The sequence below is a fragment of the Castanea sativa genome, chromosome 12 (genome assembly GCF_040712315.1).
Source record: "Castanea sativa cultivar Marrone di Chiusa Pesio chromosome 12, ASM4071231v1".
Lineage (NCBI taxonomy): Eukaryota > Viridiplantae > Streptophyta > Magnoliopsida > Fagales > Fagaceae > Castanea > Castanea sativa.
In genome coordinates this window covers 31119735-31191823 of record NC_134024.1, presented here as the reverse complement: position 1 = coordinate 31191823, position 72089 = coordinate 31119735, and the positions used below count along the sequence as shown (strand labels likewise).

The following is a 72089-nucleotide window of genomic DNA, read 5'->3' as shown; positions in this document are numbered from 1 at the left end:
TAATTAACTCAATGCGGTATTGCCAAATTTCCCATGTGAGGAGAATCAAGGTTCAATTCTCCCATCATCTCCCACTTGTTGTAATAAATAAATAAACTTAGGCAAAGCTATTGAGTTTTATCATCTAACTTGGAGGCATTATTATTGATAATTAGGCAAAGCTATTGAGTTTTAATATAATTTTTATTATGATCGAGAATTATCTAACTTGGAGGCATTATTATTGCAGTCTGCCTTTATTTTGTTGTGTGGGGTAAAAGCAAAAGGCAAGGATTGTTCTGGTCCATCAACTACTACAAAGGATATTGTGGCGAAGAATTACCAGTTACTGCTAGTGATAGTACTAATTAAATTGGCCATTGCAAAAATAGTGATTAGCAAGCCACGATTGTGACTTACTCTTTGGAAGTGGCATCATGGTATATATGGAAGTGATAGTACTAATGCGCAAATTATCGTGCTCCACATCATGGTATATATGGAAAGTGTTGTCACTAAATCAATATAAAAGGTGTAACTAGTGGGGATATATTTTGTTTAGACATCTCTATTAAGTTTGATACCCAAGTTGCCATATTGTACTGTCTATAAAAAGTTAAAATGGTCTTGAAATACGTACTTGGGACAAATTTCATGACCCCATTTGAACTGCCAAGCTTAATATTGCTATCCAACATACAATTTTTGCCGTTTATGTGCTAGATATATATATCAGCAACTTGTGTTCATACTCAACAGTAGAAACTAGAAAGAAAGATCTTGTACAACATCCTTGTGAGTAAATTTGTGGATCTTTAACTTTTAAGTTGCATCTCCCAGAAAATATGTCTGCTCAAGATAAAGCTATCTATGCAGAAACGATAGGGTATTATAATATTTTCTATAATAATTGTCATGTGTGTCACATTTTTGGTGTACTTTTGTTACATTTCCCTCTGAATATTGCATGTGACCCTCTCTCTCTCTCTCTCTCTCTCTCTCTCTCTCAGTGGGATGGTGCCAATGTCACTCTCAGAAAGAAAGTTTTATTCTGCCTTGAAACCCACTCCCTAATTCATCATTTTGGGCATATATTGCTGATTCCATAAAAGTTTTAGTTCTATACAGTTAAAGTTTTGGTTCTATATGATATATCACTATCACTTCAGGCGCTTGTTATGAACCGCAAACTTTCTTTGGCTGGGAAAGTATATGATGAACATAAATAAATAGAGAAATTAACTTGGCTGGTAATCAACTATACAGAGCTAGTTTGAAGTACAGCACGACAAGCATAATTTGCTAAAAGAACCTTATCCATAAAGCATTATTCTCCAGATAAATTACAAGTATATATACAAAATGAATGGCATTGTTCTCCAGGAAAAAAAAACAATAATAATAGCATAAAATCACCTTCAAAGAGCATGTCAGAACTGTCAAAACCAATCTAATTTGACTGCCAATCACCCCTTGGTTTCTAGTTGAGAAACTAATTCTCTAACCGCAGTAAATGGTACTAAAACTGAAAAATTTTGTGTCTGGTTCTACAAGTGGAAATATGCTAGTTTCCTTTTTTGGATCATCACCATAATCATTCTGAGAGAGAAAAAGTCAACCCTGAGTTGACTGATATGCTAGCATTTCCAGACTGCCTTCTTGTTATTCGGAAGAATATGAATAAAGATTTGCAAGAACAAGTTATAGCTATACAAAACTTAATGCATGCATGACAGGACTACTATTTAGAATTATAATGGTGTGACGCAAGTGATGAGAAGCTTCTTTTTGGAGACGTCAGTGTACAAAATTCTTTCAGCCTTTTAGAAATTGATCAAGGTTCATGTCACCCAGCAACCTAGCTAAAGCTAGTGCACATTGCACATAAGGTTACAAATGTGGGGTGGGGTTTGTCTGGTTGGGGATTTAAGTTGGATCAGGCCAGGTCTCTTTATTATTAAGGAGGAAGAAATAAATAGGAGAAAGTAGTGCTTTTGGACCGATGCTATGTTTTCGTTCAAAACTTATTTTCTTAATTATTTACTAAAAGTGTGTTAAAATATAATAGTATTTATTGAAAAGAGAAAAAAAAAATTGAAGCTTTAAAAGTTGTGTATAAGTATATCAGCTAAGAAAGTTAAAAGGAAAAAGCTCATCTAAAAATTTTGTTTATGATATACATGTATCGACAATGAGTAATTCAATATCTCTACTTGAGCACAACTTTATAATTGATATATATATATATATATATATATATATATATATATATATATATATATATATATATATATATATATATATCTTGTCTAGGGAAAATACTGAATAATATATTTACTTAACTATCATTCTAAGAATTGTAAAAGAAGGACATTGCATTGTTAATTGAGCATGGCACTTGTAGTTAGAAATATACTATACTGTAAATTGAGCTCATGACCAATTATCAGTTTTGAATCGATGAATTCACATATATAAATATATAATGTACATTAAAAAGTATACGAGGTTAATGGAAAACCCACTCTAAGAAAAAAATCTACACAATTTTTTAAAATTTCTCTGTCTCTCTCTCTCATATTTTAAAGGATTTTATATATATGTATGAAATATTACAACTCGAATTACATGAGGCTCAAAGTATATATGCCTAGTCATGTTCTATGACGTGTTGGCTTGTAGGTTTAGATAAGTGTGAGTTGATTTTCGTATTTAACTTTGAGAGTTGAGTGATAATTCTTAACCACATATCTCCATTATACACAGTAAACTTTATGGCTCGCCATCTATTAGCCTCTATTTGAGATATCTCTCTCCAGTGCATCCCATTGTGTGAGGTGGGATTCCACCAACCTTATTCCTCGTTGGAGTCCAAATACGAAAGCACCAACTTTAATACCGGAACTTTGTCTGCCCATGTGTTTTTATGCTCATTTAGTACAAATATATTATTGATCAAAATCACCTTAAGTCTATATCATTCATTGTACGATGTGTGTGTATATATACATAGTTGGTAGAATTCAATTCGATCAATTTTCCAATATTTAATTGTTATATGTTGTTCATCAAGAATAATAACAACATGGCCGTAATTACTTTAATTTATCATTAAGCTAGTGTGTTATATCTATAGGGCATGGCATATCTTACAATATTGGAAGCACTCAAGGCTATATGATTCTCCGCTTCTCATATGAACATAGGCAGCAAAAATAACTAAGTTGGAGAAATTTTTGTTAATTTAATAGATTAGACATCATAACACTTGGACCATTTTGATAGAATGAAGCATATTCCACGTGAAAACCAAACTTTTTATGAACATAAAAACGTGGAGATATAATTTTTTTTAAAAAAAAATCAGCATCATAGTAACGTGGTACTAATTAACTAAACCAGTAGTTCATGGTAGTGGGATTAATTTAGCTTTTTATGGTAGCTAATTGAAAGTCAAAAAAACGAAAGGATGACAAACTAGGCAATTAATCTGATCATGCTTGCAATGCGTTGGACACAATTAAAGTTGAAGTTGAACACAATAAGTTCTTGTGCACACTGATTAGAAATTAAGAGAAACAGAATTTTTTCTTCTAAACCCCACTATATATAAATATATTTTGGCGGCATTCGAAAAAAAAAAAAAAACAAGTACTAGCCACGCCATGTGCACTAACTTTACTTGATTGAGGTCAAATTGCTCTTAATTAGAGAGTAAATCAAATCTCCCCCAATGGATAGTGAGTTCACTCAAAACCATCTTTTGGAAATGGTGTCCACTCTTCGTTGCACCTACCGTCAAAAAACACCACATAACCCCACATACATCACGATGGAGCACTAAACCTAATTTCTATTTGGTGGTCAATGAATCGAACCCCCACTTCACATAAATAAATTAAACAAATAAAAGGAAAAAAGCATTATTATCATAATAAAGTTCCACGCAAAACCCTCTCTCTTTTTTTCTTTTCTTTTTTTGAGGGGGTAAAGAGGATTATATCTGCTTGGAATATGGTGTTTTTACACCCACAAAGAAATTTAAAAAAATAAATAAATAAAATAAAACGAATAAAAATATTTTAGTTAATGGATAAGGGAATCCAGGAGAGAGAAATGCCTTAGACATGTATAGGAGAGTTGTGCTAATGGGTTCTCTTTATTTTTGCTTTTTCATGCCTATAAGAAGGCCCTTTCTCATTTTAGTGCTGGCAGGCAAACATAGAGAAGTAATTAAGCGTGTGTGAGAGAGAGCATCTAACACACGCATTCACAAACACAGAGAGAAAGAGAGACAGAGATGGGACTCATGGTGACGCTAAAGAAGGCGAAACCTTACTTGGCTATGGTCTCCTTGCAGTTTGGTTATGCAGGAATGTACATAATTTCCTTGGTCTCTTTGAAGCGAGGAATGAGTCACTACGTACTTTCAGTGTACCGTCATGTGGTTGCCACGGTTTTGATCGCGCCCTTTGCGATTGTTCTTGAACGGTGTGTGTTGCTCTCTCTTTCACTCACACTTGTGCATGTGTTGCTATACTAAGTGAACCATGAATCTTTTTGAGCTTCGCATGATATTGTTTTTCATTCTCTCTTTGCAGGAAAATAAGACCAAAGATGACTCTGCCGATTTTCCTAAGAATTCTCGCGCTTGGTTTCCTGGAGTAATTTTCTAAATACCTAGCTTACGTACCTGCATAAATGCTTCTACATGCATGCATGAAAACACACACCTATAATTATTGACCTCCATAAGTAATTACCATTCAAATTAATAAAAGAAGAGAGTCTCGTCATGTCACTAAACTTCAAAAGTACTAAATAATTACTTATGCATATGTATATATAAATACACGCATTAGTCTTTTGAGGTAGTATTTAGAGGTGTCTAGGTATATAAATAAACTTCTTTGCTAAGAGATCGTACATATATGCTTAGGCATGCATGGAAAGCTACTCTTGATAGCTGGGGAAGCCAAGTGGGCTGAACAAACTCTTTTCAGGGCTCTAATGTGAGAGAAACTTAACATGGGCAACTGGAAACAGATCTTTATCTTATTCGATTAAAAGGAAGCAAATCTCCAAAGTTTTTTTTCTTTTTTCTTTTGTCCCTTTGGTCCCATACATGCATATTCTTTAATTTGGAATTGGATTCTGTCATTTCATGGACATGAAAAATTATGAAATCACTTAAATGGAAATCTGCGTGAAATGATCTACCATGCAAAGCCATCATATATAATGTGCAAGTGTCTATTCCACCTACACAAAAAGACTGATCTATACAAAATCAAGTTCTCAACACTATATTGCTTTAGTTACATTTCCATGCATGGGTTTGATAACTTAACTCATTCTGTCTTAATTTTGAAGCTGGAAGCAAATTAAGAGCTTTTTTTTGTTTTTTAGTTGTAAATAAGGGTCTAATATAGCTAGTGTGGATTTGTCAGGCCGGTACTTGATCAGAACTGCTATAACTTGGGGATGAAGTACACCTCAGCTACGTTTGCATCTGCCACTGTCAATATGCTCCCCGCCATAACCTTCATAATGGCACTCATATTCAGGTACGAGTCATCATTCACTTATATATGCAAAATGAAAAGTTATATGTATACGTAGGAGCCAGCAATTAGGTGACAAAGTGGGGCCACTAAATAAATACCATTTCTAGTGGCCCAGAAGGGTGACTTAATGATGGTTTTATTAACTTTTAAGTATATATTAATGACAAAACAAATAATTTTTTGCCTAGATTTTTTTTTTTTTTTTTTTTTTAAAAGGTGTATCAGCCATCAGGGTGTTCCACTTTTCCTGGAATATTCTTGTTAAATTTTGACGTGACAAATGCGATTGCAAGTTGCCAAATTTACAAGGGGAATTTTTTATTGTTAAGGGGTAAATAAAAAATAAAAAAAGAACTTCCATATATGCACGTATCTACAATCATATATCATAAAGTAAAAGTGATATAATCTTGGTAAAACATATTGCGTCAGTTTCCACTTTTTAGTGCAATTACGTGATCAATCATTATCTAATCAATATCAGGTTAGAGACCGTAAATTTCAAGAAGTTACATAGTGCAGCCAAGGTAGTGGGCACTGCAATCACAGTCATGGGAGCTATGGTTATGACTTTGTACAAAGGTCCCATCATCGACTTCCTTAAGAAAGGAGCACATAACCAACAGCAAGCCAACAATGACTCCGCCGATCAGCATTGGGTCACTGGCACATTGTTTCTTCTAGCAAGTATCTGTGGTTGGGCCAGTTTCTTTATATTGCAAGTGAGCAACACACACATTACTTACTACTCTCTTTTGTTCCGTTCCCCTTAATTATGGTATTGATTAATGTTTCCTTTAAATTTCACCTAAGTAATTTCTCCTTTTGAAATAAGAATTTTGTCGAGAAAGAGGAAGGATTCAAACCAATACCTCGTAAGAGTACCAAAAAAGGATGTAATTACCACTAGACAATTGTTGCAACCCTATTAAAATCAACCCTAGTTTTGTAGCTTAAAGGGACTTTATAAATAGTGAAGAGGAAAGTGTGTTGAAATTATGTGACTAATTGTGGGTGGTACTTGTGGTTTCAGTCATTTACTTTGAAGAAGTACCCAGCTGAGCTCTCTCTCACAGCTTGGATATGCCTTACGGGCATGATAGAAGGTTCAATCGTGACACTTGTGATGGAACGTGACATGAGTGTGTGGGCTATTGGCTGGGACTCAAGGCTCCTTGCTGCTGCATACTCTGTAAGTATAGATTCATCGAATGCCATATATACATATTCTTCTTTATTTTGTGGCTATATATATGTATAACACACTCCAAAAGTGAGCAACATGGGGAACGCATATTCTTTAATTTGACACCATTAAAAACTGTTATTAGGGGATCGTTTGCTCTGGAATCGCATATTATGTACAAGGAATCGTTAGCAGGGAACGCGGTCCAGTGTTCGTCACGTCTTTCAGCCCACTGTGCATGATCATCACAGCCGCTCTGGGTGCCATTGTTCTAAATGAGATAACCCACCTTGGGAGGTACATATACATACAAATCATGTGTGAGTTTTTTGAGCAATGTCTTTTGTGCTGATAATCTAAATGGTTTGTTCTACTATATATATTTCAGTATAATTGGAGCAATCCTCATAGTCTTCGGCCTTTACACGGTTGTGTGGGGCAAAAGCAAAGATCTTCTTCCAAACGCAAAAGCCATACAAGATGATGACAAAAGTGGAACCCATGAATTGCCAATCACAGACAGCATTAGATCAATTAGCAACAACGATGTAGATGCTGGGGTGACTAAGATTCCAGCTATAGTCTCCCATCACTAGGTTCTTGAAAGATTATATACAAATCTTTCTTTCTCCCTAGTGGAACTGCTTTGAATATGTATCTTTAACCTTTTTGAGATTTACATGAGCCAAATAAGTGACGAATTATATATGTTTGTCTATATGATCTTGTGCCGTATATATAGTATAGTATATATACTACAATAGTTTGGTTCTTCTCGTACAAATTATTCTTAAGAAAAGATACCAAACCCTTGAATTGACAAGAACAGTGGACACATTTAGCGTGTGTCTCAAATATTCTATAGAACGAAAATCCGCAATAGTGTAATATAAGGATAAACTAAAAGGGGTATCAAATTCTGAGTAACTTGAAGAGCTAGCCCATTTTTATGATACAATTCCTTAACATCATTACTTCCATCTTCTCGGATGCTTTTAAGATTTTTGGTATTATTTTCATACATCAATCGCAACCAAATTGTTAAAAAAATGGGATCACTAGCTAGCCTGTAAGGTTAACAACACTTACAAGAATCCTTTGATTATGCGCTTGTTGTGGCGCGGGGCAGGCTTGCATTTAACTTCTAAGATCCTTGATGTTTCTTTTTTTTCTTTTTGTTACTTCAATTTTATGCATCTCAACCAAGTGCTTGATGAGGCTTGGAAAATGGGTTTAAGGTATAGGAGGAAATTGATTTAGGGAATTGATGCATGCATATTGTCAAGATATCTCTTTTTTTCTTTTTCCTTTTTTTTGTTCTAAATTTGAGATTCCCTCTGTCAAATATACATAAATAAAATAATAAAATAAAATAAAAACCTCTTTTATAAATATAGATTATTAGATATTCACAATTCTTTCATTTCTTTGTAACCTGAAAGCATTCATATTGTATCCCGTCTTACGTCTATATTAGATAATAATATCGATCGTAATAATATCCTACTCCTACAAGATTCATTAATTATGCTCTAGAAGTTGAGGGAAGGATTCATTTGAGTTGCATCAAAGAGTAAAAGTAATTTCTCATTCACTCTTTTTGGGTAAATAAGTGGGGAGAACCCATTTCTCTTTATTGGGAAAATTAAGCATGCACATAGTATCCCATCTCACATGTATTGGATAATTATTATGCATGTGGATCAACATTAAGTTATTTGTTTGGGATGAGAAGGAAATTTTAAATTCTAAGAAGAAAATATATCTGGAATTTGAGGGTCAAACTTTCATGTGCAAATTTCACCTCTATCAACATTATTTTCAAAATCCTCTTATAGGCCTAATAAATTTTGTTAAGTCCTTGTTTTTGTTTTTGTTTTTGTTGGCTTAATTTCATACCAAATTTATTTGTAATTCTTCTATCTTTTTATGTATTGCATGAAACCATTTTCCAACTGATGGTCCCAAGTATTTTCCATCGAGTCCAAATGAACAAGATTACCTAAATAACAAGCACAATATAGAAAAATCTCCAAATGTTACAGGTGGGAAGGTTCACATGAGTGACACTACCACACCCCCCCCCCCCTCCCCCCTCTAGCTCTTCCCTTTTCTTCTCTGTATGTAGCCTATTGTTGTTGTTTGACTAAAAAAGTAGTCTAAGTTTTAGCATAAGCAAAATCAGAGAAAGTATATCGTTCAAATCTGTGCTACATAGCATTCCAAATGGATGGTATATTAATATATTTAGCTTTATCTAGCATTTGAACTTTCTCGAGTTTCCTGGTCTATATCAAATTGGAAAAATGATGGTATATCATTCTCATAACTGGGGAATTTTCATACTATATGTCACTTCACTCTAGCATGTTATTTAATGGGTGAAAACTACTAGTACAAGAGTAAAGCAACACTCCCAAGATTGCAATGACACATAAACGATACACCACCAAGAAAAAAGATAGTTACTTGTTATTGTCAAACCATCACCAACAAGGACCACCAACCGCAACGTCCACAGCACTACCATACCCAACACCAGAAGCTCATCTTTCAAAACTGCGATGATCGCCATCACTACCAAGCTCCCCCAACTACAACCCCTCTGTCTTCAACACCTCTGCGCAAAGGTGGATGTAGGATTGCAAACTAGGATGGGCTGAAGCATAAGAAAAAAAAATCCAAATAAATATCTATATAGTACCAAAAAAATATCAACTGTGGGAGGTAGAAGTTCCCAAATAAACATTTGGGCTCGGGGCTTTTTTGATGGATACCAGTTTGTTTTTGATTAAGCCCTCCAGGCCCCCCACAAGTTAGTCTACGTTGTAATGGTCCGAGGATGTGTCCGAGGAGTACTGTCTTCTCGGACAAGCCCAGCAATGACCCTGGGACTGGTTAAGAAGATTAAAGGCAGAACTCTGGGAAAACCGAAGGGTAAGAGGGTGATCTAAACACCCTCTAGATGCAAAGGTGTCACAGAAATATCTGGGGAAAAGGCTGCTACCTCCACATCAAAGACCCTGCATCTACCTCCCTGGCCGCATTAATGGGGAAATGACCTCTAATAGGGTGATTTGCGTTGCACGTGGATAAAGAGGGAAGAAGAAGAAGTATTTAAGGAGGGAAGAGAGTAAAGAAAAGAGGGAGGTAGCTAGACAAAGACGAAGAACTGTAATCTTTGAAAGAAAAAGAGCAATAATATATAAATTGTCTTCGGCTTACGTCCAAGGAGGTTCATTTGCCCTACTTGTTTATTGTTTGCAAACACTGTAACATTCTAGCCTGTTCATCAAGCTTCAAACACCATCAAACTAGATTGCGAACCCACACTCTACAAATTTTATTGTTTAAGGCTCATTGGGCCTGAGCCCATGTTTATTTTTGGGTCCAGGCGCAATTGTGAACTTACATCAACTATATAAATACACAAAATTATTATTTCTTAATACATTAAGATGTAATCATCTACCAACAAAGACAAAATAATACAAAATAATATTGTTTTTTTTTAAGAGCATCAATTGTTGCAAGAAAAAAAAATATTTTTACAAACCAAAACTTATTTTTGCTATTTTAATATAGCATTTGAAATGTCTCATATAATAGTGTTTTGTTATTTGGTGTTCTAAATACTAAATATTTATAATTTAAAACACCTGATGCTAGTACTCTAATATTGAGCTAACTAGAATTTTTTATTTTTTATTTTTTATTTTAAAGTTTTTATTTTATTAAGTTTTTGAGTTTAATAGTTGCTAGTTGGGCTAGGCTAATTAAAAGGAGGGAGTATAACTTTTTGGAGGAGCGAAGTGCAATTCTAAATAAATAAATAAATATATATATAACTAATAAAAAATTTCTCTTTTTTTCTTTGGGCCAGGGGACCCAAAAAATATTTCCTTTGGGCTAGGGGCCCCGGGCTCCCTTGGGCCCTCTTGGGTCTGTCCCTACCTCCACCCCTTCAGATCCAAAGGGATGAGAATTTGGTTGTTTTGTTTGGGTGCCTCTTTTTCTCCCATCTTCAATATTCCTAAGCCTAAGTCCTTTTTTTTTTTCTTTTTTTTTTGGGCTAAAGTTAAAGATAGTTTAGTTTGTTACCATAATTAAAGTTAGTTAAGTTATAGGTACTTTTTTGTCACAACTTTGACATAGCAGAATGTAAATGGTTGATTATCACTTACCCATAAATTAACAATTTTTTTCACCAATCACATTTTGCCACATTACAGATGTGGTAAAAAGTCCTAGACTTTTTCTTTTTTTCTCACAAGGGACTTGAGTATTAACTATTAAGGTGACTAGAGATACTAGAAACATCTAATTATATCATGCGTTTGGGTGAAAATTTTATTGGCAGAGTTTAGTTATATCAAAGAATTTAAAATTCTTTCATGAAAAGTAACTTGTTTGGATTTATTATGGCAAGAAATTATAAATTTCATGTGCAAATTCCGCCTCTGTCAACATTATTTTCAAAATCCTCTTAAAGGCCTAATAAATTTGAAAGAATGCCCCTCAACCACCTTAGGCACTCTCTCCCTAGCCTTTGCCCACCTCCCTCTACATCGTCACTTTCCTCCCACACTGAAATGTTAAGTCTACAATGACAAGATCAAGCGCCTACTCAAGTTGTTGTATCACTCCAAAGAATGATAACCCAAGAAATTAGGGAGTTACATTCTGGCTAAATAACAAAGAGGGACATGGGAAATCTAGCACCTTCTCCACTTCGTCAACATCAAGCACTCATCTGGGCCCTGGCATCATCAAGATAGAAAATATTGCCCAATTTCCATGCCTCTGCAAAAAAAAAAAAAAAAAAAAATCTTAAAATTTGTTCTCAAACTTTTATTTTAGGGTAAAATACTATTTTAGTTCCTATACTTAAAAAATTCTTTTTTCATCCTTAAACTTTATGTAGAGTTTTTTTTTAATAGTTTGGACTTTAGAGACAAAATTTTAGACGAAAAAGAATCTTTTTCCAACGGTTTAGGAATAAAATAAAATAAAATAAAAACAAACTTTTTTGTAAAGTTTAAGGATAGTTCCAAAAGTTTAGGAACGAAAAATGAACTTTTCAAAAGTTTAGGATTAGAGATGAAAAATAAACTTTTTGGTAAAATTTAAGGACGAAAATAATGTTTTGCCTTTTATTTTATCTCAATATATTAAGAGAATTCAGAAAATTAGTTATAACTTCATAAAATATCAAAAATACCCATAATTTAATTGTGTGGACCTTTTTTGCAAATGTTGAGCTAGGTCGCCTGCCACTACACTAGGCCTGAAGATATCTGGATCAAGGAGTTGGGACCTGTCCAAGAGCAACCCTCCTTGGTCCGGCTTGTGCGAAAACAATGCCCCTGTTAAATCAGGCTTTGATCACATGCCCATAGTAGGCAAGACTGTTACGTTAATTATGGCAGACAAATATAATAAAGATAATAATAAATTCCTTTATGATTCAGACAGAAGCAAGTAATGGGCTTTGATAAGGGATGTCTGCGTTATGAAAATAACAACAAGAGAATAGGTATTGAATGAATAACAGTAAGCTTAAAGGAAATGAACGTCAGTCTGCCGCACCAAGTTATGTTGCCAAGCCTAAGTCAAGAAGGGGAATCACCTCTTCAACGCGATTAACCTTTCTGAAGGAGAATTAACTGCTTTGAAGGGGCGGGCCTGAATAACTTGTGTTTAAGGAGGTCTTTTCCCGTTACCAGAAAGCATGGGTTAGAGAGGAAGAGGGAGATTGACCCATTCGGTGCATGCCTACCACTCCGTTCTCCCTGTTTTTCTTTTTACTTCTTCTCTCTATTCTTTAATTCTTTCCTTTCTTTCTTTTCATTTTTTACTTTTCTTGTTATTTTCTCTGATTCTTTCTTCTTCTTTTTTCTTCTCGTTTTCTCACTCCCACTGTCTTTGTGATTCTAGTGATTATATCCTGGAGGTTGCCATCCTCCTTGCCGTGCACAGCAAAGGTCCCATATATAGGGGCCAGCCGTAGCGGATTTTTACCATTTTAGCCCTTAACCGTTTTTGTCTGGTGTGGGTGTTCTTGCTGACCATTACTGACTGGTCAATCACCCAACCAACGCCACTTACTTGCGCTGGCTGTGCCATTCTACTTCACCAGACAAAGAAAACTCTTTTGTTTGCTTGCTCGCCATGGCACTCTTACCTGCCACGGTGTAAGTACTCTACTTCTCTTCGTCCCTCATGGCATGCACCTAGTGGTTCCAACTCAGCTTTACCTCTTTTAGGTGGTATGTCATCCCAGCAGGACATTGCCTCTAAAAGGACTTGAGTAGGAAACACGAAAATGGGTTTTTCCCCCTCTCCACCGCCAAACCATACCCCCTTACCTCTGACCCATGACCTCACCATTTTCCTGTATTGGCTGGGTACAGGCTGGTGGTACATGGGCCTCGCGAGTGTCTTGCCTCATGCTCATCCAAGTTCTACTCGCTACTCATGTGTCTGCCGCGGTTTGAAAGTCAATTTGCCATGTCTGCCATTCATCTTTGGCTTCTTATGGCGTGGGCTACTTTCCCTGATTTCGCATTTATGGTTTGCTTCTCTTAGAGGCTGGGCCTTGCCCAATTGTGGGCTGTTCTTATGCTTCCAGCCCTTGTTATTTGTTTCTTACCGCATCATTCTGCTATGCCTACCGTGAGGTTTGCTTGACCCAAATCTGCTGGGCCTCTCCGGGCTTTTCTATTCATTCTTTCTCTGAAGGCCCAATAAACTCATTGGGCCCTTTACTACTTGCAGGCTCCCTTGTCCCGCCTATTTTCCTTTGAAGCATCCTTGGCCCATTTACTTTCTTGGGAATTCTTGGCCCTTTCCAATTCTATGTTTCCCGTGGGCTTTTACCAACTCCTTAGGCTTCCCTAGCCCAAGTGCTTCTTACTTTTTTTCTTGAGGCTCATGGATTCCCCATTGCCCTCTACTTTCTTTACATACATTGCCTTGGGCCTGCTGTGACAACCGTGGCCCATTCTCACTTTTCTACATCCATACAGCCCATGGGTTTGTTATTTCTTTCTTCTGGGCCTCTTTAGGCCCATTTACTTTTTCAGGATCCATTTATTTGCTTTATGGTCCCATTATCCATTATTCCTGCCACTTAGCTTAATGGAATTTCCATCCCACTCTCTTCTGCCCATGTCTTTGGGCCTTTCCTCCTTCTAGGCTTCCACAAAAAATAAGCATCTACATTTAGCCCCCTGAGCATATGAAGTGCTTCTGTAGTTCATATGTGAATAAATACTTCTCTATCCCTTCCGTTTTCTTTTTCTTCTTTTCCTTCACGGGCTTTTTCTAAAAGTGGACCCAACTCATACACGTCTTTTTTTTTTCTTTTCCTGCCGTGAACAGTGTTGTCTCTTCGAATTTTCCAGTTTATCAGTTATTCTGAAACATAGCCTCCGCTTCATTAACTTCTTCCCTTATCCGCTGACTGACCCATCGCATCCCTTCACACCTTTCCCCATGGCGCGAGTATTTAAGGCCGAGTCCTTTTAGATTTTGGGCACAAACACCCTTTCTCTTCTCTTTTCTTCTCTGTGTTTTCCTTCCCAACCACCACAAATCCTCTTCTCCTATCAACCGATATACTATGACTCCGACGAAAGGTCAATCCTCTTCCCGTCGTAAGGGAAAGGAGGTTGTTAATGATCTTGTTGTACATGAGGCAGGCAAAGAGGTTGCCTATTCTGAGTCGGACCATTCCAATGAGGAAGTAGAATGGTGCGACCCTAATAGCGAGTGCGCCCCCCTCATAGATCCTTGGTACAATGTTCACGGCCACTTTCCTAAGGTTCCCGGTGACTGTGTACCACCGCGGCCGAGTCACGTGTGGCTCACTCTTTGCCGACATAACCCCGATGTCTCTTGGGCTCCGTTGCCCTCTTCGATCTCCGACCTCTCTATCCGCCAAGGTGTTTCACTCCCTATACCCATCCATTTCGAGTTTGGGTCTAACGCTGCCTAGGGTTGGAAGGAGTGGGTAGACCGAGAGTTGTCAGACATAAACTTCATGGGTTTGCTTCAGCGGGCCGACATATTGAAGGCCATCGTTCAATCCCGTTGTTTGGCCAATTTTAGGGACCTATTTAATCTCTGCCACTTAGTCCGTCGGTGGTGCACCACCACCCACACCTTCTTTCTCTCCTGCAGTGAGATTACCGTAACCTTAGAAGACATGGCGAATCAGTTGCTTCTGCCCATTCTTGGCAATATCGATCCTGACACCCTTGAGCTTTCTCCAGAAGAGGAGGCCATAAAGACTGAATTGAAGAAATGGATGAATGGTAATGCCAAGTTGTCGTTCTGGGTTGGTTCTCCTTCGAAGCTTTCTGTTGCCGCCAGCCTTGCAACCTTTGTCACATTCTGGTTATGTAAGTATGTTTTTGGTTCTCACCCCCACTATGTTGTGAAGCCTCTGTACTTTCGATTGGCCATCAAGATTTCTGCTGGGGTGAGTCTTCCGCTAGCACCTATGTTCCTGGGGCATTTGTATGTCTAGTTAGACATCCTGCGGAGCAACGAGAGTCAGGCGGGCTCTTGTCACTTGATCACCACTTTTGTTCACAGTACCATCTTGCAACACATGTTGTATGAACGTTGTGCCAAGCATCTGACTAAGTGTAGGCTCGTTCGCTTTGCCAAAGGGAAGTACAGTTCGTGTCTGAAGGTTATCACGGACTTCTGCGGCAGGTTTGATTCTGATTTTCCTTTGGCTTTTCGTTAGGCTGGTTTAAAGCTGATTGGGCATCCTATTGTTGAATTCTTCAATAAGGGAGTTGGGTTTTCTTGGAAGGCGTATAGGAATTTAGGTACAGGTTATACATGTATGGATTCTGCTATGGGTACGTTTGTTAACGTTGTTAGCACTACCACCCCACTTACTGGCTTTGACGAGAGGGGTATAACGTATTTGGCAGCCACCAACGCTAGGTGGTTACCTTGTTTGGCTGATGAAGGTGTTAGGTTTGTGCATTATCTTGCCAACCGTGTGAGGAGGCAATTTGGACTGGACCAAGACATTCCTGATGACATGTCTTTTCTTGCAGAGTCTCCTACTTCCGTCTGACCTTTCCTGCGGCATTCTGCTTTTGAGTTTTGGAGTTGGCACTTCACCGTAGTTACTATTCCAGGCTCTCAGAGGGAAGGCATTTGCACTACTGCTATGCATGGGTACTGGCAGGTAGTTATGATTTCTTTTGAGAAGGAGTTATTGGGTAGCCGTGGATTTTCCCTCATCCCTCTTGACGGGCTTAGCGCGGTTGTCTCCGCCAACCCCCGCTTGATTTTACCTTCTGCATCTGTGCAGGCCTATGCTAGAAAACAAAGTCGTTCTGCCATATTTGAGTGGGTCAAAGAGGAGAAAGGGTGGTAGTGACACGATGGCGATTGCCCCGCGGGCTGGGAGAAAAAAGTGAAAGTGACCAATGTCCCCGTGCCAGCGAAGAAAAGTTCTACCAAGTCCAAGCCTGCAAAAAAGAAGGTAGGTGATGATTCTTCTAAGACTTGCTCAGATATTGTTCCTTTTGAGAGTGATCTGCCTCCTATGAGTAACATAGCATTAGAGAGCACTACTCCTCTTTTCATTCGCACTCGCTCCAACAAGTGGTCTGTCACAGGCAAGACCAGGCCTACCATTCCTCGGCCATCCACTGATGCTCCTCCCTCCAGCTGGACACGAGGCAGTAAAAGGAAAACTTCTCCTCCCAAAGCGCCCACCACCACTGAGCGAAGGGTATGTCATCTCTAACTTTCCCTTATTCTCTATCATTCTTGTTTAGGATTCCTCTTGCGGCTAACCTGTGCCCTTGCTGGCTTGTTCCTTTTTTTTCTTTTTTTTCTCTTGCAGTTGAAGTTCAAGGAAGACTCGTCTACTACCCATCCTATTCCGCTTGATGAGCCCGAGTTTGAAGTATATCTTCTTCTACCTTTTCTTCTCTCCCCTTTTTTTTTTATATATATTCGCGTCTCTAGCCTTCGTCTTTTGTTTTCTCAGGCTGATCCTCAACCCATCTCTGTGTATCGTCCCATGGCTAAAGAGATTTCTGCCTCCCAGGACGCTCCTATGGAGGGCTTCTTCGATGGGGCAGACGTGGTGTTTCCTGCTGCAACCCCTACTAATCCTGTTGCTCCATAGGGAGCTACTGCTGAAGGGATCAGTGAGACCATTCCCACTCCTGCCTCGACACCCACTTCCCAGGAGAGGGATACTCCTACTGCTACTGTTCAAGTTGAGGCTGTTTCTCCGGTTCCGCCTGTTATCTCTACCAGTGACCCTTTCTCATCTCTATCCCAGGCTACGAAGGATGGCTCCTCTTTAGTGGTCACCCCTTCCTCCATTCCTGTTTCTGCGAAGGATGACTTGTCCTCCGAAGAGTCTAAGGATGTTCTGGAGGACTCTGATGATGAGCCTGCCAAGAAAAAGAAGGTCTCCGAATCTAAAGGAGAGGAAGAAAGTTCTGGGCATGGAGTTGAATTCATTGGTACGTATCTCTATATGTTGCCAAATTTCCTTTTCCTTTTTTCTTTTGTTATCTCTTCTTTACATTTATCGATGACACTCTTCCTACTGCAGTCCCCCGTTTTTTTTTTGCATGCCCATTCTTTCTTGTTGCAGAGACCTCTGAGGAGCTAGAAGTTGCAGCAGACAAGGATATGCCTACAGTCACTTCCTCAGCCACACCTATAGCACATGTTTCTGCCGTTCCTACAGCCCCCACTCTCGCAGGCCCTGATAAGTTTCTCTTATCCTCTTCTCTTTATCCTTCGTTCGTTGTGCATTTCAATTTGCTTGCCTCGTATATTCTTAGTCCACTTCTTATACCTTCTGCCAGGTTCATTTCCCACTGTTCCTTCTCAATTTGAAGTGGGTAGCAGTTCTACCGCGGTGCCAGATCCGGCGAGTGAGGCTACAGCTTTCTTCACCCGTTTTGATCAGCACAAGATTAACGACTTGGATCCTGCAGATTTCTGGGGTTCCGGGCCTCCTTATGTTGACTTTCATGGTTTTAGAATACTTGAGGATTGCGCCTCCCATCTCGTGGCGATTTACATTAGCCGCAGTGACTTTATGCGAGAGTTCAAGTACGGTTGTTCTACCAGGGAGCTTTTTCTGAAGGTACTAGGGAGTGTGATGAACAACATCGAGCATAACTTCGTTGACACAATTTCAATCAAGAGGATCCTGCAGTGGAGGGCAGCGATTCAAGAGCTTGTCAGTGTGGGGTTTGCTGTGGAGTTTATCTTGGACCATCTCCGTGAGATTGCCCATGCCTATTTCATGAGGAAGATTCAGCCTGCCATTGATGCCATTGACTCTCGCCTTGAAGCTTTGAAGAAGGAGGTGGTAGACTTGGAGAGTCGTCGTAAGCGCCTTACTTCTAGCACTGGTGGTTCCAGCCGTTTTGGTGACCAGACTCTTATCTCTGAACTTCGCTGATGTGATTCCATTTCCCTTTTTTTAATACCTTCTATGTTTCCCTTGTCTTTTTTCTTTTAGCACTTATTTGGCAATTTGCCACAACTTGGGTTTTGTAACTATAAGATGCTACTACTTTCTTTCCTAGCTATTATTATGACATGGGATGTTTTATAATGCTTCATAACTTTTCATTGCATATTTCATGAAAGCATGTTACAATTCCTTGTTTTCGTGACATAGTTACTTGAAAGATAAAAGAAAATAAGGGAAACAAAAGGGAAACTAGGCCCGTCGGTATCCGCCTGTTTCTCAACTCTCCAGTGGAGTCGCCAATTTAAATGTGTGGGCCTTTTTTGCAAATGTTGGGCTGGGTCGCCTGCCGCTGCACTAAGCCCGAAGATATCTAGATCAAGGAGTTGGGACCAGTCCAAGAGCAAACCTCCTTGGTCCGGCTTGTGCGCAAACAATGCCCCTGTTAATCAGGTTTTGATCACATGCCCATAGCAGGCAGGACTGTTACGTTAACTACAGCATGCAAATATAATAAAGATAATAATAAATTCCTTTATGATTCAGACATAAGCAAGTAATGGGCTTTGATAAGGGATGCCCGCTTTATGAAAACAACAACAAGAGAATAAGTATTGAATGAATAACAGTAAGCTTAAAGGAAATGAATGTCAGTCTGCCACACCAAGTTATGTTGCCAAGCCTAAGTCAAGAAGGGGAATCACCTCTTCAACCCGATTAACCTCTCTGAAGGGGAAATTAACTGCTTTGAAGGGGCGGGCCTAAATGACTTGTGTTTAAGGAGGTTTTTTCCCGTTACCAGAGAGCATGGGTTGGAGAGGGAGAGGGAGATTGACCCATTCGGTGCATACCTACCACTTTAGTCTCCCTGTTTTTCTTTTTACTTCTTCTCTCTATTCCTTAATTCTTTCCTTTCTTTCTTTTTGTTTTTTACTTTCCTTGTTATTTTCTCTGATTCTTTCTCTCTCTTTTTTCTTCTCGTTTTCTCACTCCCACTGTCTTTGTGATTCTAGCGATTATATCTCAGAGGTTGCCGCCCTCCTTGCCATGCATAGCAAAGGTCCCTTATATAGGGGCCAGTCGTAGCGGGTTTTTACCATTTTAGCCCTTAACTGTTTTTGTCTGGTGTGGGTGTTCTTGTCGACTATTACTGACTGGTCAGTCACCCAGCTAACGCCACTTACCTGCGCTGGCCGTGCCATTCTACTTCACCAGACAAAGAAAACTCTTTTGTTTGCTTACTCGCCATGGCACTCTTACCTGCCACGGTGTAAGTACTCTCCTTCTCTCTGTCCCTCATGGCATGCACTTAGTGGTTTCAACTCAGTTTTACCTCTTTTAGGTGGTATGTCATCCCAGCAGGAGATTGCCTCCAAAAGGACTTGAGCAAGAAACATGAAAATAGGTTTTTCCCCTTCCCCACTGCCAGACCATACCCCCCTTACTTCTGACCCATGACCTCACCATTTTCCTATATTGGCTAGGTATAGGCTGGTGGTGCTTGGGCCTTGCGCGTACCTTGCCTCATGCTCATCCAAGTTCTGCTCGCTACTCATGTGTCTGCCGCGGTCTAAAAGTTAATTTGCCCTGTCTGCCGTTCATCTTTGGCTTCTTATGGCGTGCCTACTTTCCCTGACTTCGCATTTATGGTTTGCTTCTCTTAGGGGCTGGGCCTTGCCCGATTGTGGGTTGTTCTTATGCTTCCAACCCTTGTCATTTGTTTCCTGCCGCATCATTCTGCTATGCCTGCCGTGAGGTTTGCTTCACCCCAGTCTGCTGGGCCTCTCCAGGCTTTTCTATTCATTCTTTCTCTGAAGGCCCAATAAACTCATTAGGCCCTTTACTATTTGCGGGCTCCCTTGTCCCGCCTACTTTCCTTTGGGGCATCCTTGGCCCATTTACTTTCTTGGGGCATCCTTAGCCCTTTCAAATTCTAAGTTTCTCATGAGTTTTTACTAACTCCTTGGGCTTCCCTGACCCAAGTGCTTCTTACTTTTTTCTTGGGACTCATGGATTCCCATTGCCCCCTACTTTCTTTAGTTACATTGCCTTAGGCCTGCTATGACAGCCGTGGCCCATTCTCACTTTTCTACATCCATACAGCTCATGGGTTTGTTATTTCTTTCTTCCGGACCTCTTTAGGCCCATATACTTCTTCAGGGTCTATTTATTTGCTTTATGGTCTCATTATCCATTATTCCTACCACTTAGCTTAAAGGCATTTCCATCCCACTCTCTTCTGCCCATGTCTTTAGTCCTTTCCTCCTGCTGGGCTTCCACAAAAAATAAGCATCTACATTAATTAGATAATCCATTCTTAAAGAATAAAAAATATGGTTAAAATTGTAATTCAACAAAATTCAAAAAAAAAAAACTACCAAATAAATTTTTTTCCTAAAAATTAGCACACTCTCTATTTAAATAGAGAAATGATATGTTCATAACATTTTAACAACAAATCCTAAGTGGCAGGTTGTTACTAGTTGTTATTGTTGGAACAAAAAAGTAATTTTAGTGTTAGGTTCAAATTTGAGCCAATAACAACGAACCACCTATGATTTATTGTTAAAATATTATGGTCGTAGCATCTCTCATTTAAATATATCTCACCCACACTTGATACAGTTTTCCTAAAAATTAGCAAACTCTAAACCAACAATTTACTCCATTTCAAAACCTAAATATTAGTTTCTTAAAAATTCCTTCATGTGTAACCTCACTAATAATAGATAAATTCAAATTGAAAAATTATATTAAACTCAAAATAAATAATTAAAAGAACCTCATCACACGTGCGAAACGCATGTGATAAGGCTAGTTTTCTTAATTAAGATGCACAGTGTTACATGTATTTAGACGGTGAAAGACCACCAGGGAATAAGGATTCACAAATGATGAGCTTCACTAGGTGTTTATCAAAAAAGAGGTATGGGGTGGAGTCCTTATCTTTTACTGTAAGGGTGTCAATGTTCGACCAAACCCATGAACACGACACAAACTCGACACGGATGTTTGTGGGTTAGGGTTGAGCCTTAGCCAGTTTGGTCATAAATAGGTCAACTCGAAAGCAACACAATAAGAAACACAATAAGAAACATATCATAAGTAGGTCAACTTGTATTACACGCAATAAACATATTTAACCCGCCAATTTATTTTTGTCAATTCGAAATGACTCATTTAACACAATTTGTTTAACTCATATAACAAATAAATATTTATGACCTTGAGGATTAAGGCTCAATGCCATTTCTGAAGAGGGCAATTCCTTCTTGGGGTCTGAGACTAGGTTTCCTCCCACAAAACCAAAACCTCTGAAACTCCCACAATTTTCCATGTCACCACTATTTTCTTTTTCTTTTTATTTTAGATTCTTTTTATTTTAGGTTTTATATCTTATATATTTATTATTTCTCTTCAACATATAATTATCTTACCAAGTGTTACAATAGTTTAGTTTAAGTAAACCTCTATTAGCTTAAAAATTCTACTTTAACTAAAATTATGTAACAAAAATTTCAACAAATATAAACCCTTGGACTTGGGTGACTATTTTATATTCATTGTTCACTGGATTTTGTTGTGCCAATCGTAATTGATGATGCTGAAGAAATCACCAGTAAGCTGCGAGTACTCTTCAAACCGAAGCAACACCTGCAAAAAGAGAATAGATGACCTAACAGAAAGCACCGGTGTGGTGCCGGCCAAAAACCCTCCGAATGTCAAGTTAGAGTCTTTTTAAACAACCCTAGAGTCCCAGAGTTGAGATAATTATGCGTACCTTGGCTTATGAGGGTTTTGGGGTATATATAGTGGCATGGATCCGAAATAAGCGCCTTGGTAAGGAAGTACTTTCCTTCTAGGAGAGTAATTTGTGAGTTTTGCGTATTATCTAGAGCCTTTTTCCTTATAGGAGTCTTTTTAACTGAGGCCGAGCATGTAGCGCAAGAACTTTCCTTATATGCACGTATGTAAAGGACGAAACAGTTTAAGGATGAAGGTTGGGTTATTCCTTTAGCTTCTACTTACTAAGGTCGTCACTCTACATACGTTTCCTATACGGTCGTCAACCTAAGTACCTCTCCAGAAATGCTGTTAGCTTGGGACCTTCAGCCGTGACTCCGTCAACTAACACTAACCTAACGCCGTCACGTATGGGGTGTGGTTTCGATAATCAAAGGGAGACGTCCTAGTGACAATAGATGACGGGTTCGATACTTCCGTCAGCCTTCTTAACGCATTAACAAGTAAAACCATCACTGTCAGTAATTGTTTGATCTTTGTTGTGATATTGTTTGGTTACTGATCAAATGTGCCAAATCTAAGGAGAATTAGAGAATGCATTGTTAGATTTGCGTTGCTTGGTGGATCGGACTGTATCATTGTTCAGTTTGTGCCAATTACAATTTTTTTTTTTTAAGAAAAATTGTATATTTTTGTTGCGGTATTGTTTGGTTACTGAGAGATGTGGCAAATTTAATGAGATTAGAGTTTTGCATTATTAGATCTGCGCTATTGATGGTTGAGAGTGTATAATTGTTCACCGAATTGTGCCAATTACGACGACTTTTTAAAATATTATTGTGGTGGTAATGTTTAGTCACTGACGAAATGTGTCAAACATACGGAGACTAGAGTGCATTATTAGATTTGCAATGTTCGGTGGATTAGAGTGTATAATTGGTCACCGAATTATGCCAATTAGTTTTCATCCGAACAAAAGAGATTGATTGGAAATATATTCATTAAGTATGCTGATATGCCGATTAAATTCGTATCTATAATCTTCTAAAAAAATACGTATCTACCATAATAATAATAATGAAAGTCCATATATATATATATATATATATATATATATATAGAGAGAGAAAAAAATGATACGTCTACAATATTTTTACAACAAATCTTAAATAGCAAGTTGTTACTGTTGGGGAAAAAAAGTAATCTTCGTGTTAGGTTCAAATTTGAACCAATAACAACTAACCACTTGTGATTTGTTGTAAAAATATTATGGACGTAGCATTTCATATATATTTATATATATATATATATATATATATATATATATATATATAAACCAAAATCTTTAATTTTTTATTGACTTCTTCAGAGTTTGCCACATCATTATCATTTTTTTAAAACAAAATTATTTTTTAAAAACAAAATTATTTAACTTTTTTTAATTAGCAATATCAACTTCAACCCGAAGAGGATAAATCTTTGACATCAACAGTCAAAGTTCAAACTTAACAAGGAGTGAAACTCTATCTCTCTAATAAGTCCAACTTAAACTCAAATGGTGATAATTTATCTCCAAATTTGCAAGGTTAATCATAAACACTATAAAAGCAATGCAAATCCCAATATTTTTTTTTAAAGCCGAGTAGAGGTATAAGCTCTTCTTCTGTTATTTTTTTCTCCTCTAAAAAAAATTATTTTATGATTTTTCATGGTGTTTCATGTGTATATGATTCTTTTTTTCATTGTTTAAAGTATAGACCCGTTAAAATTTCAAACTTATTTCTTTATGAGTTCTTGTATTTTTTCTTTTTCTTATATTTCTCTTTTGAATAGTTATATATTTTTTGAATTGTTTCAATAATTTATTCTTTAATTATATATCTTTTTTGGCATTTTGAAAGTTTTAACATCTAAATTTGTGTTAGTTTTTGCAATATTTGAACATGTTTAACAAATTTCAATGATTATACGATGTATTATTTTTTTGAAGGTAATCAATTTTTCTTTTATACTTCTCTATTGTGTAATCATATACATTTTTTTTTTTCAAAAATTTATAGGAAGTAAATTTTATGATTTTTTAATATTTGTTGGCATTTCAAAATTTTTAACATCTAAATTATTCTTTTAATGGTAACACTCTTATATTCCTCTATTGTGTAGTCACATATATAATTTTATATATATGTGTGTGTGTATATATATATATTATCTATAATTTATAGATTTGAATCTTTTGATTCCTTTCAATAGTTATAGACACAGATTATTCTTTTGAACATAACTCATCTTTCTCTTATATTTCTCTATTGTTTAGTCATATATATTTTGCTTTATTTCAATAATTTATAAGCATTGAATCATCTAATTCTTTAATATTTTTTTTATCTTTCAGAAGTTTTAACATTTGAATTTTTGAGTTATTTTTTTTTGTAGTATCTAAAACTGTCTGACAATTTTTTTGTAAGTCATTGCACATTCAAGCAATGACTTCTTCATCAAATTGTAACACAAATTGAAGTTGATGATGCGAGAAAAATCAGTAGACTGGATGCTCCGGATTTGAAAGGACCACTCGCTCTCTAATGGCCTGAAAAACAAAAGAAAACGATCAAATGTGACCGGGATCGCCGGCCAAGAACCCTCCAATGGTAAAGTCAGTTTTCTCTCTATATCTTTGGAGTTCCAATTTCTTGGGAAAATGTGCAACGTACCTTCCATTGGTCTGAATGGTTGTTTATATAGTGTCCTAGGGGAAGTTATTGAAATTGTAACCTCCCCTGAATTTCTGGAGGTCTGGGGTTTTTGGATAACTCCCATAACCACCTGACAGTTGCATTTTCTCACACAACGGTCATCGGAAGTTATGCGTGTATTATGGAATGGTAAAATGTGCTTAACAATTCTAAGTGTAAAAGCCTCGTCCATGAGTCTTTACGTGGACAAGTCCTCTCGGGATGGGTTGTGCGCGTCCTTTGGACGAGGGATGTAGCTTCGCTATCACCCAAGGACAGCCTTGTGTGTTATCCTCGTCTTGAAGATAACTCTTGGACGGCTGCCGAGGCGATGACCGTCCAGGGACGGTCTGAGCGTCTTTATCCCTCATCAGTTACCCCTTTGTCCAAGGGTTATACAGCGTATTGACAGACTTTAGGACGAGTCTCTTCTTTTCTTTTCTTTTTTTTTCTTTTTTTTTTCTTTTAGAAACGTTCCACGTGTCACACATCCATAGGGGGTTGGTCATGTAGGTTTACTTCTTCGAGGCATATGCCACGTGTCGCCTTCTGATCGGTTTCGTCATTGCGATTACCGAGACTTTTTTACCTATAAATAGTAGTTTCCCTCTCATGCCCCTTTCACTTTTTCAAATTTTCTGCTTTGACACTCTCGTCCGTTGCTTCGTCTAAGAGTATCCTCAGCGTCCTTAGTGTCCCTCGTCTAGAGCGAGGTAATCTCTCTACCCTTACTCCAACTTTCCTTTTTAAGTGTTAGGACGTTTTCAATGGCCTCTTGTTCGTCTAGCGACAGTGTGGTCAAGGCCATAGACGAGTATCACGATTTCTCTAGTTATAGCACCTCCAGTGATAGCAGTAGTAGTAATGGCCACACAACCGAGGAATACACATCTGGTGTTCCTGGAGTTCCTGTAGAAACCTTCCAAGAGAGTATTAGGATGAGGACAGCCTCGAGGGCTGATACCTCGACAAGCGTCCCATCGTCCTCTCCTTTAGACGAAGAAGAAACAGTATATAGTTGTGCCATAGAAATTCCTTCAAAGACGGACGAGAAGAGGTTAGACGCTCTTAGGAGTTGGTTCCAGATTCCAGATGATTTGAACCCTAGGTTAGCCGTCAGAGGGGAGTGGTGTTGTCAACCCCGTTTTGGGATAGGTGTGTACGAAGCCTACCTGTTAGGGGGACTTAGATTTCCTTTAAATTCCTTTACGAGGGAGTTTCTTACCAGACTGGGCTTGGGGGTTTGTCAGTTTAACCCCAATGCGTGGAGACTTATTGTCTCTATGCAAGTCTTGTGGAGGGAGGTGTTTGATGGGAACCGTCCTATCACCGTAGACGAGTTCTTGCATTGTTATAAACCCTCCGAGATAAGCCAATCTCAAGGCTTTTATCAGTTTACAGCCAGGGTCAATGACTGTAGGCTGATTAAGTCCTTACCCTCGTCTAACAAAAACTGGAAGACGGACTTTTTCTTTGTCTTTGGTTTCTGGGCGAGGTCTCCTATTGAGGTTGGTAGAGATACATTCTCTCCTTATACCAGAGAATTAGGGAACCTTCATCAAGAAGGTATGTTGTGTTTTTCCTTCACTCCTTTTTTTTATTGATTTTGTTGTGTTTTATTTTTAAACAGTGGTCTAACCTTAATTTTCCTCTTCTTTTTGCAGCTGTTAGGCATCCTTCTCTGAGTAAATCCACCGTGATCGCGTCCACAGGGCTCGTCTATACCCCGAGAGAGATTTTCACTCGTTGGTGACCCTTCAACGTCTATATAGGTGGGGACTTGGTCCTGACCCGTCCGTCGAAGCCCTCGCGCACGAACTAACCGTCCGTAGACGTGAGTGTTTTTATTCTTTAAAACGTGTGTATTATATTTTTTTGTTTTTTTGTTACTATAATTCATTTATTTGTTTTTATTTTTAAGAATAGCAACCATGAAGGAAAACAAGGGGAAAGAGGTGGTCGAGGAAGTGGCCAGACCTGAAGCTCGTCCTGCTGCTGGGGATAAGAGAAAAAGCTTGTCCAAGCATGTGGACTTGGCTAGCTTGCCCAGTCGTCGGGGGAAGAAGGCCAAGTCTGGGTCATCCAGGCCTGAGACTACTAGGCCTGATCCTCCTTCCCAGCCGCCCGTCCCGGTCGTTGATATAGACTCATCCACACCTGTCAGCATCACTCCGTCCAAGTCCCCAGCTCCTGATTTGTCCCAGCCTCCTCGAAGGATTTCTACTAATTTGTTGGAGAATGAGGATCTGGCTTGGGAACGATTCCAAGAGGCTGTGAAAGGCGAAGACGTGGCTGCGTGCTATGACATGTCTTTGAAGGAGTTCGAGCACTCTGGCGTCCACGATCTCTTTAAGGTGACCATCTTGGCCTCGTCTTGGTTTAATCATGTTACCCAATGTTATTTCTATCTTTTGAACTTTTTGTTCTTCCATGTAGACAATGTCGAAGTTCATAGCTGCGTCCAGGCAGGCCACAGAGATGGACAGGATGAGGATCCTTCGAGAGAAAAGAATAGAAGAGATCAAGAACGACTGTAGGACGTGGGCCGAGGTGGCGAACAAGGCCAAGGATGAGGCTGAGGAGTTGAAGGCTTTGGTGGGGGAGCTGAAATCCGACGCTGCCAGGAAGGACGACCGTCTCGACCTTCTCCAAAAGAAGAATGACGAGCTAAGTCTTCTTCTTAAGAAATCTAAGGACGAGGCAGTGGAGGAATTCAAAGCGTCCAAAGAGGTCACTGACCTTCTGGACACGAACTACGCAGCAGGGTTTGAGGATTTTAGGATGGACGCTATAGACAACTTTTCCGGAGTTGACTTTAGCGCCATTAAACTCAACCTTGGAGCTGCTACAAGTTCTCTCGTTCACACAGGCTCAGATGATGTCAACATCGAGAACGACGCTTCCACCAAACCAGCTCAGGACGACCCCAACATTGATGCCCCCCCTCTTGAAGAAAAAATCTTTTTAACTAGTGTTATTGTTGTTTGGCTTTATTTTTTTTTTTATTTAAAATGTATCCAAGTACAATTACCTCGTCTAGAGTGTTCTGGACGAGTTTATTAACAATTGCTTTTTAATGCTTAATTTATAAGGGTTTTTGGACGGTGGTCGTCTACCTTCTTTGGAGTAAAGAATATTTTCTTTATCTGTTACCTATTGTATGGACAAGCTTATACATTTGTTATCATTTATGCAATTGTCTTTTAAACAATGTTCCAAGTGTTGAATGACTGTCTACACGATTTTTTTATGGACGGCCCACTTAGGCCGATAATGACGACTGCATTACTTTTGCTCGTCCTTTAGGCATTATGACTCGTCTTCTCGCAAGGAGTTCATAACTTTTGTTTTACTCGTCTTGACTAGCTGCTTGTCTTTAGAATGCTATGCCTTATTGCCCACTTTCTTTCTTAGACGAGTGGGCCTTGCCCTTTTCTTTTTGTTTTATACTCAATAAAAGGAAATCTTGGACGAGCATGTCTTAGCTTTTTCTCTTTGCTTTATCCTTGTCTTAAGGAATGCTTGGACGAGTATGCCTTAGCTTATTTCTCTTTGCTTTATCCTTATTTAAAGGAAAGCCTTGGATGAGTATGACTTAGCTTATTTCTCTTTGTTTTATCCTTATTTAAAGGAAAGCCTTGGACGAGTATACCTTAGCTTATTTTTCTTTGCTTTATCCTTATTTAAAGGAAAGCCTTGGACGAGTGTTTCTGCGTCCGAAGATTTCTATTCGTCTTAAGCTTTTTCCCCTTCTATGGGTATTATTATGGAAACTAGATCTATGCATCAAATACATAAGAAATACAAACCATATTATTACATGAACATTGTTCACAAGCGTGGCACATGCTTATAAGCTAGTGCCTTATTAAAATACTTAAGAAAAATACATAACCTCGTCTTTCATAAGCTGGTCTATAAGCGATGCAAAAGTTTGAGAACTAGTGCACTTTTTATTCACAACACACCACAATAGTAGTAAGAACACAACAGTAAATATAAGCGAACACATAAATCATAGCTGTAACTTTGCCACTGACTTCCCTCGTCCCTGCTTATCACTGATAGTACCTCCTCAGATGTTCCACGTTCCAAGAATGCTCTAACTTTCGCCTGTCCAGAACTTCTAGGTAGTAAGACCCCTGCCTCTTGCAGTTGATTACTCTGTAGGGTCCTTCTCAATTGGGTCCCAATTTTCCATGAGCTGGGTTCCTAGTCGCCAAGGAGACTCTTTTGAGGACAAGGTCCCCCACACTGAACCGTCTGGGTTTCACCATGGCATCATGCTGTCTGGCCATAAGGTTTTTGTACCTTGCTGTCCTTTGCTCCACATCCATTCTTACCTCGTCAATAAGATCGAGGTCAAGACAAAGTTGTTCCCCATTCTCTTTCTCCTGGTACTCCATCACTCGGTGACTAGCCATATGAACTTCCGCCGGTATGACAGCTTCACTTCCATAGGCTAGTTTAAAGGGGGTCTCTCCCGTCGGAGTTCGTACAGTCATCCTATAGGCCCAAAGAACACCTGGTAGCTCGTCTGGCCATATCCCTTTTGCCCCCTCGAGCCGAGTCTTGATGATTTTCAGCAGGGATCGGTTTGCTACTTCTGCTTGTCCATTTGCCTGCGGATGGGAGGGTGAGGAATAGTGATTCTTGATCCCAAAATGATTGCAAAAGTCCCTAAAGGGCGCGTCGTCGAATTGACGTCCGTTGTCCAATACTAATACCCTGGGTACTCTGAACCTACATAGAATATTCTTCCATACAAAATTTTTCACGTTTTGCTGAGTGATTGCTGCAAAAGGCTCAGCTTCTACCCACTTGGTAAAGTAATCGATTTCTACCACCAAAAACTTCATTTGCCGGGTTCCCATGGGGAAAGGGCCTAAGATATCCAGTCCCCACTGTGCGAAGGGCCATGGGGCCATCATTGGGGTCTGGTACTCTGACGGCTGTCTAGGTACATTGCTGTAGCGCTGACACTGGTCACACACCTTGACATAGGCTTTAGCATCTGCCTATATTGTAGGCCAGTAGTAGCCGGCACGGACGATCTTATGGACCAGCGACCTCACTCCTGAATGATTTCCACATGCTCCTTCATGAACTTCCCTTAGAACATAGTTTGACTCGTCAAGAGCCAAGCACCTTAAGTAAGGTTGGGAAAAACCTCGCTTGTACAGTACTTCATTTATGAGGACGTACTTGGCTGCCCTAACCCTTAACTTTCTCGCTTCATCCTTTTCTTTGGGAAGCCTTCCATCTTTGAGATAAATCATTATTGGACTCATCCAATTTTCTCCTCCTTCTATCTGCTGTATGTCAGGAATGTCTATGCTCGGCATATATTGGATGTTGTTGTACTCGTCTGTAACCCTTGCCGAAGCTGCTTTTGCCAAGGCGTCCGCTTCCGTATTTTCCTCCCTAGGTAGTTGAACAAAACTTACAACCGAAAATTTTCGTGCAAGTCGTTTCACTTTGTTGAGGTATTTCTTCATTCGATCTTCCTTAGTATCACACATTCCATTTACTTGGTTAATGACCAGCTGAGAATCTCCTCTGATTGTTACCGACTTCGCCCCTAAGGACTTAGCCAATTCTAATCCCTTGAGTAGAGCCTCGTACTCAGCCTCGTTGTTGGTAGTTTGATACTGCAGACGGGCTGCATACTCCAGCCTGTCACCCTCAAGGGACTTCAGTATAACCCCAATTCCTCCTGCATACAATGTGGACGACCCATCGACATTGATCACCCATTTCTCAACACTTTCGCCCTTGTCCAGCTCATCCTGGCTGGGGGTGAACTCTGCGATGAAATCTGCCAATGCCTGCGCCTTTATCGCACTCCTCGGGAGGTATCTGATATCAAACTCGCCAAGCTCAACAGCCCACTGTACTAGCCGTCCAGCAGCTTCCAACTTGCTCATTGCCTTCTTTATGGGATGGTCTGTTAGGACGTTGATGATGTGAGTCTGAAAGTAATGCCTCAGCTTCCTGGAAGCCGTGATCAGTGCAAAGGCTAGCTTCTCCATCATCGGGTATCGTCCTTCTGCTCCTCTTATTGCACGACTCGTATAATAAACCGGTTTCTGGATTCTCCCTTCTTCTCTAACCAACGCTGAACTTACTGTGTCTGGGGACACTGCCAAATACAAATACAACACTTCCCCAGGAACAGACGGACTCAATAGTGGCGCTGTCATAAGATACGTCTTCAAGTCTTGGAAGGCCCTTTGACACTCGTCCGTCCATTCAAATGCCTTCCTTAGGACTTTAAAGAAAGGCAAGCACTTATCAGTAGCTTTCGAGACAAACCTGTTAAGAGCAGCGACCCGTCCGGTAAGAGACTGGACTTCCTTGATTTTTTTTGTGGTTCCATGTTCAGTATCGCCTGGATTTTGTCCGGATTTGCTTCAATTCCTCTATGCGACACCATGAACCCCAAAAATTTTCCTGACGAAACTCCGAAAGCGCACTTGCTTGGATTTAATTTCATGTTGTACCGCCGCAATGTATGGAAAGTCTCTTGAAGGTCGTCTAGGTGTTTGCCCTCGTCCTAGCTCTTTACCAGCATGTCGTCTACATAAACCTCCACATTTTGCCCGATTTGAGGACGGAACATATGGTTAACCAGCCTTTGGTAAGTTGCCCCTGCGTTCTTCAAACCAAAGGGCATTACCTTGTAACAATACAACCCTTGGCTCGTAATGAATAAGGTCTTCTCCTGATCTGCTTCATCCATCTGTATCTGGTTGTAACCTGAGAAAGCGTCCATGAAGCTAAGCACTCTATGACCTGCCGTCGAGTCAACCAACTGGTCAATGCGTGGCAATGGGTAACTATCTTTGGGGCAAGCTTTGTTTAAATCAGTGAAGTCCACGCACATTCGCCACTTGCCGTTAGCTTTCTTGACCATGACCACGTTCGCCAACCAATCTGGATAATAAACCTCTCGGATGAACTCCGCGGCGACCAACTTCTGTACTTCTTCCTTAATGGCATTGTCTCGCTCAGGAGCGAAAATCATTTTCTTCTGACACACTGGTTTTGAATAGGGACACACATTCAGGCTATGGATAATGACGCTCGGATCAATGCCAGGCATGTCCTCATGACTCCATGCAAAGACATCGAGGCTTTTTTTCAGAAACCGAATCAAAGCGTGCTTTGCCCCCTCTTCCATGCTCGTCCCCTCTTCCATGCTCGCCCCAATTCTAGTAGACTTCTCAGGCTGGTTATCGTCCAAAGGGACGTCTTCTAATGCTTCAATGGGCTCCGCCGCGATCCTTCTCCCATCTATACTCATTGCTTGCATGTGCTCGTCCATGGCCAGCATAGCTAAGTAGCATTCTCTGGCGGCCAGCTGATCTCCTTGTACTTGGCCTACTCCGTGCTCGGTTGGAAATTTGATGGACAAGTGGTAGGTAGAGGTTACCGCCTTCCAGCTATTCAAAGTTGGCCTTCCAATAATTGCATTATATGATGATGCACAATTAACAACGAGGAAACTTACCTCCTTAGTTATCTGTTGTGGATATGTTCCAACGACCACTAGTAATGTGATGGTGCCCACAGGTTGCACCTTCATTCCTCCGAATCCTACCAACAGCGAGTTCACTAGTCGAAGCTGATCTCATCCTAGCCTCATTTGCTAGAATGCGTGGTAGTAGAGAATGTCTGCAGAGCTGCCATTGTCTATCAACACCCTCCTGGTCATGTAGTCAGAGATGAGTAGGGTGATGACTATCGCGTCATCGTGTGGGTGGTGAATTCGTCCTGCTTCCTCGTCCGTGAATGTAACAGCCTGCTGGTCTACTTCCCTCATCCTAGGAGGTCGTCCAGACAGTTGGATGTTCTGCACCACCTTCAGGTACATCTTCCTTGACTTGGATGACTGCGCTGTCGAGTTTCCTCCTATAATTACCCTTATTTCTCCTAGTGGGGGACGTGATGATTCTTCCACCTTGGCCTTCATTTTCTCATCTCTTTGGTCTCATCCAAGGAAGTTCCTCAGTTTTCCTTATCTAATGAGATTTTCTATCTGCTGCTTCAAGTCAAAACACTCGTCTGTATCATGCCCATGGTCCCTGTGAAAGCGGCAGTACTTGCTCCTATTACACTTGTTGGGGTCTCCCTTCATTTTATCCGGCCACTTCAACGTCGGATCATCCTTGATTTGCATAAGAATCTGCTCTAGTGGCATAGTCAGGGGCGTGTATTGCTGATTCCTCGCGGAGGAACTGGCCTTCTTACCATCCTTATCTTTCCTCTCGTCTGCCCGAACTTTCTTTGGACAAGGTCCTTGATCCGAATAACGATGGTGACCCACTTCCGAGCGTTCTGCCCTTTTTCTTTTCTTGGCCATGATAGCGTCCTCAGCATTCATAAAATTCTGGGCCAATGATCTGTGGTTCCTGCTCGTAGAGCTTATGAATGAACAAGTTAGAATTGACCCCATTGTGGAAAGTGGCCAGTAATAACTTGTCATCCATCTCATCCATCGTCAAGGCCTCCCTATTAAACCGGGTGATAAAGGATCGCAAACTCTCATTTTCCCCTTGCTCTATGGTCAGTAGACTAGAGGAGGAACGCTTGTGACGTTGTCCTCCAATGAAATTGTTGACAAACAACTTACTCAACTCTTCAAATAATCCCACCGAGTTTGGGGGTATCTTACCGAACCACACTCGCGCTGGTCTCTTAAGTGTGGTGGGAAAAGCTCTACACATAATCTCGTCCGGGACTCCTTATAGGTGCATGGTTGTCTTGAAAGTTGCAATATGATCACAAGGGTCGCGATTTCCATCATACGAGTCCAGAGAAGGCATTTTTAATTTTGGAGGTAGGGGGTGACTGCTGATGGAAGCCGTGAAAGGGGAGTCCGTTCGGTGAACCATATCATCCACTGGGTTCACTCGCCTCATGTTTTCCCTCATTTCATCCATGGCTTTTCTCATCTGGTCCATCTCTTTTTCCAAGTGTGGCACCCTTCTTGAAGCGGTACCCCTTGTTTGATCTTCGGACTCGACGTTTTCTCCTCCACCTTCCTCACTCGGTGCCCGTCTATCCGCGTGCCCATCTTGGCGCTGCCTCTTGAGATTGATCTCCCTATTCAACTCCTCGTTTTGATGTGTCAGTTCTGCCATAGCGGCGGCCATGGATTTTATATGTTGAATGGAAGGCGGTTGCATGACAGGCGCTGACTTGCGATCACGAAGGGGGTTGCTAGAAGCATCCCTACTCTCCTGGTGGCTTGGGCTTGTAGCCCTTGATCTTGTTCGAACCATTCAGCCTTTTGTCTGGGAAAGACTAATCCTTGACAACGAAAACACAGTCGAATGAAAAGAACAGTGAACAGTGCTCGTTTGTTTTTTTTCTTTATCTTATTTCCCACAAACGGCGCCAACTGATGATGTGAGGAAAATCAGTAGGCTGGATGCTCCGGATTTGAAAGGACCACTCGCTCTCTAATGGCCTGAAAAACAAAAGAAAACGATCAAAGGTGACCGGGATCGCCGGCCAAGAACCCTCCGATGGTAAAGTCAGTTTTCTCTCTATATCTTTGGAGTTCCAATTTCTTGGGAAAATGTGCAACGTACCTTCCATTGGCCTAAATGGCTGTTTATATAGTGTCTTGGGGGCAGTTATTGAAATTGTAACCTCCCCTGAATTTCTGGAGGTCCGGGGTTCTTGGATAACTCCCATAACCACCTGACAGTTACATTTTCTCACACAACGGTCATCGGAAGTTATGCGTGTATTATGGAATGGTAAAATGTGCTTAATAATTCTAAGTGTAAAAGCCTCGTCCATGAGTCTTTACGTGGACGAGTCCTCTCGGGATGGGTTGTGCACGTCCTTTGGACGAGGGATGTAGCTTCGCTATCACCCAAGGACGGCCTTGTCTGTTATCCTCGTCTTGATGATAACTCCTGGACGGCTGTCGAGGCGATAACCGTCTAGGGATGGTCTGAGCGTTTTTATCCCTCATCAGAAATAATACAAGAGCAAATCATACAATAGTGTAGTTTCTTAATCAATTTAAGATTTCATAAAATTATTTTAGTTGACCTCACAGGTTCTCATGCATGGTTAGCGACTAGTTACAAAAATTTACAAGGAATATAATTGAAAATTGAAACTTTACAGACCCTGAGGATATTATATTTTTATTGAACTGTGTTATTTTGAATTTGGGTTGAAGTGTATGCACTTCTTTTGGAGTGTAAAAAACTTATTTCTAGATAGATATTATATTTTTGTTAAATTATATTAATTTGAATGTAGGTTGAAAACTTGAAGTATATGCACAACTTTGGGGATGTAAAAGAAAATTATTTATAGATAGATATTATATTTAATATTATGCAGGTTGAAATGGATTATGTTACATCCATATCAACCCAACACGACATATTTATTAAGCGTGTCAAGTGGGTTGAGTTGGGTCAGGTCAACCCGCCTTATTAACAAGTCGGGTTAGGGTTGAAGGATCACGACACGATTATTAAATATGTTAGATTCAGGTTAAGTCATTTAGTCAAATACTCCTACCTCGACACGACACGAATCCAACTAGCTAACCCGAATTGACACGGTATACATCCCGTCCAAACAATGATATTAACCAAACCACCCCTTCGGCTAGTTCGTATTCGAAGCCCAACAAAGCCCGCAGGCCTAACCGTATTTGTTAAAAACATTTTCTCTACAAGTACAACTCTGCTGTCTGCATTGGTATTGTATTGATAGCAAACACGAACTCCTCATCTTCTCTTGTCCTCTGTAAAAAAAAAGTCTGTACCTTTGCTCTACCAAACTCAATCAAACAAACTATCATCTGTCTCTCTCTCCTATTGTCCACTATTTCTTGGAGACTTGGAGAGAGAGAGAAAGCAAGCAGAGAGACAAAGAGTTTGTATTATAACTTTTAAGGACTTTTGGAAAGCAAAGGAATTAAGTGAGACTTTGAGAGATGTGGGTGTTTGGTTATGGTTCTCTCATATGGAAAGCTGGGTTTAACTACGACCAGCGCCTCGTTGGTTTCATCAAAGACTATCGCCGTGTCTTTTATCAAGGTCCCGTCTTTCACTTTCTCTCTCCCATGTATATGTAGACTCTTCCATTTTGTTGATATTTGGTTTTGTGGGTTATTGTTATTTAGGTAGTACTGACCACAGAGGGACAGTCGATTATCCAGGAAGAACTGTGACATTGGAGCCTGCTGAAGGGGAAGTTTGTGTAAGTCCACATTATTCAATTATCATTTCCAAGTGGGTCTATTACTTGAACAATTTTAGTCATTTTTCAATTATGCAGTTGTTATTTATTCAACCTTAAAGTGAAAGCTATATATTTTTGCGGTATCCTGCAATTGCATTGTAGAATATGTATATGGAAAAAAGAACCCATTTTTAATTGTCCTTAATTGATGGATTGTAATTCATATTTCAATTATTTATTTGGGCAATGCAGATATTTAGTCGAACAAATGAATGATACAAGATGGTGGAAATCAGAGTTGTATCATGGTTAAGTTCTTTGCCCCAAATTTTGTGAATAACCTTAGAAGTATCATGTAATAGGATTTAGATGTAAGTTGTGTTAAGAAGGGAGGTTGTCTCCTGTCCTGGATTGTCTAGGTAAACTGTTGCATGAGTGGGGATTTTGGGAACCGCGACATGGACGAAGCAAAACTTGTTAAATTGCTGTAGGTGCTTTGGGTGTAGGGAGGTGAGAGTTAGCAACATCTCATTTGGTCTAGCTCAAGTGACTCGTCCTCCCCTTGAAAGAGGGAGGTGGAAGGTGAGGTCGTGGATATGGGAACTGCAACATGGACGAAGCAAAACTTTTTAAATTGCTGTAGGTGCTTTGGGTGTAGAGAGGTGAGAGTTAGCAACATCACATTTGGTCTAGCTCAAGTGACTCCTCCTCCCCTTGAAAGAGCGAGCTGGAAGGTGAGGTCGTGGAGTTGGGAATTGCAACATGGACAAAGCAAAACTTTTTAAATGGCTGTAGGTGCTTTGGGTGTAGGGAGGTAAGAGTTAGTAACATCACGTTTGGTCTAGCTCAAGTGACTTCTCCTCCCCTTGGGAACTGCAACATGGACGAAGCAAAACTTTTTAAATTGCTGTAGGTGCTTTGGGTGTAGGGAGGTGAGAGTTAGTAACATCACGTTTGGTCTAGCTCAAGTGACTCCTCCTCCCCTTGAAAGAGCGAGGTGGAAGGTGAGGTCATGGATTCAAGACCACCCACTAGGTGTGTGCGTAACTCTAATATAAAATAAAAAAATGGTTTTGGTCTTCTTTTTTTTTTTTTTTAGTTTCAGTCAGTTGTTTATCAAAGAAATTTTTTGACATCTTAATAAGTTTATATATTTCTGTTTAATTTGTATGCAAACTTTTAATCATGTTAACAAAGAATAGGTTATCTCAGTTGAATGAGGGAAAACAATTTAACAATATTCACTAAAATCATAATTCTACATTTTTGCTTCTGAAAGGGAGGCACCCAACTAGGAATAAGCTGTCTGTTGTCAGAGAAAAAAAACAGCTTCCAGCTGTTCATCAATGGTAAAGAGAATATAGAAGTTGCCCTACTGTTCAACTTAGTGAGTTACTTATATCCTAGTGAAAATAAAATTATTATTTTGGCAGATGGGGGAGACAAAAAATAGGGAACTACTTAATATTTTTATTATTTGGAATTTCTTTGATAAAGGAGCAACCAATGTCCACTTAAAATTTATTCTTATATGCAATATTATAGTTTTGTTCTTGATTTCAATATATAAGTTCTTTATAATGAATTTCAAGTTATCAAACAAGACAAATATGTGAAGTGGATAAATTCTTGATTTTGCGAGGTCATAGTGGGGAGCTGCCTACAAGGTCTCTAAGAAGGAAGATCAAGAAGTTGCACTAACAGTATGTTTCTTGAAGTATACTATTCAAACTTTCATATTGTTTGTGCTACTAATAAATCTTTAAAAAATTTCTTCATTTTACTTGTTTGTTCTATTAGTGACCATCACCTGGCTTTCTCATTCAAATGCTTAATTAAATATAATACACAGTTGCTGCTTCATATACAGAGTACTCTTCTGATTCTTAATGTTATTTTCTAGCATTTCTTATTTTCATTGTAATTGTGCAATTTGGTTAATTGGTTAAAAATATTTTTGGGAGATTTACTAAAAGTTTACTCTTCCATCTTCATTACTATTATTGATTTGCTAAATTGCTTGCTTCATATGGGAAATCCGACACCCCCCCCCCCCTTCCCACCCCTCTTGCTCTCCTCTTCGTCTTTCTCAGCCACAACCATGTGGCACTCCTCATTGTGATAGCACCCAGGTCCTTACTCTCAGGAGCCATGGAGAATATCCACGTTCCACTCCATGCACTGCATACTATGAATATATGACTAACTGAAGTTAGACTGGTAATAAGAGTTTTTGAGCTGTAACTATGACTAAGCTTGTATATATTTCTCCATGCCTGTTTATATGAGCAAAAAAAAAAATGATCTGTAAGCCATTGGCATGGAGTTGTAAGCAGGGAAATGAGAGTTCTGAGTTTTTATAGTTGACTGAGAACCTGCTTATTACTTTGAGCACTTGATCCGGAATTCAGGTCATTTTCACACACATACAGTTATTCATTTCCGCTCCTAATTAGAGGGTTGTGCATGGTATGCTATTATGATAGTGGCCCCATATGGAACATTCTTCTCCATTTATCTTTTTTCTCTTTGGCATGGGCCCCAAGGAGCTGTTGGGGAAATATGTAGCCAACTCCTTAAGTTTGCCATCGATCTCCACCCCTCCCCTCTGACAGAGTGAACTCATCTCTCTCTAACACATTAATATTATGAGGTAATGCCCTCAAATATGTGAAGTAGACAAATTCATGATTTTGCGAGGTCATAGTGGGGAGCATGCAATCCAACCTACCATTCATTTCTGCTTGCACTCAATCATATCCATCACAGGATAGTTGTACAAGTCCATTTAGGTCAGCTTCTATATTTATATACAGTTGGAGATACTGAGTAATTTGACCATTCCCATAAAAGCTATTATGTAATGCTGTTATTGCCTTTTCAAGCATTATCTGCTGAATGATGTAGACACATCATCTTCGATGCAAAAATGCATACATAAGTTATAAATTACGAATGTTCTCATATTATCTCGATATTTACAACTTTATACATCTAATAGGCACCATCCCTTTTATTTTCATATAATTATTTCCTGGTTTATAGTCATCAACCCCCTTGGTATTTTACCTCTTTAGACCACCCTTGTAACTTGCTGTATTAGCTCTCCTCACTGTAATTAAAAATTACAAGCCCCTCACTATACCAATCCATGTTTTACTCATTTAGGGTAAGGCTTCTTGCAAAAATCCTACTTATTTCTTACAGCATGCTGGTGTTGTGCTGCACCATATTTGAGTGCTGTCAATAAGGCATGTGAATGAATCACAAAAAAGCCATATTTGAGTGCTGTCAATAAGGCATGTGAATGAATCACAATTTTTTGTGATCGACATACATGCTCTGTGAAAAAATTATATTTATTTTGTAGCTCACAAAACACTTCATCACCCAAGAGAATTGAAGATGTTTCAACTACTTATCAATAGGTCCTTCTCATTTGTCATGTTGCTAATCAATTTTTAGGCTTGGGAAGATATGCTAACAAGTTTTGCGAACTCATTTTTCAGTCCAAATTTCATATGCAGCCCACAGTTAATACTTTTTAATGGAATTCTTTTGATGTTATAACACAGTATCTTGAAGTGAGGGAGAAACAGTACGACCAGAAGGCTTATCTTGATTTCTTCACTGTAAGTTCTAAATTCTAGTATTTGGTGTCAGAATTGTAATGAACTTATTCATTATATTAGTTAAACTACTGAAATGTTTTAGGAACCTACTGCTACGAGTCCAGCTGTTTCTGGAATAATGGTGTAAGTGTTGAAAACCACCAATAACTTCATACATCTTTATACTTGTTGGATTGCCACAAGCCAACCAGTTCAAAATTGAACATTTTCTAGGTACATTGCATCTCCAGACAAGAAGCTTAACAGGAATTACTTGGGACCTGCTTCTCTTGAAGATATTGCCAAGTATGCATGTTTTGTCTATACAATTTAGTTCTGCTTTATCTGTAAAAGAAAACTTTGCACCAACATCTTAAATCCAAGTACTGTGGCCCATCTAAATTTTATGTATGAAGCACCCTATTTTCTTTGTCTTACTGACAATTTAGAAAATTAAGCAGTGATATATTTTACATCATTTAGGGCCCGTTTGGATTGGGAGGAGAGGGAGGGGGAAAAGAAGTAATTAGAGTAGAGTTAACTGAAAATAGGCTAACTTTTGACCAACTTTACTTTACTCTACTCTACTTGCCCTTTCTTCCCCTCAATTCAAATGGACCATTAATTTCATTATTTCATACTGCATTGTTAGAATTCCGGATAATCTGTGTATTGTTGAAGATGACTTTTTTGCCTGAGTGATATTGATTGCCATAATCATATTTGTGATGCTTTCTCATTGACCATACAAGAGGACTTTTTGGCCATATTGATATTGGTTGCCCTACTCATATTTGCGATGCCTTTTCATTGACCGTACATCCATTGTCCCCTCTTCCTTTTTTTCTGCATGCCCAGTTATTCTACTAGTCCAATGATCCCTGATTCTCAATTTGCAGACAAATCGTTCATGCTGAAGGCCCTTCGGGACCCAATAGAGATTACCTTTTCCAACTTGAAAAGGCTCTTCTGCAAATTGGTAATGTTCTTATATTCCCTTTAAAATTTTTTATTGTATTAGTTTTTCCCTCTTGAACTAGGAACAGTTTTTCTTTCTCAAAATTTTTGCCACAGGATGCATAGACAAACATGTAATGGATCTTGCAAATGAAGTGAGGGGTATCCTTTCCCAGGGGGAACTGACTGCTTCATGATGTCATGATAATTGGCAAAAAGGTTTTATGAATTGGAGCAATCTTCAGGATTATCTGTTGAAGATACTGAACATTTTTATTTGATAAGTTGAGAATCACTTCTTACATTTAGTTTAAAGGCGCCTGTATTGTGAAACCATCATTCTCATTGTAAACCCTTGTTAATATTGGGTTTCTATGCCAATTTCAAGAGCTATGCCAAGTGTTAACCTCCTGAGACTCCATTGTAGCATGAGCATGAACTTCCACCAAAACCAAGGTCCCTCATGTAACGGTCATGCATACCCTGGCGCTTCTACATTCCTTTGTAGCCAATTGTTGTAAGACTCGATCTTATACTTGACTGTAATGTTTCACAGGATATGTTGTATTGAAGTCCAATCTTTGCTGAATTTGCATTGCTAAATTCAGTATTGTTGATGATTTTACATGCTGAGAATATGCATCTTACTCGGCCTCTTCTCCAAAATTCAAGCATGCCTAGAGCACCATAGTTTTGGATTTACTTTATCCAACCATATGTTATTTGCAGTTAATTGGAGCCAATGGTTCAAAAAGTTTGGGATTCAATTAAGTTCATATTTTTAAACCAATTCATATAGTTCAATGAAGCAGCAAGCTTCTTCAATTTGACCAGAAAATCCCCGATTGTAACACTACAAAAGCACTAAAGCAAAAGTAAATCATGCTATTTTTTTTTTTTTTTTATAAATTGGCATTAATGAAACTTTTTCTATTATTATTAATTCCTCAATACCAAAAGTAAATCATGCTGTTCTGAATTTGGGGATCTGATCAAACAATTCTTTTTAAGCTGATATAGCTTGTCCCTTGGCATCACCTATTTGTAGTTCAGTGCAAAACATGCCCAAATAACAAGATCAGCTGTTAAACAAAAATACTACTCGGAGGTCAGACCTCTTCTGCACAAGTAACCAGATGTTGTCGATCTAGGGTAATTCTCCTTAAAATAATTAGGTTAATATACTTCTGATTCCAGAAATAAGAATTTATTTCTATTTTAGTCCCTCTAATTTAACAAGTTCGGTTTTAGTCCTTGAAATATTTAAAAAGTAGTAAAAATTTACTTATTTCAACATGCCATCATCGAGAACCAACCAACCAAAATCACCTATCACTGACCACAAGCCAAGCCAAAACCCAAATCACCCATTGCCAAGTAGGCATAGCCAAGAGACGATCGATAGCCAGCCACACCCAAATCATCCATCACTATCAACCATCAAAGACCCAACCCAAATCACTAGTCAACAAGAAAACAATACAGCCAAGCCATAACAATATCTCAACCCATCAACTACTTGACTGGCAGCCAAGACCTACTTAAATCTTACGCATAAAGCAACTTCAACAGAAACGTCGTAATACAAATCAATCAGAAAAACAGACTTCAAATCCACCAGTTCAAAAGTTTCTAGATAGTCACTTAAAACGTGAATATACATCACACAAATCTAACCAAGCTAATGAAAAAAGGGAAGATTGACAGAGCTCAACTGAGAGGAAAATCAAAAGAAAACCACAAATCTATGCGCACATTTTTTTTTCACATGCTTAGCACCTTAAGAGAAAAGGAGCACATTAGATAAAATATGCCACCTTAGCATGTCGATCTTCACATAAGCAGAAAATTAGGCACAAGTAAAAATACAAAAACAAAATTACAGTTTCCTTTATAAATATTTTAAGAATGAAAACTATATATTTTAAATTTAAGGGACCAAAACCAAACTTGCCTCAACCAAAAATATAAGTCACTCACCAAATTGTTATAGGTGGGACTCACAAAAAAGGCCATCAATGTTGAACTACTTTTCTCTAGCCACATCCAACTCATTCAGGAACCTTTGTAGTCTTGACCTAAATTATAGGTTCGTCCTTCTCCAAATGCCATATATAAAATCCAGTCCTTGAAACGGTTTTGCAGAAATTAAATTAACAAAGAACCAACAGCACAAATCTAACATCGGGTTGTCCAAATCCTACAATTGACTCAAAATGGCATAATGTTCACCCAATCAGTATCAACAAATGATATGGAGTGAGCTTTTCTGGGTGGTAAGGAAAAAAAAAGGCTCACCACAAGCTTTTGCCACATATTATTCTAAATATAACATACATCAACATACAAAACTTAGGATAGATAACTAATATGATAACTACACTACTTTCTCAGGCCAAGGATACCCCCTTATGAGTCACTAACACAACTGTAATAAAATCCTAATTGGCAAAGCTGAATGCAAATTCTCCATGAAAGACTAACATTGCCACGCCCAAATGAAATTATAGGGAAAAAAAAGAAGAGTAAATTACACTGTTGATAATCTAATTGTTCAGCCTTCTGCTGTCAGGAATCTTGCAAGTTCGCTTATTAAGAACTTAATCACTGTCATCATCATCTGCACATAAGGGTATAGATTAAGTTAGTGAATTGGAATAGCAGATTAAAACAGTGCAACTTAGAAACTACAGAAACTATTAAACATGTGACATAGCATTGTGTACTTCCACACATGCTTAGATATTATAGTAAATGCAGTTTTTCAAATGCATCAATATGATGTCATCTCATATTCAGAACCAGAAATAAATAAATCCCATACTGCATTCAGTAGCTTTTCTCAGGGTAAGAACAAAGAATGCATCCTGTATTTCACTGATTACCAAATCCACGCCATATATATCAAATCTCCTTTTTCTTCTTCATCCTTTTTTTTCTTGATTAATTTTCCTCTACAGCACCTCAACCCGTTAGCTGACTTAGGGCACAGATTTTTAATCATTTATCAATTAGCGTACTAGGGTGGCACCCCTTTATTGTGCATTTTAATGAATTACTAAATAAGATAAAATAAAAACCAATGGTAAGGTCATGTAAAAATTTGCCAACACAACTTTTCTTTGAGGACCAAAAACAACAAATTCAGTACAGTAATATATAATACTTAAAAAAAATTAAGTTTTATAATCAAATGGGTTTGTCATAAATACAATTAGTTCTTATCACAAATCGGATGCTGCAAATTATACCGCTTTGTATGCAATCATAAACAACAAACTGACTAGAATTTTAGCAGAAGCAATGCCAATCACAGAACCCACATTACCATAACCCTTCAGGCCATTTATATTTCGTAGCAGCTGATTTAACCAAACATCAAGAAAAAGGGAGCTTAATAACTTACCTTCATTAAACTCTTCACTCTCACTGTCGTCGTTGTCATCATCATCTTCTTCTTCTTCTTCTTCCTCTTCTTCTTCTTCCTCCTCTTCTTCTTCTTTGTCATCTTCGACCTTCTCTTTGTCAGCATCTTCTACTACCTTCTCTTTGTCAGCATCTTCTACTACCTTCTCTTTGTCAGCATCTTCTACATTCTCTTTGTCAGTATCTTCTACCTTCTCTTTGTCAGCATCTTTCACGTCATCACCATCACTTTTAACTGGTATTTTGGGCTTTCGAGGAGCTATCTTTGGAGAAGCTATCTTTGGAGGAGCTATCCTTGGAGGAGGTATAAAACTGGTTGTGGATCTTCTACGTGAACTTTGTACAATATTACTCATGTCAATTCCCTCAAGTTCTTTTGCTCTTTCCTTGCTCTTTCTCACTTCTTTGATTTCTGAGCATAAGAAACCATATCATCAATCCTTGTATCCAACCGGATGCAGTATGGCATATTTTGGTGCGTGATTCCTTGCACTGCCATGCAACACTGGAAAAAGTTTAGCTCCAAACGTTGGAGCTATCTTCCTCCAACCATTATGTGGAGATTGAAAAGACCATCCATGTATATAGTTTGTCACGACTTTTTTAATGAGTCATGTGACTTGTTTAAATAATACACATAGATATTATTATAAATCACCACATAGTGTATTGGATGAGATAGCTCCAAACTGGTTTGAAGCTAAACTTTGTCCTATGACACCCTCAGACCTTACCTAAAAGGGTGGACTCATAACCAAATTCAAGGAAGAATTATCCCCACAATATAATACTTTCCAATGGTATTTAAAGTAGAAATTATTTGGAATTACTTTTTCTGTAATAATCAAAGCAAACAAAATCACTTTTCTTGCCATTATTGGGAATCTTAGATTTTAGTAAACTCTGAAGGTGTTGCTTTTTTAAAATCAATATTCTTGGATTGTTTGTTAGTCTATTGTTCTGTTGTTGGATTGAATGATGTAAGTACAAGTATAAATTGATTGGGTGAGTTTTTAATAACTAATGTCCAGTTTGTGGTTTTAAATCCCATGTTGAAATAATAGAGGTTTACCATATTTCTTAATTTAAAAAATTAGGTGTAGTGCTGTCTATCGGGTATTTTCTGTACCGGTAGTAGTTAAAAATCTATGATAAACGACATAGAGTGCCTCTAGAAGCATCAGATGGCTTAAATGAAAGCTAGTTAATGTGGCTTTAGTTTAATCAGGTTCTCAACATTGCATAATTTATTATTGTTTGGTGCATTAAATCCATCAGGGATATAGTCTGGTACCTAGCAGAAATTTAGAAAAATCTATAAAAACAAGATTCATAGCCATCCCCAAAATTTGAGATTAAGGCTAAATGGATTGGGCTAGAGCTCTACAATTGTTTGATTTTTTTTCCTTGTTAGAATTTCTCAAGCACTGTAATTTGAGAGGCTGATTATGTCGTTTCCTTTGTATACCCCCTTTATACTTGGAAGTTTTTGTTAATAAAGTTTTGTTACTTCTCAAAAAAAAAAAAGTTGGGGATTTAGGCTTGTTATTGTTGTTGCTGTTGTTGTTGTATGAAAACAAGTTGGTATTGAAAAATTAATGGGAACCAGTATGCATGCATTCTGAGTGTGCTTGTAAAATTTCAAGTAATTTAAGGACCTCTAAAGGGTTCAAAAAAAATTTGTAGTGGTGCTGAGCTACAGAGAATAATGTATTAATCACCTTGAAAAGTCTGAACTTCGTAGATTTTTTTTTGAGACTAGGTTTAATGGATTTAGCCATCAATAGGGGTGGCTCCTGTTGATGGAAAGATGAAACAAAGTAGCTTTAGATGGTTTGGTCATGTGCAAAGGAGAGAGATAATATACCAGTGAGGAGTGATTTGATTCAAGTCAAGGGAACAAAACAGGTAGAAGACCTAAAATCAAATTGGTAGAAGTACTAAAAACTAACATGTTAAGTAAAGAGATGATAAAGGGTATGCTTTTGAAATCATAAATTGGCAAATGTGACCAACTTCAATTTAGTTTGTTAAATATCCATAGATGACTCCAAATTTTTGGCCTAAAGCTTTGTTGCTGTTGGTATATGGATTAAGAATAGAATGGTAAATGTGGCCTACTTCAATCTAGTTTGTTGAATATCCATAGACAAATCTATAACCTTCTAGAACATCTTTTTCCTTCTTTCACTAGGTTTCTAAAACATCTTTCAGAAGCATACCACATCAACTCAATAAGCATATAAGTTATTCACAGTTGAAGATCAAGGGATCACCACCAAACATAAGCTAAATTACAATTCATACCTTTTTCTGAAGGATTTGCAGATAATCCTTCTCTAGATAGTATTTGCTCTAACTCCTTTATCAGCTGGGCCTCACGTTCATTCTCAGGCACCTGCTTTACTTTCTTGTAAATTGATGGTGGAACGCTGCAAAAGAGACGATGTTAAGACACCAAACTTGACAAAGATCTAGTCTCATAACAAGTGAGTCAAATAAGAAAAACCTCATTCCACAAGATTTGATAACTGATTTCAAATGCTCCACGCGTTTCCCATATGCGGGAGTTGAAACTTCTTTCTTCTGAATTTCAAAACAAAAAAAAAAGTTACTCAACAATGGATCTATTATTTGATCATTAGGAGCAGAAAAATACAAAAGATAACCTTCACAGGTTTCTCAGCAGATGGTTCAGAGTGGCCATCTTCAGAAGCATCTCCACCATCTTCTGCATCACTATTTTCCTCTGATACTGTTTTCGCACTCTTCCTCTGATTCTTGCTAGATATGTTGCTCTCCTTTGCAGGCCTCTTCCGTTTTTTAGCATCAGAGTTTTGCATCTTTCCTTTTGGAACATTTTTCTTTCTAGGTTTCACTTCTTCCACTTCCTCTTCCTCTTCTTCCTCATCACCCTCACTATCTGAGGAATCAGAATTCTCTTCGCTGCTGACCCTTTTGGATGCTTTGCTGTGGGAATTTTTCTTAACATTTTTCGTGACATTAGTTGCCGGTTTTTTTCCAGAAACTTCATGAGATTCTAACGCCTGATAAAAAAACAAAGACAGTGAGAACAAGGTTAGACTGTATGAGGTACTTCCAAGAAATTAACAACGCTATAACAAATTTTACTTACCTCATCTAATTGCTGACTTACAAACTCCTTATAGGTGTCAAGCGTATATTTCACAAGTTTAAGATCCTCCTCCAAAAGTCGGCGAAGTCCAGCCATTGTAATTTTCCTGAAAATGAAAGTGAAGAGTGATGAGTACTTCTACTCACCTGACACTTACGAAAATAAAAGGCAACAAATAATAATAAATAAATAAATAAATGAACACAAGGCCATATCATAAGGGGAAAAGAAAATCAATTTAGTATGTGATAGATATAAAAGTACATTAATGCGATAGACCAAAAATTTGCAGAATGAGGAAACATACTCAGAATTAGCTTTGACATAAGCAGCTCTTTTTCTAATAGCTTTCTTTATCATAACCTTGCTTAGAACTTCTTTATTTTTGCTGTCATTAGTTTTCTCACTTTCAGATTTGGCTGCTTTATGTTCTGTCAGAAGGCCCATAACTGGCGAGTCTCCCATTTTCTCCTCATCTTCAGAGTCCTTTACATCTTTCTTTGACTTAAGTCCCATAGATGACTCTACCACTGCTCCTCTAGTAACGCCTTTTTCCCCCATATCCCCAGAAGTCTTTGAGTCATTATCATCATCAGCACCATCTAAGCACTAGCATTTAGAAAAGAAAACATTTATCCAATCATGGACAAGATAACTTGTTTAGACACCCAGTAACAACAATCAGAATTCATACAAATCTGTCTGAAAGCATCTAAAATTTGATGCATTGAAACTATCACATAGGAAAGGAAAATATGCAATTTTCAAACAAGATTATCCAAGAAGCAATCTAAAAGTAAAACCCAACAGGCCCACTGGTCCATCAGAATCTGACACTAGCTGACTAGTCTTTATTTATGTCGCATATTGCTTTTTTTGTTATGTTAAATTTTATGGAAAAAAGCTGATTTCTTAATTATTTACATGGTTGTGGGACCAGCAATTGACTTCCAATGTTCTTGAAGGGGAAAGATTAGAGATGTATGCATAATCAAGGGCTAATTGTACAACTGCTAAAGGTCAAGTATAAATTAAGGCTTGTGTTACTTCGGTCCGTTTTTCAGTCTTGGTAAATGGTTCCCCTAAAGGATTTTTTGGTAGTTCTCGTGGATTGAGACAATGGAATCCATTATCCCCACTCTTGTTTCTTCTGATAATGGAGGTTTTGAGTAGACTTTTGAAGAAGACAGAGGAGTGTAGTCTTATTCGGGGTTTTCAAGTGGGTTCTGTGAACTCGATTGGTGTGCGTATCTCCCATCTGTTATTTGCTGATAATAATATCTTATTTTGTGATGCCTCTAGGGAACAGCTACTGTCCATAAGGTTGGTGTTGTCTTGTTTTTAGGCCTTTACGGGTTTGAAGGTCAATGTTGGGAAAAGTGAGATTGTCCCTGTTGGGAAGGTGAATAATCTAGATGCATTGGCTAATATTCTTCAATGTAGAGTGGGCAGTTTGCCTATGAAATATTTGGGGATGCCGTTGGGGACTTCTTTTAAGACAGCTTCGATTTGGAATCCTATTTTGGAGAAGATGGAGAAGAAGCTATCTGGTTGGAAGCGTCTCTATTTATCTAAGGGTGGTAGGCTCATGTTACTAAAGAGTACCCTTTCAAGCCTCCCAACGTACTTTTTATCTCTTTTTACTATTCCTAAATATGTGGCTGCTAGATTGGAAAGTATTCAAAGGAACTTTCTTTTGGATTCTTTTGAGGGGAGTTTCAAAAATCCTTTGGTGGCTCGGGAAAAGGTGTGTCTACCCGTCGAGATGGGTGGTTTGGGGATAAGAAATGTGGTGTCTCTTAATCAAGCTTTATTAGGGAAATGGTTGTGGAGATATGGTCATGAAGTTTCCCATCTTTGGCGGCAAGTTATCTCCATAAAATACGGTAAGGGTCAAGGGGGGTAGTGTACTAAAGTGTGCAGGAGGACTCATGGGTGTGGACTTTGGAGAAGCATTAATGGAGGGTGGGAGAGCTTCTCTACGCATCCGTCCTTTGTAGTGGGCGAAGGCACTCGTATCCACTTTTGGAATGATAGGTGGATTGGTGATAATACTCTAAAAGATCTCTATCCTGAGCTCTATGTGTGTTCAGCAGTCAAGGATGTTTGTATCTCTGAGGTTTTGTGAATTCCAAAAGGGGGTACTGTTAGAGTATGGGATTTAAGGTTTTATAGAGCTTTTGAAGATTGGGAACTAGCTGCATCCTATTCTTTCCTCTGGCTTATCCAAACTCGTATTCCTCGGGGTGATAGGAGTGATACTCTTGGCTGGCGGCTAAAAGGGGATGGTAAGTTTGACATCCGGTCTTATTACCATGCGATTTGGAGTGCTTCGAATTTTTTGTTTCCTTGAAAAGGTGTTTGGAAACTAAAGATTCCTAGGCGAGTGGCGTTCTTTTTGTGGACAACTGCACATGGTCAGATCCTCACTTTGGATAATCTAATGCTTAGGGGTCACTCGTTGGCTACTTGGTGTTGTATGTGTTGTTGTGATGGGGAGTCGGTAAACCACCTTCTTCTTCATTATTTAGTTACTCATTCCCTATGGACTTTTATGCTTCAGGTTTTTGGTATCCATTGGGTTATGCCAGGTTCAGTGGCGGGTTTGTTATCTTGTTGGCATCAATGGCTTGGGAAACATAATTCGGAAATTTGGAATTTGGTTCCAGGGTGCTTAATGTGAATTGTGTGGTTCGAACGAAATCATCGTTCCTTTGAGGATAATGAGAAGACGTTAGATGAGTTAAAGGTTTTATGCCCACATAGTCTTTTGGAGTGGTCTCGTTGTTGGGGTTTTACTAATTGTTCTTCTCTCTCTGAGTTTATATTTTCCCTTAACTTAGTTTCCTGATTTCTCTTTTAGCTGTGCTGTTTTTTTTTTTTTTTCTTGTTGTTCATCGTCATGAACAACTTGTACTTTTCCTTTTTTTCTCTTTAATAAAAGTTTTCTGATTATCTATAAAAAAAATAAAAAGTCTTTTATGATATCTTTTACAAAATAATCTCAGAAATCCATGTTAGGAATCCTAAGTGGTCTCTTGGACCCGCACACTCAAACGTTAAACTCCCAACTGCAATATTTTTGCTATGTTTGATAATTCTGTTGCTTTATTGTAAAATCTTCCCTCTTAATCCTATTACTGTTTCTATCTGCTGTAAAGATTGGGCCTTTCTGCTACATCAGTTTTTATCCTTTATACCAGTAGATCAAGCTGACACTACGAAGCAGTAGGAAGTGCAGTATTCAATTTATATAAACACTGAGATTGTTAGAGAGCAAGATGAAGACCTCCTTCAGGGTGCTAAATCAAGCAACGTCTCAACCCTCAAGTTCAGAAGGGGGAAAAAAATAAATAATAAAATAAAATAAAATAAAAAGAACTCAAAACCAAAGGCAATTATAATGGTAATCATAGAAAGTTCTTTGCAATGTATGCTTTTATAAGAAGAGAAAATGCTGTAAATGTTCACCATAAACCTTAAATTTAACCTTTCTTAGCCATACAAAAACATACCACAGTAATAAATATTAATAAAGCTATTACAGAACCGTACATGATGATGATAATAAGATTGGGTTGTAGGGTAAATTTTTGCAGTCAAGATGCATTCAGTGAGCGTGCAACTTACAAATCAAATAATAACAATCCCTATTTCTACTGATTGATTTACAGATATATTAACTCAATGGGAATTCTCAACAACTTTATCTTACAAATATTTCTCAAATTACATAATAATTTTTATCAGTCATTAGAGGTTTCAATAAATGTCTCAAAAACTACAATCAAGCTTTAAGAGGATTATCATGCACAGATGCCTCAAAGATTGATCTCCTAGCTATCCATAAGTGATACAAATAAAAAGGCTTGAGTGAAGGTCAAGGGCTGGGAGAGTTCGCTTCTTCTTCCATTCTGGAATTTATGGATCCTTGAAATTTTAGATCATAGTTTTTTGCCTATTGTATACTTGCATACTAGGATTCACGTCTTTTTATCATAAAAGTCTCTGGTATTCACATCCCCCCCCCCCCCAGGGCAACCACCACCACCACACACAAACAAAAAAAAGGGGGGATAGAGTGAACTCTGGTTTTGTTCAAGGACTAATACGATTGTATACTTGCATACTAGGATTCACGTCTTTTTATGTGTTGTGTTCTATGATTCTATAGTACACAAATATACAAAGCAAGTCAAAGATGTGCTGATGCAGACTAGAGCAATAACATTATGTTTCCCATCAACTCTTTTTATGAGTTTCTAAGTCATGGTGTAGAATGTGGCTTCCTCTGAAAGTCACATTCATTTTTCAATCGAATGTCAAAACACATAAGTTCTTTTCTTGTTTAGTAGGGTGTGAAATTAAATGTCTAAATGGGAATCATATCAGGCAAAGAGAAAAAGGGACATCATAAAGAGTATGTTCTCTTCATTTTTTGCCTCCACTATTCTGTTCTGCAAAAACTTACATCCATTCTGTTCTGCAAAAGGTGGACATGTAAACAGAGTTTAGACTAATATGATTTTGGGAGTCTGCTTACCTTAAAAGTGAGAAAAACAAATTTTTTTCACAAGTGAGAAAAACAGTTTTTAAATCAATTTTCTTGTGGTGAACCTCATAGTACCTAGTCAGCTATGTTGATTTATAAAAATGGCACGAAATGCACTACCCTACATGAGAACATAATGCAAATTCAAAGGAAAAACATGTTGATTACGGAATGTTCTACCCCAACTATAACATAGATTATAAGCGGATGAAGAGTTCCAAAATTTAAAGAGATACCTTCACCAAACATTGCTTGATGAATCTCTTATGCACATCCAAATCATATGTCTCCAAGCCCAGGTCCTTCTCCAACAATCTTCGTACCCCCTCAAATGTCAAAGAACTGCATTTAAGAGACAGTATGATAAATAATTCAACTTTGAATGACCCCTAGCAGGATCAAGGCCCACTATTCTTACTAGTGTACAAATGAAACAAGTTAAAACAAATAGATTGGTTCCAATTGTGTGCAACATTTTTTTTTATATAAGTAATTTTTTTTGATAGGTAGATAGTGGGGGATGAGGGAGGTAGGGCTTGAACACAAAAATGGGACACCACAAAAGATGCCATTACAACTAGGCTATCACTTGAACCCCCAATTGTATGCAACAAATGAAAGAAGAATTAACAGGATGTGCAATATCAATCAGAAATTGCATTTATAATATCACCAATAACTCAATCGGTAATTCTTGATGTAAGACAAGGCATAATTTTTTTTCTTATTTTATTAAATAAAGGAGAAAGGTCAAATACACAGAGTGGGTATCAAAGCAACTCCTAAAAGATTACACTTTAAAATTTAGAATATCTAAAACTTCAAAAAAAAAAAACAAAACAAAAAAAAATGTAAAACTGACACTGCCTAAAGTAGTCATGCAATTACAATTGTCATGGGAAAAAATTAAGGGTGTGTTTGGTTGAGGTGAAAACAGGGAAGCTGGAAAATAGGGTGGAAAATGACTTTCCACTATTTGGTTGAGAGGGGGAGGGGGAGAGAAAAGTGTTGGGGCCCACAAGTTTTCTCTCCTCCCCCTTCAAAATATAATCCCTCCGAATTGGAGAGAAAATTGGAGTGAAAAGTGAGAAAAAAATTTTGACAAAACTGCCCCCATTTTTCTGTTTTTTTTTTTTTCTCACAGTAACTTTTTTTTTCTTTTGACTTTTCCACAGTTGGTTTTTTTTTTCTCTTTTGACTTTCCACTGTAGTGTTGGTTTTTTTCTTTTTTCTTTTTTCTTTCTTTTGTTTGGTCAGGCGGTGGGTTCTTCTTTTCTTTCTTTTCTTTCTCTTCAATTTTATTTTTATTATTTTTTAAGAAAACACTTTTGGATGATTTCTTATGCTATTTTTTTGAAATGTCCACTTTTATTTATACACAATTTTTTTTTTTTTTAAGTATAATGTATTATTTTCTCTTTTATTTAAGAGGGACATGATGATAAATTTATACAAACCTTATTTTCAACCAAACCAAAAAGTTTTTCATCCCTCTACTTTTCCACCCTCTCAACCAAACACAACTGAGGAAAACTAAAAACTTTTCTATCCTCTCACTTTTCCATCCTCTCTCTATTTTCTATCCTCTCATTTTTTCATCCTCCCAACCAAACGGACCCTAAAGACTTAATAACATGCTGAGCAAGTACAACACCATCAAACAACAAACATCCTACTAGTTTTCTCTCTAGAATGTCCACTCCACACACACAAGAGAACAACATTCCAAATTTTTATAGTCCGCAACCACACTTCCAGTGCCAACATGCAAGCGACTAGATCACTTGAAATTATTAGGGATTCCCATAATTCAGCTTACGCGGTACTCCACACCAATAAAAGCAACCCACCTAATACAAAATTTTACTTTTTTCACATGACTTTTTGAGCTCATCTCATGTTTTTGTATTAGGTGGTTTGTTTTTATTGGTCCGAAGTACAATGTCAGCTATACTCCAGGAATACCTATAACTCCTAAATCACATTATTTTGCACCACCCAAGATATACCAGCAGGGTAAACACAAACGGCCAAATCTCGCTTGCCACCATGTAAATGCACTATTACTGTTCATGTTCCTCTTCCTGCAGTTCCTGAACAGCAAAAAAATTCTCTCTTTAATTCTTCACAATCCCAAAGCAAACTCTTTTCATTATACACTTGAAACCCTAAAACCCCCAAGTCTTCAGCCACCAAATAGCCTATCAAATCAGCCTTAAAATACCAAATACTGTTGCTGCCAATAAATTCCTATAACCTATCATTATCTATTTCACCTTTTTTTCTTTTTTTTATATAATTCAATAGTTACAATAGGGGAGGGGAGATTTGAACCCCTAAATGTCTTCATTGAAAACACTAAGAGGTGCCAGTGGAGCTACAAAGCTCTTGGCCATCACTAGGTTATGCAAACCCCATCTCCCTAAATCACCCCTTTTCACCTTTCAAACCCTATCTCCCTAAGCCTAATTCAATCTACAAATCCAAAACCATTTCCCTCACCATAACAAACTCCAAGACCATAACATTCCCATCCTAAAACCCACAGCAAACACAAATGATTTCCCTAAACTAGCACAAGAAATAGTGATGCTATTGACTAAGCTGTCGCCTCCAAATAACACACCAATGGAGATATACACTCCGATACAAAATTCAACTATTGTGATTTCTGGGTCAATCTCATGTGCACTTGGGTTGTGTCCCTTTTAAGGGCTTTGTTAAGAAAATCCTACTCACCAAAAAATAAAAGGAAAAGAAATTGAACTATTACACAATTTTATTTTATTAAAAAAAAAAAAAAAAAGAGATAGTTTCAACCTACAACATCAACTCCTTGATAATTGCTGTTTATCGTGAGACCCAAATCTCTTATCCACCCACAAGAGATTTCAGCAGTTGAGTTAACCAGAACCCACACAACTAATACAAAATCTTGAGTAGCAATGAAAAAATGCTTATAATTTTGATATCAACAATCATACATATGAGTTAATTGTGCTTGTGCAGCACCCAGAATAAGTCTCCATGACCATGACCATGACCACCTGGACTACAAAGCCTATAACACACAAAACCTGAAATTAAATCAATGCATAAACCAGCACAACTATTATTAAGCTTGTTGTACAAATAATTATAACGAAAAACAGTGTTTCTCGGTCACTAAAGAGAAGAAACTACACCGTTTTGCGCTTAAATTTCCGCTAAATAAAAAAAGCAAACAAGAAATTAGGGCACGAAGTGAGTAAGAGAGAGAGAGAAGCAAGACAAACTCGGATTGTTGTTTGAAGTGAGGGACGCGTGATTGCATAGCGGTTGTAATCAGAGACTCGATATCGAGCGGCAGTTTGTTATAAGCGTCGCTATCTTGCACCACCTCTTCCGCCATTTCCGTCTCTTCACTGAGTTGACGAACCATGCAGCTTCTCTCTCCTCCTTTTTTTTTCTTCTTTTTTTTTTTAATTTTCTCTTAAACCCTTCCCTTCCCTTCCCTTGGAAGTTTGAGTTTGAGTTTGAGTTTGGGAGAGAAAGAAGGGATGTGTCTTACGCTCGCTGATACAGCAAATTACCTGTGCTTTTCATCTTTCTATTTATATCTGGGCCTGGGCCGCTTCATCTCTCTTTTTTAACAACTAATAAACTGGGAATTTTTTTTTTTTTTTAAAGAAATGCCGCGCCCATAACATATTTATATGCTTTTATGCAATAAATTATAAGTGTTAAGTTATTATTAATTCTAATTTATATCTATTACTTAAATTATTTTTTTCTTCATCACGTTATAATTTGTTGCGAAAATATTCTAGTCATAATATTTCTTTTTTTCTAAGCTAAAATGGGAATTGTACTCTTTCAGTTTGACTAAAATTAATCATCAATACCAATATATATATATATATATCATATCATATACTATATATAATAGCGAGAGCTGAGAGAAAGTTGATTCCTACAATTAAGGAGGTGCTACCATGTAGGAAAAGTGGCTATCTAAAATTTAGACACGTTTAAGTTAAAAAAGCGATACACTGCATTGTTTGGCAAGCTATATCACCATTAGACATCAGTGGCATTCCTTTCCGCCCTGAGTATAATAGATGATCCCCGCAAACCCGAAATAGCAGGCCCCTGCTTTAACTGTTGCCCTTTCCCTATAATCATAGTAGAGTCTAGACTATCAGCATCAGTAGCTAGCCTTTTCCGAGAAGGGAGTCCGCTTTTCTCCATCCTCTATTACAGCATAGTTGGAATTGGATAGTTGTAGATAAAATCTTTTCTGGTTCTTGAATATGGCAAAAGCGATAAATTATAATTTTTCGCTACGTTAAAACACTGTTTGGAACCTGTTGGTATAAAAGGAAACTAACCGCTTAAAAATAAAATAAAAAGAAAGATTACTACACGGAGAAAAGAGAAAGAGAGATCTAAGAGAAAAGAGAGACAGAGAAATAAAGAGATAGAGATGGAGTGGCAATGAAATCGAGAGAGAGGCTATGAAGACACGGAGAAAGAAACAGAGAGAGGCAATGAAGACACAGTGAAAGAAATAGAAAAAGAGAAAGGCAATCCTAGGATACGGAGAAAGAAGAGATCGCCTCTCTGTTTTTCTCACTAAGATCGAAGTTTATTCGCCATTTTGATTTTACCAAAGAAAGAAGTAGAAGAAGGAAGATGATACCGACTTTAGAGTCAAAAACGAAAAAAAAGTCCCCTCTGCCCACAAACAAAGCCTCTGATGGGTTCTATTCTTTTTATGATTTTTTTTAGGTAAATTAGATCTGTTATATGCATTCATTTTTTTCAATTTGGTTCTAGGTTTGGATTCAAAAATTAGGGCTAAGGAAATCAGGTTTTAATATGTGACTATTCTTTTTTTTTTAATTTTTTCAATAATAGATTTTTTTTTTCAATTCGTCTATTTTGGAATTAAATCATTCAATTTCAAAAATTAACCGGTTAAAAATCATTCAATTTTTTCAGTAATATGTGACTTTTTTATTTTTTATTTTAGGTTTTATACCCTTTCTTCTTCCGTTTCTTCTTCTTTGCCGTTCACTCTGCCTCTCTCAATTCTCAAAACCCCTAAACCATAGAGCATGGGAGAATATAATGTTCTACCATGTGGCGTACTCTATGAGGAGAATTGAAATACCTTAACCCACATCAGAGATAAGAACAAATTAATTATTGACTTTTGGTTTTATTTGATTCAATGTTTTAAGACTTTCCTAATTAAAAAAAGATATTCTTTGATTATTTGGTTCAATGTTTGAAGACATTTCATCTCTCATACATACACACAAAACACTTTGCAATTTAATTCACTCTTTTCACCTCTTGCACTTCTAGCCCTTTATATATACCTACTTATTGCCTTCACGCTATCCCATGTCAAATACGCTGACAAAAAATTATGTCATTTACCTTCAATCTTTCGACGACACCTGCCTAACTCTAACATTGTTGCTTTATCTACTCCTACCCCTTTTGAGTTGATTACAACCAAAGAATGAGGGCTTGCATTTTATATTGAGTGACAACAGCGATTACGAATTTGATGTCAAGATCAAATGTTGTAAATTTGTGGGTTTTGTAAACAGATGTAATTAACCGTGGGTATTTGAGATGTATATTTTATTTTAGAATTAAGGAGAGAGAAAGACACATTTTATAAGAAATTTTATTCTATAATTTTTCTCCAAAGCTTTTTTTTTCATTACTTCAATTGAATAATTATAATGAGTATACAACATTACAATAAAGTTTTATAACAACTATGCTATAATACATGTAGGGATAAAGGGCCCAAAAGTATATATTGGGTCGTGGGCCTTGTTTGAGGATAGGTAGACGATAGAGAAGATATAAGAGTCAGAGAAACTATGACTACGAAGGTTTGGGAAGGTAATCCGAGGAGGAATGCCTCATCAGCTAAGCAAAGAAAATGTCAGAAGGATTAGTCTGCCCTCGAGGGCAACACTTTGGAAAGTTCTACTAATAAAGATAAACATCAGAAAAACATAGGACAAAAGAAAGCTAATAAATATCTAAGGAAAGCTGCTACCACCGGATTGAATACTCTGCAGCTAATCCTCTGACCGCATTAATGTGAAGGTGATACCTGAACAGTGGCCAGCAGCCTTACAGCTACTCCCAAAGACTTCAAGAAAGTGCTGATGGGATAAGGATCAAAGCCAACAACTTGACCTACACGTGGACGGTGGAGATGAAGAAGAGAACGGTATATAATAGAGAAAGAAGCCCCTTGCAAGGGGATCAGAGATTTGAGAGAAAAAATATTGTAGCAACAAGAACTGGACTTGTAACCAAATTCAAAAGATATATATATATATATATAAGAACTAGTCTCCTTGGACTGTGCCGAGGACGATTTTCTTTGGGAAAAACCAATTTATTTTTGTTTTCTTATCATCTGGGCTTACTGTAATTACTATCTAATTCATTAAAGTCTAATTTTCTAGCTCACTCCCTACAAATTCATTGTATTAGGCTCTTTGGGCCTAAATCATTTTTCTTTTAGGCTTAGGCATCAAATCGTGCCCTTACAATACATATACAACATTTTTCAAAATCATATTATATAAAACATTACAATATTATCCGTACATTGCACGGGTAACTTACTAGTTTGTTTTAATCTTCTAACTCTACTTTTGCCCTCTAAAGTTTCAAATTTACTCAATTTAAATCTTTTTTAAATTGTCATTAAGTGTCCGTTTGGCATAATTAATTTTGCCAACTTATTTTTGCTACTATTCATGGATCTCACTATACTTTTTGGTACTATGTATGGGTCTCACTGTACTATTTCAGCTAATTTTTACCTTGATCTACAGTACTTTCAGCATAAATTTTTCAGTTTCAACAAAATAAGCGGATCCCAAATAGATTATAGACCCTAAGTTGCAAATAACTAATAACTAGAAGAGATATCTATTCTAATACCATATGCTGGCTTTTATTTTTTATTTTTTAAGTTTACACATTTTATGCATGGCAGTTTTTTTTTTTTAAGAAGAAGTTGTATTAGTACTTGACTATTAATGTGAGAGAGAAATGTGGAGGTGGGGAACAAACAGTTTAGTGAGAAAAAAAATTGGTATGTTTGTGGAAAAAATTAAATTAAAAAAAAAAAGAAGAAGTTGTATTAGTAGTGTGGGGAGTAAAGGGACCTGAGCAAGTATTTGGGCCTTGGGCTTCATTGACGGGTTCCAGACCGTTTTTTTTTTTTTGCTAAAGGCCTTTAAGATTGTAAGTCGGCCCATAGGGCGAAGGTCTGAGGATTCGTCTGAGGACTAATCTCCCCTCGGAAAGACCCACGATGACCCCGGGATTCGCCAAGAAGATTATAGGCAGTGTTCTGGACGAACTGTTGGTTAAGAAATATCTTAGAAAAAGGCTGCTACCTCCACATTAAAGACCTTGCACCTACCTCCCTGGTCGCATTAATGGGGAAGTGACCCCTGAATAGTAGGATGGACCTTCTGACCATTGTTTAAAGACTTCAGGAAGGTGATGGAAAGTGAGGGAGAGGATCTAAGGGTAAGATTTGTGTGACACGTGGATAAAGAGGGAAGAAGAAGAAGTATTTAAAGAGGGAGGTGGCTAGACAAGAAAGAAGGACTGTAATCTTTGAAAGAAAAAGATAAATAATACATAAATCGTCCTCGGCTTACGTCCGAGGAGGTTCATTTGCCCTACTTCTCTATTGTTTGCAAACACTATAACATTCTAGCCTGTTCATCAAGCTTCGAATGCCATCAAACTAGATTGCGAACCCACACTCTACAAATTTAATTGTTTAAGGCTCATTGGGTCTGAGCTCACGTTTGTTTTTGGGTCCAGGCGCAATTGTGCACTTACAATTGGCGTCGTTTGTGGGAATCTAGTGTTGAAGGAACTCGAACACCATGGCAGGCTTAGGCTCGTACCATGCAGAATCTCAGGGATCGCAACCTGAGGATCCTTTCGAACGTCTTGAACACCGAGAGGATCGAGAGGGTAGCGTTCACACTGAATATCCTAGAGCAAGTCATACTCACGGTAGAGGCAGGGCCACCCACGAAGATGATGCCAAGGCCATGCAGAAGGAGATTGATCACCTTAAGAAGAAGCTGCATCGCATCAGGCGGAGGCGTGCTTCACCCTCATCTAATACCTCTATGGGGGAATCCCAGGGAAGTAGTTACAGTTCGAGGTCATGGTCGCCCCCCAACAAGACATCCTCTTGCGAAGAGGATGACCCACCAAGTCGTAAGAACAGGAAGCTCCCTTCCAGGGGCTTAGGGAACGATGCCATGAGCCGAGCGTTGCACCAACTCTCCAAATCGCCATTCTCACGCAGGATTGAGAATGGGAGGCTCTCCAGGAGGTTCACCCAGCCCACCTTCACCATTTATAACAGCTGGACTGACCTGGTGGAACATGTGAGCCACTTTAACCAGAGAATGGCGGTGCATTATCACAATGAGACCCTGATGTGCAAAATCTTCCCTTCTAGCTTGGGACCCGTCGCGTCAGGCGGAGGCATGCTTCACCCTCATCTAATACCTCTGCAGGGGAATCTCGGGGAAGTAGTTACAGTTCGAGGTCATGGTCGCCCCCCAGCAAGACATCCTCTTGCGAAGAGGATGACCCACCAGGTCGTAGGAACAGGAAGCTCCCTTCCAGGGGCTTAGGGAACGATGCCATGAGCCGGGCATTGCACCAACTCTCCAAATCGCCATTCTCACGCAGGATTGAGAATGGGAGGCTCTCTAGGAGGTTCACCCAGCCCACCTTCACCATTTATAACGGCCGGATTGACCCGGTGGAACATGTAAGCCACTTTACCCATAGAATGGCAGTGCATTCTCACAATGAGACCCTGATGTGCAAAGTCTTCCCTTCTAGCTTGGGACCTGTTGCTATGAGGTGGTTCAACGGTCTTAAATCAGGGTTTGTGGGTTCGTTCAGGGAACTGACTAGAGTATTCGTGTCACGGTTTATTACATGCAGCAGAGTTCCTCGACCGTTGGACTCACTGTTGTCTATGGCTATGAAGGAGGGCGAGACGTTGAAAGCATACTCCGACAGGTATTGGGAGATGTTTAATGAGATAGATGGTGATTTTGATGAGGTGGTGATCAATACCTTTAAAGTAGGCCTTCCAACTGATCATGACTTGAGGAAGTCCTTGACCAAAAAACCCGAACGGAGTGTACGTCGCCTCATGGACCGTATTGACGAATACAAAAGGGTCGAGGAAGACTAACAGCAGGGAAAGGGTAAGGCGAAGGTTATCCCGCAGGAGAGAAGGGATTTCAGGTCGGACAGATATCACAACAACAAGCCGAGAAGAGATTACTCCGGGCAATCTAGCTCGGCAACGCCTCAAACTGTTAATACTATATTCCGAGAACCGGTGCACCAGCTACTAGAGAAGGTCCGTAAGGAACTCTACTTCAGGTGTCCCAGTAAGATGGCGGGGGATCCTGCCAAGAGGAATCAGAATCTCTTTTGTCAGTACCATCAAGACGTGGGTCATACTACCGAGAACTGTCGGACCCTCTAGAACCACTTGGAGCAGCTTGTCAGTGAAGGAAAATTAAAGCCGCACCTCTACCAACCTAACGGACAGGGCAATCAGTCTGGTTCGAATAATCAGAGTAATAATTCATCTCGGCCTCCCTTGGGAACGATCAACGTTATCTTCGCTGCGCTTGGCAGGACCGGCTCATATCCCACCAGGGTGATGGCAGTTTCGCACTCCTAAGCCGAGGAGGCGGGCTCCAAGCCGAAGAGATTGAAGCTAAATGTGCCCGTCTTGGGATTTTCAAAGGAGGATAAGGTTAGGAACATCCAACCCCATGACGACGCCCTAGTGGTCACTCTGAGGATAGGGAATTACGATGTAAAAAGGGTGATGATTAATCAAGGTAGCGGCGCGGATATCATGTATCCTGATTTATTCAAGGGGCTGAGGTTGAAATTGGAAGATCTCACTCTTTATGACTTGCCACTCATAAGCTTTGAAGGTAAAGCTGTCGTACCAAAGAGACAGATTCGGTTGCCCGTGCAATCTGGCTCGGAAACGGTTGAGGTGGATTTTATTGTAGTGGACGCATATTCCCCATACACAGCCATCCTTGCCTGGCCCTAGCTGCACACTTTGGGGGCTGTCTCCTCCACCTTGCATGTTAAGGTTAAGTTCCCTTCGGGGGAGTACATTGAAGAGATTCTCGGCAGCCAATTGGTGGCCAAGCAATGCATATCGGCCGCGGTGCTGCATCAGACCGAAGCACAGTCCTCAACCTCGGTTGTGAAAGACTTATAGCAATTAACGACTCTGGATGTGCCTGACGTGATGACAGTAGAGGAGGCCATATGTGAAGACCTAGAGAAGTTTCTGATATCGGATGATCCTGAAAGGTTCTTTCAAGTTGGCGTACGTTTACCATGTCAAAAAAAGAGGGAGTTGCTGGAGTTTTTGAAGGATAACATCGATGTCTTTACGTGGGATCCCTATGAGGCTCCGAGCGTAGACCCCAACTTCATTTGTCATCATTTGAACGTCAATCCTGCTATTCCTCCTAGAAGGCAACCCCCTCGGCATTCCTCCAAGGAGCACTCCGAAGCCGTTAAAGAAGAGGTGCTCAAGCTCAAGAGGGCTGGGGCTATTAAGGAAGTTTTCTACCCGGAGTGGTTAGCGCACACGGTTGTGGTTAAAAAGAAAAATGAAAAATGGCGGGTATGTGTGGACTTCACATATTTAAACAAAGCCTGCCCAAAGGACTCGTTCCCGATACCGCACATCGACCAGCTAGTGGATGCCACGGTCAGACATCCTCGGATGAGTTTTTTGGATGCCTTCTAGGGTTATCACCAAATTCCACTGGCGGCAGAGGATCAGGAGAAAACTGCCTTTATTACTCCAATAGGGAATTATCACTATAAAATGATGTCATTCGGATTAAAGAATGCTGGGGCTACTTACCAAAGGATGATGACCAGAATGTTTGAATTGCAGCTTGGAAAGACCATTGAGATATACGTGGATGACATGGTAGTGAAGAGTAAGATGATATCTGCACAAGTGAAAGATTTGGACGACACTTTTCAGGTACTTAGAAAGTACAAGTTGCGTCTTAATGCCTCGAAGTGTTCTTTTGGTGTGGGTTCCGGGAAGTTCTTGGGTTATATGGTTACTCATAGAGGGATAGAGGTGAATTCGACACAGGTCAGAGCTATTCAAACCTTACAGCCACCTCGAAATCCAAAGGAAGTTCAGAAATTGACCGGAATGATCACTGCTCTCAGCAGGTTTATCTCTCGGTCAGCTAACCGATGCAAGCCTTTCTTCCAACTGTTGAATAAGTGGAGGGGGTTCCAATGGTCCAAGGAATGCGTTGTAGCCTTCCAACAACTTAAGGAATATCTTTTCCGGCCACCCATTATGTCTCGGCCTGAAGTAGATGAGGTCCTGTTTGCGTATCTGGCAGTGGCCGTCCACGTGGTCAGCCTGGTCCTCATAAGGGGCGACAGTGGGGTGCAAAGACCGGTCTACTACGTTAGTAAATCTTTGAATGAAGCCTAGGTGCGTTACCTACTTTTGGAGAAAGCGCTTTTAGCCGTAGTTCATGCCATGCGGAAGCTTCCTCATTATTTCCAGTCCTACACCGTTGTAGTTTTGACCCAATTGCCTCTCAAGTCAATGTTGCGCAGCGCTGACTACTCTGGAAGGGTGGCTAAATGGGGAACTATTATGGGAGTTTTTGATATCAAATACATGCCGCGCACCTCGATAAAGGGCCAGGTTCTTGCAGATTTGATGGCGGAGTTCGCGGAACCATTGTTGGAGGAAACTGTGAAGGAATCACAAATGGATGAAAAATCAGTTGGCGTGATCACGGGCATAGGACCTCCCACTTGGGAAGTGTCCGTTGATGGGGCAGTTAACCAGAAAGGGTCTGGCATCGGACTTGTCCTGGTATCCCCCGAGGGAATTGTCTTCGAAAAATCTCTGAGGTTGGCGTTCTCGGCTACTAATAATGAGGCCGAGTACGAAGCAGTCTTGGTCGGTATGAACATGGTACATAGGATTGGCGGAAATGGAGTTTACATGCTCTCAGATTCTCAGTTAGTGGTCGGCCAGGTGACGGGGACCATGGAGGCTAGGGACCCAAGAATGCAAGAATACTTGACCCAGGCCAAACGTTTACAATCTAAATTTGATTCCTTTATCCTGTCTCACGTTTCTAGAAGTGGAAATACACATGCAGACTCTTTGGCTACCTTAGCAACATCCTTGGCTCAGAGTTTGCCTAGGATTATCCTTGTTGAAGATTTGCTAGAGCCAGTTCTTACCACTGTTAGTGCAGCCCGGATCCATTAATAAGGCCTGGACCTAGTTGGATCGACCTTATGATATCTTTTCTGAAAAATGACATTCTTCCCGAGGACAAGTCTGAAGCAGACAAGATCCGTTGAAAGGCACCGCATTTCTGGTTGTCCGAGGATCAGAAATTGTACAAACAATCCTTCACCGGACCATATTTGTTATGCGTGCACCCCGAATCAACGGAGGTGCTTTTGGAAGAACTGCATGAGGGAATTTGTGGGAGCCATACTAGGGGAAGGTCCCTAGCTCATAGGGCCCTGACTCAAGGATATTGGTGGCCCAATATGCAGAGGGAAGCTCAGGATTATGCAAGAAAATGTGACCAGTGCCAAAAGTTCGCTCCCAATATTCATCAGCCTGGAGGAACCCTTAACCCTCTGTCCAGTCCTTGGCCTTTCGCTCAATGGGGATTGGACATAGTAGGTCCTTTTCCAAGGGCCGTAAGAAACAAAAGGTGGCTGCTTGTGGGGACCGACTACTTCACTAAATGGGTAGAGGCTGAGCCCTTAGCAAATATTAGGGACGTCGATTCCAAGAAGTTTATCTGGAAGAACATCATCACTAGATTTGGGGTACCACACACACTCATTTCGGACAATGGCATTCAATTTGATAGTAGAGCTTTTAGGAAATATTGTGGTGACATGGGCATCATAAATAGATACTCCACTCCAACTTATCCTCTGGGAAACGGGCAAGCCGAGGCTGTTAACAAGGTTATAGTTAGTGGACTCAAGAAAAGGCTAGACGATGCGAAGGGCAGATGGGTAGAAGAACTACCACATGTTCTATGGACGTATCGAACTATGCCGCGCAGATCCACTGGAGAAACGCCATTCTCTATGACTTATGGAACCGAGGCAGTGATACCTTTAGAATCTGGTTACCCCACACTAAGGACGAGTTCATTTAGTCCAAAAAACAACAACGGCCTCCTAGAGAAAGACCTGGATTTAGTTGAGGAACAGCGAGAGGCAGTTATGGTCCAAATGGCTTATTATCAGCAGAAACTTAAACGAGGGTATGATGCCCATGTAAAGCTAAGGCCACTCGCGCCTGGGGATCTGGTGCTAAGAAAAGTTATGGGTACTGCTAGAAACCCAGTTTGGGGTAAGCTGGGACCAAACTAGGAAGGACCATATCGTATTATTTCTGTAGCAGGCATAGGGTCATACCGACTAGTTGATCTAGATGAAAAAGTTGTACGACGCCCGTGGAATGTAAATAACCATCGAAGGTATTATTATTAATAGAAGGTACTTTTGTCGTTCGTGGTTTAAATTATGAATGTATATGGGCTTATAAATTACAACTCTTAAAATATCAAACAAAAACTTGGTAATGCATGGTCTTCGGACCACATACCTTGTGGAAATTGATACATTCCTAAGTATCAAACAAAAACTTGGTAATGCATGGTCCTCGGACCACATACCTTGTGGAAATTGATACGTTCCTAAGTATCAAACAGAAACTTGATAATGCATGGTCCTCGGACCACATACCTTGTGGAAATTGATACGTTCCTAAGTATCAAACAGAAACTTGGTAATGCATGGTCCTCGGACCACATACCTTGTGAAAATTGATAGACCACATACCTTGTGAAAATTGATACGTTCCTAAGTATCAAACAGAAACTTGGTAATGCATGGTCCTCAGACCACATACCTTGTGGAAATTGATATGTTCCTAAGTATCAAACAGAAACTTGGTAATGCATGGTTCTCGGACCACATACCTTGTGGAAATTGATATGTTCCTAAGTATCAAACATAAACTTGGTAATGCATGGTCCTCGGACCACATACCTTGTGAAAATTGATATGTTCCTAAGTATCAAACACTAACTTGGTAATATATGGTCCTCGGACTACGTACCTTGTGGGAATTGATATCTTATTATTTGTTAAACAGAACCATGGTTAAATAGAATTTTAAGTTATACATTTTTAAGTAGCAAGAAGAGAGCTAGAAATATGGGGTCCTCGGACCCCACACTTTACTAAAATTAACGTTTCAGGTTACAAATTCTAAGTATCGCATTGATTTGCAAAGTGAGGCACTACTTACCATCTAAACCAAGCTTGTTTTTGTCAGGTTCTTGAACACTTTACTTTACAGATGTTAGCAAATAGTCAAGTTAGCTTGTTAGGCGTTCGTTATTGTGTCATGCTTGTTACACTCCTAAGATGTAATTTGCGAGGTACAAGGCAAGTATGTGTACTGTTGTTTAAAGTTGTAATTGATCAACCACTGAAAGTGGAGTTAGTTGTTCCATTCATTCTTTCGCTGTGTGCTAAGGAGAACTCTAATGGTAAACACAAAGATAAAATAAATAGAAGACAAATGAAGATTAAACGAAACTGACTTTCATTAATTGTTTTGATATACATTACATGGAAAATCTCAATTACAAAGAAAAAAGAAGCCCTAGGTTCGGCCCTAAGCTTTTGGAGGGGGGCCTTGCTGGGAAGTGCTGGTAGCCTTAGTGTTTTTTAACTCTAACTCAAAGGAAGACAGGACTTGTTTCCCTTTGTCAGCAGTAGTTGACGGAGGGACGATGGGCTCAACACCTTGGCTTAGGTCCTTCTCAGCGCCTCCACCCACTTCCTTCTCTTTATGGGAACCTATAGGTTCTGTAGGATCTGGAATGGGCTCTAGGATCGCAGGAGGGAGAGCAGAAGGAGCTGTCTCAAGGGCAGGTGCTACAGCAGAAGCCTCTTCTATCTCCTGTATGTCAAGGGGAAGCCAAACATTCTCGGGCTTCCTCAGCTTGGAAGCTGAAGGAACCCCTGCTACGTTTAGGGCTTCGCCCCAGACCTGCTGACAATATTCTTGACACAAGGCCACGAACGCCTTTGTCAGCTGGTCTTCTGTCGCCGCCACCCCTTCCTTATAACCAGCCTTCTTTGCGGCCTCTAGTGAATCCCTGAAGGTGCGAGCTTCCTCCCTCATCTTCGCAAGCTCCTTCTCCAAGTCAAAGCATTCCTTCTGAGTTTTGGAAAGCTCTTCATCCTTTTGATGAAGAAGCTTGCACTGCCCCTCCACTTGAGTTCTCATGGTTCTCAAGCTGGCCTCGGCGCCGTCTCTTTCTCTTTTTAGATTGGCCAGCTGAGAGGAGAGTTTCTCGTTTTCTGCAAGGGCCTGGCCTAGGGACTTCTCAGTCTCCATCCGAATCTCCTGCTCCATTCCAGCCTTCTTCCGAGAATCCTCCATGAACTTCTCGGCAGCAAAGACCTCTTGAACGGCCTGTGACAAAGTATTAGAGGGTTAGACGCAGGAAAACATTCACTAATACTCAGATATCATCAAAAACGAAATGTACATAATGAGTAAAACTTATCAGGGCTAAGTCCCTTTTCAAAGAAAGGAACAGCTGGGACTGAGTCATCTTATCTAGGGCCTCTATGTCCCTGGGCAGCAGCAGAGGACGTTCCAAGGCCTCGGCCAGGTGGAGGGCATGGCCATGTTGGAACATCCTAATGTTGGACTGGCAGGAGATCGGTGCCCCGTCCAGCGTGAGCTCGAGAGACCAATTAGCCGGTGCACGGCGCACTTCGGCAAGATTCTGAATCTCCCCACTTTCTACTAAAGGGGCACGTCCCTTGCCTTTGTCCAGCTTCTGCTGCTGAGTTGGCTGTTGCTGTTGTTTCAGCTTCTTTTATTTTTCGCCACCAGCCTCCTCGGCCTCTCCCTTCCTCTTCTTCTTTGGCTCCTCGACGGGAGGCTTAAGACTGGCTGGGGGAGGGGGTGGTGGCAAGGACGAAGGAACTTAAGACCCCCCGCTCCTTTTTTGGCGACTCTCTCGCCTTTCTTATTCAAGAGGCCTTTAAGCACGTCCATCTATTCCTCCTGGGAACTGTTGTCAGGGCGTGCAACTATCAAACCTGCAAAGCTGGAGGCCTCGGCGGGCTCGTCCTCCTCGTCAGAGAGTATGACAAACGGGTTTCCTCGGGGTCTTTCGACGTCCTAGAGCTGAAACTGGTCTATCTCCTCGTCCAACGAGTGCGACGAGGACACTTGCTCCTCCGGGGCGGCGGTTGTCTGAGAGTGCGCAAATAGAGGGATTGCCGCGATGGGTCGCGTGTATAGGATGGTGTTGAGTTCGTCAGGAATGTCGTGGTCGGCGAGAAAATGCAGCCTTGCTATATTTATTCTCCTGCGTCATCTGTCCCCCGCGATAATCGCGTTTTCTATCTCTTGGAAGTCCGAGGATAGGGGTCGTATCCAAGTATCAAATGAGCCGCCCTTACTTGAAGGTCTTCACTCACAAAGACTTCTGAGTGGAGAACGCGGTTTAGATCGGCGACCTTGCAATGGCTTAATCGCGGGCGTACGTGCTGTTTGTTTGCGAAAAAAGACACCCAAGGAGACAAACATGGTCAGATTTGAGATAAATGTGAAAAAAAATGGAAACAGTAATGTACAATGAGAAATAGAGTATCAAACGGTACTGAGATTGAATCACGTGGTAGAGAAACTAACTCCTAAGGAGTGACACCTGGGTCTCCCCATACGACTGGGCAGTGAGGGCCGTCGTGCCAGTTGCCTGAGGCGATGAGGTAGTCGTCTTTCATGCCTTTATTGGACTTGGGCAGACAAGAAATTAACCTAACTACACTAGACCGTAATTTAATGTAATAACCTACTTTTGTAAGTTTGTGGCATTCGTACATAAAGGCAACATCGTGCCATGTGAGGTTCAAGCCCATCTGCTCATTTAGAGCGTCGACACTTCCTAAGACCCTAAATACATTGGGTGCGCATTGGTCTGGGCATAACTTATGGTTGCGAAGGTATTCCCTAGTTACACTTCTCATAGGGAGGGTCATCCCACCTTCTATGAAGGCAATCATAGGGATGATAACCTCTCCCGTCTTCCTAGAACCACCTACGGCTTCCGCCGGACAGTATTTTAAGCCTACGTCACTGGGAATCTGGTATTTGGCCCTAAAGCCTTCCATCCCAACGACGGTGTCTACCAAGCATTTAAACCTACCCATTTAGGAGGAAAGAAAAAGTAAGTTTTGAAAGGGAAAGTAGTTAAGGAGGGAGCCGAAGACAGAATCTGAGAAGAAAGGAGTAAAGAAAGCAAGAACTTACAAAGTTTAGTTGTGCGAGTTTCCACGGATTTTTGGAGAGAAAAGGCAATGACTGATGCTTTGATGTGATTAAACTCTGAAGAAATGAATGAATGTGCGGATTTCCAAGCGTCATGACGTGCGGGAGGCGGCCTCAAAATTGGATTCTTCCTGCCCAAATTTTCAGGGGGTGACATGGGTCGTTGGATGTTCATCTCACCATTGAACGTGGGGAACAGGGTGTAACTTACGGTCATAAATGCATGCGTTTTGAAATTCGAAGCGTCAAACGGCATTTTCTGGGAAACGGAAGGATCCCTACACGCGCGGTGATGTGTGAAACGTGTGGAGGGTATTCTAGTCGGATCAAAACTCCATTTTTCTCCTCGGATGGAGAAAAATAAAGTTTTGAGAGGCTATTGTGGGGAGTAAAGGGACCTGAGCAAGTATTTGGGTCTTAGGTTTCATTGATGGGTTCCATACCTTTTTTTGCTAAAGGCCTTTAAGATTGTAAGTCGGCCCACAGGGCGAAGGTCCGAGGATTCGTCCAAGGACTAATCTCCCCTCGGAAAGACCCACGATGACCCCGGGATTCGCCAAGAAGATTATAGGCAGTCTTCTGGACGAACTGTTGGTTAAGAGGGGGATCTAAATACCTTCTAGACGCCACGGAGTGAAAGAAATATCTCAGAAAAATGCTGCTACCTCCATATTAATGATTCTGCACCTACCTCCCTGGCCGCATTAATGGGAAAGTGACCCCTGAACAGTAGGATGGACCTTCTGACCATTGTTTAAAGACTTCAGGAAGGTGATGGAAAGTGAGGGAGAGGATATAAGGGTAAGATTTGTGTAACACGTGGATAAAGAGGGAAGAAGAAGAAGTATTTAAGGAGGGAGGTAGCTAGACAAGAAAGAAGGACTGTAATCTTTGAAAGAAAAAGAGAAATAATACATAAATCGTTCTCGACTTACGACCGAGGAGGTTTATTTGCCCTACTTGTCTATTGTTTGCAAACACTGTAACATTCTAGCATGTTCATCAATCTTCGAACACCATCAAACTAGATTGCGAACCCGCACTCTACAAATTTAATTGTTTAAGGCTCATTGGGCCTGAGCCCACGTTTGTTTTTGGGTCCATGTGTAATTGTGCACTTACAAGTAGTTGACAATAGATTCAGATCTTCTAGAATTTTTAGGGTACTCTGCCAAGTTTTTTAAATCTCCACCACTCTTTTAAAAATAAATGGCTAAGATGTCGCCACATCATTAATCCATTAATAAATCCCTAAATTTATCTTTCAAGAAGAAAAAAAAAATGAACTCCAATATTGTTAAACTACCAAGCCGCAAAAACTCAAAATTCATCAACGCTTAAGCACTCCTATTTGAATCCAGATTCATTAAAGTTTATCTCTTCAAAATTAAATCGTACATGGATAGTTGTTAAGCAGTTGTTGCTTTGATCAACCTGGCTCTCAAGAATCAACATTTAAAAAATATATATATATGTATATATATATATATATATATATATATATATATATATATATATATATGGTTACAGTTCCGTATCTTAATTTCAAGAGAAGGGAAAATGAATCAAAAGCCCCCACATATGGGTTTCTTTGCTCTTTTGACAAACAGCCATGGATGATTTGATTTTACTTATATGGTTCATTTGCTCTTCCAATAAACATACATGGATGATTTGATTTTGCCCTTGATTCAGGTAGGACTGTAGGAGAGCTTTTGTGTTTGATGATTTAAATAAATTTAAATTAAAAAAAAAAAGAGAAAAGAGGAAGGAGATTTGATTAGACTCGTTTAGTAATCCTACATTGACAGTAGTACTTTTTTTTCTTTTCTTTTGAAAGAAAAATTTAAGAATGTATTAATGGATTGATGATTTGATATAATTTAAACCATTTATTTTTAAAAGAATGGTGGACATTTAAAAAAATCTACCTGGTAGAGTGTCCTAAGAACTCTAAAAGATTTAAATTCATTGACAACTAACATGAGAGAAAAATGTGGAAGTGGGAGAATTTTTTTTTTATTTAGCTAAAAATTAGGAGTTTTTATTTTTTGGGTTTACACATCATAACATTTTTGTTTTAAGAAAAAGTTGTATTAGTACTTGACTACTAATGTAAGAGATAAATGTGAATGTGCAAAAAAAAAGTTTAGTGATAAAAAAAAAAGTACGTTTATGGAAAAAAAAAAAAAAGCAGTTTTATTTTTTATATTTTTCAAAAAGAAAAAGTTGTATTAGTACTTGACAACTATGAGAAATGTGGAGGTAGGAGAAAAAAACGGGTTTTTTTTTAATTTAGCTAAAAATTAGGAGTTTTTAAATTACTAATTTTACATGTTTAAAACCTATGATTTAACCCTTAGAAACAGATGAATATGATAGTATTTTGGGCATCTAAATTGAGGATCCCAAATAGGAGAAGCCTATTAAATAGTAGTATAGATAGATAATAATAAAATTTTAGAAAATGCTCACATAAAAAAATTATAAAATATTTTTATTAATTTTATAATTTTTTTTATATGAAAATTTTTTTTTCATATGAAAATTTTTTTTTTATTGAAAATTGGACAAAATAATTTAATTAATAAATTTAAAATTTAAATGATTCAATCAACGAAAATAAAATTAAAAAACTTAAATAAATTTCAATTGAACTTAAATTATGCAATTTGCATTTTAGTATCAACCCATTAATCCCATTTTAGTATAAATAAAACTTAATACCTCTGAATTTATGATAAATTTTAAAGTTTATTAATGACCCCGCAGAAGACAAACTGTTATGACCGAATCTAGTTATTTCAAATTTTTACTCGTGATCATATCCTATCTGGCTGCCCTTTCCATTTCAAATCAAACCAAGGTTTAATTTTCAACGATTAAAGATATATGTCATGTCATTTTTAATTTATTTTATCAAATAACTAGCCTTTGAGCACATGCTCACACACGTGCTCAGAT

General features: G+C 39.1%; 3 protein-coding genes across 3 annotated transcripts; 2 read left to right on the top strand and 1 right to left on the bottom strand.

The window, feature by feature from the left end:
- The first annotated feature begins 4177 nt into the window (after nt 1–4177).
- LOC142621252 (WAT1-related protein At4g08300) lies at nt 4178–7450 on the top strand. The gene is made up of 7 exons (XM_075794571.1): nt 4178–4470; nt 4581–4643; nt 5430–5546; nt 6031–6268; nt 6580–6738; nt 6878–7029; nt 7121–7450. Exons 1-7 carry the CDS (start codon nt 4280–4282, stop codon nt 7326–7328), a joined length of 1128 nt encoding a protein of 375 aa, XP_075650686.1. The 5' UTR covers nt 4178–4279; the 3' UTR covers nt 7329–7450.
- A 27961-nt stretch (nt 7451–35411) lies between these two features.
- LOC142618579 (gamma-glutamylcyclotransferase 2-3) lies at nt 35412–41109 on the top strand. The gene is made up of 8 exons (XM_075791522.1): nt 35412–35771; nt 35858–35934; nt 37566–37619; nt 39492–39548; nt 39631–39671; nt 39762–39833; nt 40427–40506; nt 40602–41109. The coding sequence occupies exons 1-8, from the start codon at nt 35669–35671 to the stop codon at nt 40679–40681; spliced, it is 564 nt and encodes a 187-aa protein (XP_075647637.1). The 5' UTR covers nt 35412–35668; the 3' UTR covers nt 40682–41109.
- Nucleotides 41110–42657: 1548 nt separating this feature from the next.
- On the bottom strand, nt 42658–55163 carry LOC142619388 (uncharacterized). The gene is made up of 9 exons (XM_075792478.1): nt 54874–55163; nt 51835–51940; nt 47354–47655; nt 47047–47152; nt 46580–46957; nt 46420–46496; nt 46218–46342; nt 43891–44322; nt 42658–43104 (listed from the first exon to the last, which is right to left on the bottom strand). The coding sequence occupies exons 1-9, from the start codon at nt 55017–55019 to the stop codon at nt 43085–43087; spliced, it is 1692 nt and encodes a 563-aa protein (XP_075648593.1). The 5' UTR covers nt 55020–55163; the 3' UTR covers nt 42658–43084.
- Between the last annotated feature and the right edge of the window lie 16926 nt (nt 55164–72089).

Bases quoted from the DNA above. Each gene is read 5' to 3' on its own strand.
- LOC142618579 (XM_075791522.1), top strand. From the start codon at position 35,669: ATGTGGGTGTTTGGTTATGGTTCTCTCATATGGAAAGCTGGGTTTAAC. The intron at 39,549-39,630 runs GTAAGTTCTAAA...GAAATGTTTTAG, and splicing joins CTTATCTTGATTTCTTCACT to GAACCTACTGCTACGAGTCC. The intron at 39,834-40,426 runs GTATGCATGTTT...CTCAATTTGCAG, and splicing joins TCTCTTGAAGATATTGCCAA to ACAAATCGTTCATGCTGAAG.
- LOC142619388 (XM_075792478.1), bottom strand. From the start codon at position 55,019: ATGGTTCGTCAACTCAGTGAAGAGACGGAAATGGCGGAAGAGGTGGTG. The intron at 47,153-47,353 runs GTATGTTTCCTC...TTTCATTTTCAG, and splicing joins TATGTCAAAGCTAATTCTGA to GAAAATTACAATGGCTGGAC. The intron at 46,497-46,579 runs GTTATCTTTTGT...TTTGAAATTCAG, and splicing joins CTGCTGAGAAACCTGTGAAG to AAGAAAGAAGTTTCAACTCC.
- LOC142621252 (XM_075794571.1), top strand. From the start codon at position 4,280: ATGGGACTCATGGTGACGCTAAAGAAGGCGAAACCTTACTTGGCTATG. The intron at 4,471-4,580 runs GTGTGTGTTGCT...CTCTCTTTGCAG, and splicing joins TTTGCGATTGTTCTTGAACG to GAAAATAAGACCAAAGATGA. The intron at 6,269-6,579 runs GTGAGCAACACA...TTGTGGTTTCAG, and splicing joins CCAGTTTCTTTATATTGCAA to TCATTTACTTTGAAGAAGTA.